General features: G+C 47.9%; 5 protein-coding genes across 12 annotated transcripts in view; 2 read left to right on the forward strand and 3 right to left on the reverse strand.

Annotated features, from left to right (window-relative positions):
* Positions 1–13,505: 13,505 nt before the first annotated feature.
* LOC120502916 (cryptochrome-1-like) lies at positions 13,506–27,868 on the reverse strand. Of its 4 annotated transcripts, none has more exons than XM_039710903.1 (12): positions 27,571–27,864; positions 26,123–26,186; positions 24,186–24,646; positions 23,161–23,277; positions 20,315–20,462; positions 19,924–20,064; positions 18,741–18,911; positions 17,804–17,944; positions 17,228–17,379; positions 15,145–15,242; positions 14,568–14,678; positions 13,506–14,377 (listed from the first exon to the last, which is right to left on the reverse strand). In XM_039710903.1, the coding sequence occupies exons 2-12, from the start codon at positions 26,126–26,128 to the stop codon at positions 14,286–14,288; spliced, it is 1,638 nt and encodes a 545-aa protein (XP_039566837.1). In that variant the 5' UTR covers positions 26,129–26,186; positions 27,571–27,864; the 3' UTR covers positions 13,506–14,285. The 4 variants fall into 4 exon arrangements, with proteins under 4 accessions (XP_039566837.1, XP_039566838.1, XP_039566839.1 ...); XM_039710904.1 differs by having other exon boundaries at positions 26,123–26,195; XM_039710905.1 differs by lacking the exon at positions 26,123–26,186 and having other exon boundaries at positions 13,507–14,377.
* Positions 27,869–27,972: 104 nt separating this feature from the next.
* On the forward strand, positions 27,973–32,880 carry UBE2T (ubiquitin conjugating enzyme E2 T). Of its 5 annotated transcripts, none has more exons than XM_039710921.1 (7): positions 27,973–28,097; positions 29,015–29,160; positions 29,683–29,752; positions 30,414–30,519; positions 31,136–31,234; positions 31,608–31,688; positions 32,587–32,880. In XM_039710921.1, the coding sequence occupies exons 2-7, from the start codon at positions 29,055–29,057 to the stop codon at positions 32,710–32,712; spliced, it is 588 nt and encodes a 195-aa protein (XP_039566855.1). In that variant the 5' UTR covers positions 27,973–28,097; positions 29,015–29,054; the 3' UTR covers positions 32,713–32,880. The 5 variants fall into 5 exon arrangements, with proteins under 5 accessions (XP_039566855.1, XP_039566856.1, XP_039566854.1 ...); XM_039710922.1 differs by having other exon boundaries at positions 27,980–28,164; XM_039710920.1 differs by having other exon boundaries at positions 27,980–28,156.
* A 22,641-nt stretch (positions 32,881–55,521) lies between these two features.
* LOC120502918 (tetraspanin-18-like) lies at positions 55,522–57,947 on the reverse strand. The gene is made up of 7 exons (XM_039710917.1): positions 57,891–57,947; positions 57,458–57,652; positions 56,845–56,919; positions 56,510–56,608; positions 56,249–56,428; positions 55,907–55,990; positions 55,522–55,569 (listed from the first exon to the last, which is right to left on the reverse strand). Exons 1-7 carry the CDS (start codon positions 57,945–57,947, stop codon positions 55,522–55,524), a joined length of 738 nt encoding a protein of 245 aa, XP_039566851.1.
* Positions 57,948–59,319: 1,372 nt separating this feature from the next.
* Positions 59,320–65,942, forward strand: ADIPOR1 (adiponectin receptor 1). The gene is made up of 8 exons (XM_039710881.1): positions 59,320–59,426; positions 59,535–59,752; positions 60,394–60,510; positions 61,169–61,340; positions 62,259–62,445; positions 63,433–63,620; positions 64,803–64,996; positions 65,282–65,942. The coding sequence occupies exons 2-8, from the start codon at positions 59,603–59,605 to the stop codon at positions 65,408–65,410; spliced, it is 1,137 nt and encodes a 378-aa protein (XP_039566815.1). The 5' UTR covers positions 59,320–59,426; positions 59,535–59,602; the 3' UTR covers positions 65,411–65,942.
* Positions 65,943–66,881: 939 nt separating this feature from the next.
* Positions 66,882–68,937, reverse strand: part of TIMM17A (translocase of inner mitochondrial membrane 17A) — a 10,639-nt gene continuing 8,583 nt past the window's right edge. Inside the window, exon 6 of the mRNA XM_039710882.1 lies at positions 66,882–67,234. Coding sequence (XP_039566816.1) covers positions 67,164–67,234 — 71 coding nt within the window. The 3' untranslated portion in view covers positions 66,882–67,163. The remainder of the gene's footprint in view (positions 67,235–68,937) is intronic.

Here is a 68,937-nt window from a genome sequence, read left to right on the forward strand (position 1 = left end):
AATCTTCTAAGATTATATATAATCTTAGTATTCCAAGAGAACATGCTTGGTTCACTATTATAGATTTGAAGGATGCTTTCTGGGCGTGTCCTCTGGCAGCGGAATGTAGAGATTGGTTTGCCTTTGAATGGGAAGACCCAAATACAAAAAGAAAACAACAGCTAAGATGGACCTGATTACCACAAGGGTTCACTGAATCACCCAACCTCTTTGGACAAGCCCTAGAGGGTTTGTTAGAACAGTTTGTTCCTGAAAAAGAAGTACAAATCCTGCAGTATGTTGGTGACCTGATGGTGTCAGGGCAGGGAAAAGATCAAGTCAGAACAACTAGCATTAAGCTTTTGAATTTTCTGGGGGAGAAAGGATTAAAGGTTTCCCAAGAGAAGCTACAGTTCATACAATCAGAAGTAACATACCTTGGGCACATAACAGGAGAGGGATATAAGAAATTGAGCCCTGACAGAATTTCAGGTATTCTGTCTCTCCCAGCTCCAAAAACAAAAAGAGATGTGAGAAAGCTTCTGGGCCTCTTTGGTTATTGTAAGTTATGGTTGGATCAATACACGCAAAGTGTAAAATTTTTATATGATAAGCTGGTAGCTCCAGATCCCATAATTTGGACAGCAGAAGACGATCAACAACTAGAGAGCCTGAAAGACAAGTTGTCTTCTGCTCCAGTCCTAAGCTTACCAGACCTCAGGAAGGGCTTTGATCTTTTTGTAAGTGGTGAAGGGGGTATAGCCTACGGTGTACTAACTCAAGAGTGGGGAGGCTGCAGGAAACCCGTGGCTTACATCTCCAAATTGTTAGACCCAGTGGCTAGAGGCTGGCCAGTTTGTATACAAGCAGTAGCAGCAACTGCTATTCTGATAGAAGAGACCCAAAAATTGACCTTACAAGGAGAGATTAAAGTACATACCCCTCACAATTTGAAAACAGTGCTGAGCCAGAGAGCTCAAAGTGGCTAACCAATGCAAGGATAATAAAATATGAAATAACACAGATGATTTGGAATTCATCACATCAAATGCCCTCAATCCAGCACAATTCCTTATGAGAGAGCCTATAGAGAATTTAGAACATGATTGCCTTGAATTGATTAGTCTCCAAACCAAAGTAAGAGAGGATTTAGAAGATCAACCTCTAGCAACTGGAAGAATTTTGTTTATAGATGGCTCTTTGAGGGTAGTAGATGGACAAAGAGCTTCAGGTTATGCCATCATAGATGGAAAAACTTTACAAATTGATGAAAAAGGGAAACTACCCCAAAACTGGTCAGCCTAAAGTTGTGAAATATATGCCCTGAAAAGAGGATTAGACTTAATGGAGGGAGACCGGGGAACCATTTATACAGATTCCTAATATTCATTTGAGATAGTACACACATTTGGGAAAATATGGGAGGAGCGTGGATATCTAAGCTCAAAAGGAAAAAGCTTAGCCCATGAGAATCTAGTCAAGCCTGTATTGGAATCTCTACAGAAACCAACAGAAATAGCAGTGGTCCATATAAAAGGGCACCAAAAAAGACACAGCCTTGAAGTTACAGGAAACCGATTGGCTGATCAGATAGCAAAGAAAGCAGCTTTAGAACCAGGGGATCCAGTGAAAGTTTTTAAAGCAGAAACCACACCTGAGGAGGGGGAAAGAGAAAAACCCATATTTAGTGAAAAATAATTAAAGACTATAAAATATTTAAAGTTACACCAAAAGCAACGAGAGGAGTGGTTAACATCAGACAGACGGGTGTTTTTAAACAAAACACTTGCTGGGACAGTGCTAACAGAACCACATAAATTAACCCACTGCGGAGTCCAAGGACTATGTGATCATTTCCTAAGAAATTAGGTGTATATGACCTAGCAAAAGCAATCACAAAAGGGTGTTTAATTTGCCAAAAAGTAAACCAGAAGGTCATGAGAAAAGTAGCACCTGGAGGGAGGGAATTAATTCTAAGACCTTTACAAAGCATACAAATAGATTTCACTGAGATGCCCCCAGTGCAGGGACACAAACATCTACTAGTTATAGCAGATCATCTCACTCACTGGGTAGAAGCCTTCCCAACTAAAAGGGAAACAGCCCAAGTCGTGGCAAGAGTAATCTTAGAAAACATTATCCCCAGATACGGAATGGTGAATACCATAGACTCAGACCAAGGTCCACATTTTGTGGCCCAAACATTGCAAAATATAATTGAAGCTTTAGGAATAAAATGGAGATTGCATACTCCGTGGCACCCCCAGAGTTCTGGGAGGGTGGAACGAATGAACAAAACTCTCAAAAATGTATTGACTAAATTGATCGAAGAAACAAAAATGAATTGGCTAAAGTGTTTGCCCCTAGCATCAGAACAAGACCCCGGTCTGATATAGGGATTTCACCCTATGAAATTATGTTTGGACTGCCATTCTTGTTAACACCCTATAGCACAGGAGACTATCTGGAAGGAGAAGAACCTACCAGAAAATATTTAGAAGTCATTGGGAGAACCCTGGAAGGACTTAGAAGAGGATACCTTCCCCAAACCTCCCCTCTTGACACAAAAGCACATGACATCAACCCAGGAGATTGGGTTTTGATAAAATCCTGGAATAGTAGACCATTAATGCCTAAATTTGAAGGCCCCTTTCAGGTACTCCTCATTGCTAATTCTGCTGTGCGAACCAGAGAAAAAGGTTGGACCCACATCACGAGAATTAAAGGACCAGTCCCACCCCCAAGCATTGGACAGGATTTGTCAGTGTCTCCCTCTGGTATTGGACCAGATTCCACACCACTCTCACCCCTGGGCATTGGACAAGATTGGTCAGTGTTTCCCTCTGGTATTGGACCAGATTCCACCCCACTCTCACCCCTGGGCATTGGATAAGATTGGTCAGTGTTTCCCTCTGGTATTGGACCAGATTCCACCCCACTCTCACCCCTGGGCATTGGATAAGATTGGTCAGTGTTTCCCTCTGGTATTGGACCAGATTCCACCCCACTCTCACCCCTGGGCATTGGATAAGATTGGTCAGTGTTTCCCTCTGGTATTGGACCAGATTCCACACCACTCTCACCCCCTAACTCAGGACAGGATTCAACCACATCAGGAGTTAACATAGTTGAGGATACTATTATAAAAAGACCAAAAGACTTAATGTTGACACTCAAAAGGAAGAGCCAAAAAGACTGATAAACTGCATAAGAAAAGAGTTTAGAATCATAACATATCTTTAAGTGTTTTAAGAAATTTGCAAAAGTTAAAAATTGTTAATAAGTAATTTTGGTTAAGTCCTCCCAACTTAGTACCAAAGGTTCCAGGTTAATCTTCTGCAGAGTGCTCCCCTAAGAGAGACCAAATTAGTAAGGACAGATCAAGAGAGGTTTAACCAAGGAAGTAAATAGAAGAGACTCTAAAGAGCTTGGAAACTTCTTCTTAGTAAAATCCCCAAGAGGCAAGGCCGGGTGGGCAGGTTGTACAAGATGACCCATACCGGACTCTTGGGAAGGGTAGTAGTGATGGCTCTGATTGCTGGTGGTGCTCTGGAGAGCCCAGGAGAGCCGTGCAGTGAGTACTACCAACCTCTCTATGAGGAAGAAGAAAGTTCCTTGTTGAGAGTCCACACCAATTTAAACTGTAATTGTGTTAACCTCTCCCAATTGATCTTTTATCAAGAGAATGAGAAAATATATTGGATAGCCCGGAACACAGCCACCTTTAGGCAGCCACTCCTGGCAGAGCACCCTGTAGGAGAGGCCTGGTGGTACTTTGAACACGATGCTACTGAAGCAAGCCTGGTAAATCTGGTCAGAGGAAAAGAAATAGTAAAAGCAATAAGAGAACAAGACCATTTAGCAATACCCAGAAGTAAAAATCTAATAAGAGAAGAATGTATGTTAAAGAAAGGGAAGGGGTACAGTACGCCAGTAGAAAGAATGGCTTGTGAAAGGTATTTAGCAGTAAAAGACTCTGCTACCCAGTGGATCCCAAGAGATCCAAAGAGAATTTGGTCTGTTAAGAAAAAAGAAAACAAGCGCATTTACAATAAAATATATAGACTTTATGAGTGTGATAAAAAAGAGATAAACCTCTTTTGGAGAATGAAAGAAATTTCTAAATATTGGCAGGGCACAACAAAAACTTATATATTTCAGGAGACCCCTAAACACCTATTTTGGATCTATGGTACTACAGCACCCACTAAATTGCCAATAGACTGGTCTGGCAGTTGCCTCATTAGAATTATAAAACAAACTTTCTTTATGTAACCCAAAGAATCTGAATCAAGTTTAAGAGTTCCTATATACAATTTAAGAAAAACCAAATGCAAGAAGCCATATATATTAAACGAAAATATGAAGCTACAAGCAGTATTAGAGATAATATCTAATCAGACCACATTAGCTCTTAATCATATTAATGACCAACTCACCCAAACCAAAACAGCAATTTATCAAATCAAATTAGTTGTAGCAGTCATTAGAAACATCTTAAATGAAATAAGAAAACTAGCATATGTAAGAAATCAAGAAAGGACTCCTGTACTTGATTCCAGTTGGTGGGATAACCTATGGACTTTCAAAAGAGGTTGGAAAACTATAGCCTTCTTCACTGTGTGTAGACTTGTCAGTTTGTTCTTCTTATTTACCTGCTTAATTAAAATAGAGACATTTGCTGTACAGAATAACCTAAGGATCTCTAAAGAAATTAACCTGAAAAAAACCAAAAAAAGTAATGAAGTTGAGTAACTATGATCACCAAAGTGCTCAGGAAATTTATAATCAATACAAAAGAGAAAAGAAATTCTGTGTTAATGAGCCAAAAATTGCAAATTGATGCAAGCTTAAGCTTAGGCTTGATCAAAGAAAAAGAGGGAAAAAAAAAACTAAAAACAACAAGCCAACATGGAATTAAGAGACCTAAGTGATGTCTAAAGGTGAGGAACTTAGCCCACTATCTGCTAAGATCCTTTTTACTTCTCACCCTAACCTGAAAAGGTCTTAACTAGAAAGAGGAGCTGGAATGTTAGATGGAAAAAGCGGAATCTCCTGGTCTCCCGTGAGGATGGAAGCCCCGCTCTGCCTGCAGATCAGCGGACACAGCTGCATCATCCTCCTCCTCCGTGCCACTCCTGGGAGCAGCTGATTCTTTTTAATAAGTGCATTAAAAAGGAGAAGATCTCCTGCCCAATTTATTTCATGTATGGAAGTTTGATGTGGAGTTGGGAGATGGAGTAGTGGTACTGTGGCTTGTGAGCCAGCTCCTCTGAGCAGTTTGTTGTGGGAGTTGACAACTCATTGAAGAGAATGGCACAAAATTAAGGGCTTGTAGCCACCACTCCTGTGGAAGTGCATTGTAAATATACAAGAGCTTGTTGGTCAACACTTTTGGAGTCTATATTCTAGACTCAGCTGGCTGGTTGCTGGAGTTGATGCAGCAGTACAATAAAAGCACAAGTGCTCCCTGACCTTTGTGCAGCCTGATGAGGATTTACAATGAACCAGCCAAGGGTCATGACATCCTGCAGCTCCCTCAGCTGCTCCTGGTGCTCCAGATCTTTCCCCAGCTCCGTTCTCTCCCCTGGACATGCTCCAGCCCCTTGATGTTTCTCTTTCCAGGAGGGGCCCAGAACTGGACACAGCTTTACAGCTGCCTCACCAGAGCACCTTGTTCTACCCAGTCAAAAGCTTTTTCTCCTATTTCCTTATTTTCCCACGCGGATCCTAATCCTAAAAAATGAATGAGGTTAGGTGTCTGACTGAACTGGAAATACAACATCCGGCATGGTCTGGACATCACCTGTCCTGTTATAGGTAAAGGCTTTGAGAATAAATTTTTGCTATTTCCCAGGATCACTGTCTGCCAGCAGTATTTACTGCCGGTCCTTTTAGCAAGAGGATGCCAGCTAGTCTCTTGGAAAATTCAAATTCATTCAGATTTGGGTAATTTTTGCTAAGTCTTTCAACTCCCTTTGAATTGGCAAAGTCCTTCAGCCTCTGGAGGTCAATCTTTGCCTTCCTCATTTATGAGATGCCAGGCTAACAACTCCTCTCAGGTTTTTTTCATGGTCAGAAGTTTTCCTCATGTTGAATCCAAACATGTTGAGCAAGGTCTAACTCAGGTTCCTCTCAACCGCAGAGCCACAGGCTTCAAACAAACATTTTGGGGAAAAAATATTTCAGCTGACTGTCTCCTCTCCTGCCTGTTCATTTGGCATCATTTGGGTTTGACTTTGAGGTCTGGTGTCAGCAGAGACTTGTGTGCAGAGCTGTTTAGCTATTTATTTGTCAGATGTTGGTCCAGTCTGCTCTCAAGAGGGTTTGGCTCCTTGGTCTTCCAAGGAAGAAATTCCTTCCAGCAATTTCAGCTGGAAAAGCAGCCAGACACATGCATCCACTGCCTGTCAATAGGGATGCTGTGAATACTTGCTCTTGTCAAACGTGAAGCACTGAGATATCACAAGATGGAAAATTGAGCTGTAACAGAACTAGTGCCAAAATTCATCTGGAGCCTTGAAAGCACCAAATGATCCTGAGTTAGAGGTTACCATGTGCTCCCTATCCAATATGTGCTATGTCAATTATAAACTGGTTTACGGTTCTCAGTGCAATATTTAGGACTGAGTCAACAAAGATATACCTGTCCTACAAGGGCAGGGCTCCACCTCTTTGAGAACACATCTGAATTCATATTTTCCACCACATAAAGCAAATTTGTGTATATATAAAGTTGTAAGACTGGCTAAATTCACTGTCAGTTTTTTCAGCTTGGAAAGGTAGAGTTGGCATTAGACACACAAAAACCTCATTTAGGGTTTTTAAACCATAAAAACTGGCAGAGAGCAGGGTTACATGAGATATTGGGAAGAAATTGTTCCCTGTGAGGGTGGGGAGGCCCTGGCACAGGTTGCCCAGAGAAGCTGTAGCTGCCCCTGGATCCCTGGAAGTGTGGAAGCCCTGGATGGGCTTTAATGTCCTTTCCCACCCTAAGCAGGCTGAGATTAGTTGATCCCATTATTTTAACTAAAATCAGACTTTATGAGGGCTCACAATAATTTTACCTTCCATTTCTGCTTTCTACACATTAAGCAAATGAATACTTGAAATTCTATTCAAGGCCCACCAAATCCTGGGTCATAGTGCTTATTTTGTTCAAGATATTTCTTTGTCCAATTCCACTCAACCACAAAGAATTAAAACTCAAAACTCATCCCAAGTCTGAAATGCCAGTGGGCTGTTTGAGGATCCATCACCACCATGCTTGAAGTTTCAGGATTAAGGAAAACCAGTTGAGTAAAAAAGGAAAGTTGCAATTTTGACAGGACAATTTGGACCATGAAAAATTTAATTGTGGGCAAAGTCCCTTGCCTTGGCTCCACTGGCTCCCACCGGTGTTTACTGCACAGAGGAGGGTAATTATTTTTCCTCTTAATGAACCGAATAAAATAAGGAGTAAATTACTTAGAATTCAAAATCTCATTGTTAAAGTGATATCTCACTTAACCATGTAATGCAATGAAAAACATTAGGATATAGATTTCTGTGGTCTTGGAGTTTAGATATAGGAAAGGATTTAGATTTAGCTCAGACAGCACATTTTTTAGACACAAAAACTCAGAAGATTTTATAAAAAAACTATAATAAACTTATATGAAAGATGAATACCAGACTAATACTAAAACCCTCAGGAATAAGATTACATAATTCTCCCATGAGCAGAAACCTGAAAAAACATAGTTTAGTTATCCAGAAAAACCCAATCAGTCTAAAACTCAGCTATTTCTTCCATAAACATCCATCCTAAACAAGACAGTGTTGACTGGAGGACAGGCAGGTTGTCCTTCCCTCTCTCAGCTGGTGAAGGTTCAAGGGCAGCACCAGAGGCACCAGCCCTGCTCAGCTGGAGCTGTGGCTCAGTGCATTGGGTTTGCAGTCAACAGGTTTATTCTGAAAAGGATTGTCCATTGGAGGCCTGGAGAGGTGGTTCTGGTTCGAGGGTCAGCTATGGCCGAGTGCCAAACATCTCCCTGGTGGCTCTTTGCTGCCTCGCTCCCAGCCAGGGAGGGTGTTTGACATCCTGCTCTGCAGATGGGAAGGTGTTGGGACACAAATGCTCCAGCACTGGAAGTACAGCACCACCAGGGTTGGTCAGAGCACAGCAGACCCTGTGACCTGGGGGGAACCATATCAAGGTGAGGCATGGGATTTCCCTCTGCTGTCACTCCTGGCAAAGTTCCAGCTGTCACCATGCAGGAGCGAGCCCTCAGTGATAAGGTTACATAATTGTTCCTATTTTCAGACTGTGATTTCAGTCCTTCAACACAGCCAGTAGAATTGGTTGAACTGGTGAATGTTTTTAATCATAGAATCAAAACATTTTGAGTTAGGAGAGACCTGTCAATTCCAATTCCTATTTCTGCACAGGACAACCCTAAGAATCCCACCATGTTCCTGAGAGCAAAGGGATTTCCAGCAAGGGAAGAACCAGTCAGGTGGAGATGCAGCTGGGGCGGAGGGAGCAGGGCCATCATGGCATAGCCCATCCTCAGGAACAGCAAAGTGGGATACAGAGGTGCTGTGGAGCCAGTGCCACTCCAAAAGCTCTGCTGTCACCATCATGTGTGACATGGCAGAATGCAGAAAGAGCCTGGCTGCAGCTGTCCAGGGAGCAGCTGCTCTGGTCACCTTCCTGTGCCAAAGGAATTGGAGAAATAGAATCACAGAATATCCTGAGCTGGAAGGGACCCACAGGAACCATCCAGTCCAACCCCTGCCCTGCACAGACACCCCAACAATCCCACCCTGGGCATCCCTGGCAGTGCTGTCCAAACACTCCTGGAGCTCTGGCAGCCTCGGGGCTGTGCCCATTCCCTGGGGAGCCTGGGCAGTGCCAGCACCCTCTGGGGAAGAACCTTTCCCTCATCTCCAGCCTGACCCACCCCTGGCCCAGCTCCAGCCCTTCCCTGGGGTCCTGTCCCTGCTCACAGAGAGCAGAAATCAGAACTGCCCTTCACAAGGAGCTGCAGCCCCCCAGGAGCTCTGCCCTGTTATGGGAAGTGAAAATTTCCTCAACAGCCAGGAAGGCAGATAGCTCATCAACTCCACTATTGGCAAAACACTAAATCAGCTCTGAAAATGCCAAGCTGGACAGGGCTTGGAGCAACCTGTCTAGTGGGAGGTGTCCTTGACCATGGCAAGGGGTGGAGTGGGGTGAGCTTTAAGGTTCCTTCCAACACAAACCAGTCTGGGATGCCATTAAAGGCTCCCTGGAGCAAAAGTGACCCAAAAAATGTGACTTAATTCATGTCTCACTCTCATTTCTACCAACGGTGACTCAAACCAAAGGAAATAAGATCAGGAAAGACACTTAAAGCCTTAATTCACAACCCCCAAATGAAAACTTCACAAGATAGGTCTCACAAGGAAGCAAAAATGAGAAAGAATATCACCCAGGCATAGAGGCAAGCTTTGGGCATGTGGGTGAAGGGGTGAAGAAGCCAAAGGGGGCGGGGCAGGAGTGGTCAAAAAAAAATAAAAAAATCAACCCCATCAGACACATTTCCCTCCTATAATAAAAACACCTAAGGTGACCCAAATACAGTTGGAGTGTCTTTGAATCATGCCAGGAATGCCCAGCAAAGATGCCATTACTTGTCTCCACACCCCAGAATTCAGAGACTGCATCAGGTGCATTTTTGTGGGTCAATATCTGAACAATTTCACATCAAATCCTGCTACCTCCAAAGTCAGATTGCCTCAGCAGAGAAAAATGTGCAGAGACAGATACACTCTGCTGTTGCAGTCAAGTAGAAAAATTATAAAAGAAGGGCCTCATAAAATCAGACCTGCTCAGTTGAATCGATGGCTAGCCTGTAATTTCTTCTAAGTGCAGCTAGCACTTTGCAAGTTCCCATGTGAAAACAATCCTAGTGTGAACAGTTTGTTAACCTAACAATCTATTCCTGGGTGAAAAAAAACTAGCACCTCCATAAACATTAAATCAATCCCATGAGAACCAGTGAAGAAAATATGTAAGCAATTTAAGAATAGAGAGATTTAATGGACAAATAAAGTACCTTTTGCTAACCAATAGAGTAATTGGCAAGAAAGCTATTAACCAATTAAAGTTGCACACGAGGTCGGTAAAAACTATATGAGTTGTGTGAATAAAGAATTGGCTTTTTCCTGCATGAAGAAATGGAGTCTTGCCTGATTCATTCTGATACTCTGCCAGTAATTAATTTTTACAGAGCAAGTCTCTTGGCCATGAGGTCACAAACCAGCTCAGTCCTTCCAAGTGGCTGCTGAGGAAAAGGACCTGGGTGTGTTTGTCTGGCCATGGTGTGTCCAGCAGGACCATTCAGTGACTGTCTCCCTACACTGGTGAGGGAGATCTGTCTCCCTGCACTGGTGATCCACCTCGAATCTTGGGGTCAGTTTTAAGCCCCTAACCCAAAGAAAGATCTTGAGGGACTGGAGAATGTCCCAGGGAAAGGAAATGGAGCTGTGACAGGGTCTGGAGCACCAGGAGCAGCCGAGGGAGCTGGGGGATGGAGGGTGGAGCTGGAAAAAAGGAGGCTCAGGGGGGACCCTCTGGCTCTCCACAACTCTCTGACAGGAGGGAGCAGCCAACAGGGGTCAGGTTCTGCTCACAGGGAACAGGGACAAGACAAGAAGGTTCAGCACTGAAAATACAAGACTCTACAAGTTGCCCCAGGGGAGATTTAGGTTGGATATTATGAAAAATTTCTTTCTGGAAAGGGTGGTCAGGCCATGGCAAGGGGCCCCCTTGCCTGGGGCGGTGGTGGAGTCACCACTCATTAAAGTGTTCAAAAACTGTGTGGATGTGGAACCTGGGAACATGGGTTAGGGGTGTAGATGGCAGTGCTGGGGGAACATTTGGACGTGGTGATCCTAGAGGGCTTTTCCAACCTCAAGAATTCTGTGATTCCATGATTTTGCTTCTTTCAGAAACTTCTCCAATGCTACTTTGTCAGCCAGAAGCAGAGGTCAGACTCCAACTGCACTTGCCTTTTCTTGTTCAAACACAGCTCCTACTCTCACAGCAGCTCCTTTGCAGGCCAAGTCCTGCTCCTCCCAACCACAGACCAGACCATGAAACTGCTTTGCAACAACAGAAGTCCCAAAGAGGCCTTGAAAGATTGGTGAGGTCCTGGCCCATGTTTCCCAGAGAAGCTGTGGCTGCCCCATGCCTGGAAGTGTCCAAGGCCAGGCTGGATGGGGCTTGGAGTAACCTGGTCTAATGGAAGGTGTCCCTGCCATGGCAGAAGGTGGGACAGGATGAGCTTTAATGTCTCTTCCCACCCAAACCAGTCTGGGATTTCACAATTCTGCTGTGCTACACAGTCCCAGCACTCACTGAAGCTCACTGAAGGTAGAGACTGCTACTTCAAGGTAGAAACAGTCCAGAAAAAAGACCAGCCCCTTTAGGGCTTGAAGGCAAAGACTGTGCCTTGAAACACGAGGCAGGAGCCAGATCTGCATTCCTGGAGCCCCTGCACTGGGGCCAGGCTGCAGACACAAAATCACAGAATAAACCAGGTTGCAAAAGACCTTTGGGATCATTGAGTCCAAACTGTGACCTAACATTACCTTACCAACTAAACCATGGCACTGAGTGCCTCATCAAGTCTTTTTTCAAACACCTCCAGGGACAATGAATTCACCAGTTTCCTGAGCAGCCCATTCCAACGCTGAACCACTCTTCCTGTGACTAATTTTTTTTCCTAAAATCTAGCCTAAACTTCCCTGGTGCAGCTTCAGGCTGTGACCTCTCATCCTGTCACTGGTCACCTGAGAGAAGAGACCAACCCCCATCTGGCTACAACCACCTTTCATGGTGGTCATTAGAGAGATAAGGTCACCCCTGAGTCTCCTTTTCTCCAGGCTAGACAACCCAAACTCCCTCAGTCGTTTCTCATAAGGCTTGTGTTCCCAGCCCCTCACCAGCCTCGTTGCCCTCCTTTAGACATGCTCAAGCATCTCAATGTCCTTCCCAAACTGAGGGGCCAGAACTGGATACAGCTCTCAAGGTGTGGCCTCACCAGTGCCAAGTACAGGGGCAGAATGACCTCCCTGCTCCTGCTGGCCACACAATTCCTAACACAGGCCAGGAGCCATTTGCTTTCTTGGCCACCAGGGCACACTGCTGGCTCATCTTCAGCCGGCTGTGACCAGTGCCCCCAGGTCCCTTTCTGCCTGTCCAGCCACACTGTCCCCAGCCTATAACACTGCAGGGGGTTATTGTGGCCAAAATGCAGGACTTGGCACTTGGACTTACTGAACTTCATCTTACTGGACTGTGCCCATTCATCCAACTGTTTCAGGTCTCTCTGCAGAGCTCTCCTACCCTCAAGCAGATCAACACATGCTCCCAGCTTGCTCTTATCTGCAAATTTACTGGTGGTGGACTCAATCCCCTCATTCAGATCATGAATGATGATCTGTGAAGAGATTAAAGTGAAGAGATTAAAGAGATTAAAGAGATTAAAGAGTGAAGAGATTAAAGAGATTAAATAGGACTGGGCCCCAGCACAGAGCCCTGAGGGACATCACTGGTGACTGGACACCAGCTGGATGCAGCACCATCCCCACCACTCTCTGGGCTGGCCATCCAGCCAGTTCTGAACCCAGCACAGAGTGCTCCTGTCCAAGCTGTGGGCTGCCAGCCTTTCCAGGAGTGTGCTGTGGGAGACAGTGCCAAAGGCCTTGCTGAAGTCCAGATACACAACATCAACAGCCTTTCCTGCATCCACCAGGCAGGTGACCTGGTCGCAGAAGGAGATCAGGTTGGTCAGGCAGGACCTGGCCCCCCATAAACCCATGGTGGCTGGGTCTGATCCCCCAGACATCCTGTAGGTGCCAGGTGATAGCACCCAAGATGATCTGTTCCATAATCCTACTGGGCACTGGTGTCAGGCTGACAGGCCTGGAGTTTCCCAGATGCTCCTTCCAGCCCTTCAGGGATGCTGTAAATCCCTTCAGGCAGAGGAAGGAGCCCAGTGACAGAGGGAAGAAATGCCAGGAGGCTTTGGAGCAGCAGATCCCCCAAAGAAACAAGCACCACCTTGGAATTCTACCTTCCATAAAGGGGGAGGCAGAAGGCCTTTCCTTTCCTGCAAGTCATTAGGTTTGCTGGAGGGCTGAGGTGTCAGGGAATATAGGCATCTCCAGGAGCTTGATGCAGGCTTGGAGCAGCAGGAAGGTCCTGGCAGCTTTGTATTTACACCTCACTGTCCTGCTGCCAGCATGGTCTGCCCTGACAGGTCCTGCATGTCTCCAGCAGTCTTCAAAGATCCTGCAGTTTATGGCCTCCTCCTGGTGCTCATGGCTCCTGTGCTGCTCCTGCACTAGATCCTGGGATGCTTCCAAGGAGTTTGGATTGCTGCTGCAGCTGCTGTGCCACCAGGTTTCCCAAGAGGACCAATGGATATCAATTGTGATAACAGATTGCTTCAGAGCCTTTGAATTGTTCATGCCAGAAATAAGTTTTATTTCTTTCCAAACCCAGAATACTACCTGCAGCCATGAAAACCCCACTGCATTTCCCCACCCCCAAATCCCCAATCATAATTGACTAATCCAGCCTTGTCAAACTTCACAATACATTTCAGTGGAAGGAGAAATCTTTCTATGTGGTACATGATAGAATTAATCTCTGCCCTGCAGTTGTGGTTAGTCAAGGAAGACAATTATGGTGACAAAGTTATATATTAGCCCTAATTTAGTGAGATATTTTCAACCTTGCCCTTAAAATGCGTAATAATTCCTACTTATGACTTAAAAACTACACACAAGGTACGAGGGGCTGCACTCTGCTCTGTCTTCCCAAACTGGGGACTACAATCATAAACTGGGAACTTAGAATAAAGAAACTGAACATCCCTAAGTCTGTCTCTACAAGGCATAATACAAATGTGCAACTGCATTAATGTGCACATGGTCTTCTGACATTAAGATATTTTTCACAAAATCTATTTATTCATGTGCATGGAAAACATGGATTTGAAGGATGCTACAGCAGGACTTGCCACAAGCACGCACCTCTTGCATTCATCCAACAGCTTCAACAAATGGTCCAGAAGCCACTCAAAGATAAACAATTCCATCCAAAATAACTGCACTAAAACTACTCAAGATCCAACACGTCTCCTGAGGTCAATTCACAAGCAAGAGGCACCATCAGCAAGGCAAAGTATGGAGGACAGTGGTTGGGCCAGCTCAGCTGGCCCCTGGCTCTCCTCTCTTGCCTCTTCTAGCACGCCTGAGGGAATTTTGGTTTATTCTGTCATTCGGGCCACTTTTCCTTTTGTAATGTTTTCTTCTGAATGGTCACGTTTTACCTTTATTTCCATGGGGTCATCTGCATCATCTACAGCAAGAAATAAAGAAGGATTAAAGTTTGCAAAGTCTTCTCTGACTTCATTCCATTCATGATGTTAGTATCCAACGTGGAAAAGCATCCTGGAAAAGCACCCAAAGCCAAGCCCCAGAGCCCTAGGTTCCTGGGGACAGCCTGTGTGTCACAGCACGGGGAATGTGGGTGCTGCAGCATCTCTCACCTCTTGTGAGCTGAACTGTTCTGTGCTGCTCCTCTCTGACCTGTTTCATCAACTGCAGGTTGTGGTCACTGGCTTCCTTGTGGTTCACCATGGGGAAGGGGTAATCCTGACCTGAGTAATGTGGAGACAGAGTCTTTACCACACTCAGCAAGGACATTTTCCCTGGATTTGGAATACTTCCAGCTTTCCTTAAATGGAAGTGCCTAATCCTTTCCATCCAAGAGCTCTCACTTTGACCTAAGAGCCTTCAAAGATCTGTTAGAGCACAAGTAAAAGCACAAGATGTTCTGATACTATTTAAAGCAGCCAAGCATCCAAGATGGATAAATTCAAAGGCAAAAGTGTGGAGTAATCCAAGAGTTTTAGGACATAAAGTTGAAGCAAAAATATGTACTGTGAAATGAGACTCCAATAAAAAAAATGTTAACAGAGAATGAACAAAAGGAAGGTTGTTGGATTTATCCATTTTCAGAAGATAAATGGCTTACGTTGGAAGTGTGATGCTTCCATCTCATACACATTTATTTTGGATAGTTAGCAGCAGAAAAATCCTTAGCAAGGAATGTGAATTAATTACCTATGATACATCCTGCTTGCTTCTGCTCCTCTTCAGATGCCATCCAGGGCTCATAGATGTACTTGGAGGGAAAGTTCTTTAGTATGGGCAAGTATTTCCTACAAAGCAGTGGTAACAGAGGGGTTTATAATCCTGCAGGCAAATATTCATACATTCAGTGAAGTGTAAACCAACCTGTGCTGTGTTAATATTGATATTACAATCTGTGGGAAAGTTCCAATTCACTTTCCACAAAAAAATTGGGTTTATGTTCTCAAACCTTCATAGGTGATATCTTCCAAAAGTTAACTTCACAGCCTAGAACAAATGGGGTGATTGAAACAGTAGTTCAATTTTGATTTCCTCCAAATATGTTTTTAACATTTTCACTGACGTTTCACCTTAAACATTAATAAATTTAAAAACAAACTAATTTTAAAAAATCATTGCAGAATGGCAAAGTCATTTTCTGTCCCACTCTGTGAGGTACCTCAGCACAGGCTTCTCCTTGGCAATACCCACACCTAGACAGGGTGGGAGAAAGAGATGTGGGGAAATGGAGCTGTGTTGGGGGTTGGCTTTTCTTTCCTCTACTTGCGGAATTTTTTCCCCCTAAGTTGCTAAGAAGCACTGATGGCTGTGTGTTTGAGACTGCAGGGAGGGGGAACTCCTCTGTTTTTTGGGAGCTTCTCTGGGAAGGACAGAGATACCACGAGATTAGAAGCAGGTAAAGGATGGGGGCTGGGGCAGTTGCAGATCTCTCGCTCAGTCTGGGCTTCGGAGGACGGTCGGACCCGCAGCCTCAGAAAAGGATCTCATTGCCATCGCCACAACCCAGCTGGGAGCTGCTTTTCTCCTGCTGCTGGGCCCCGCACCCCCGTGCCCTATCGGGACGTCCTGTGGTTCCAGCTACCGCGGCAGACCTTCTGATACATCTTGCCCACTACGTGGGGATTTTTTGCTCATTCCTGCTGTTCCAGCTTAGTGCTTCTCAGAGTCCTGTGGGGCACTGGGACTGAATGCCCCAGGGTCTGTGGAGCAAAGCCTCTCGGCCATTCCTGCCAGTCTGGGCCCAGCCGCCATCGCCACAGCGCCCCCTGCAGCTGTGGAGGGTCACTGCACTGCCCCGCCCGCCGCGAGCCACCGGCGCCCCTGCTGGCTGCGAGCGGAACTGCACCCACGGGGAAAGCGCCGCGGCCCAAGGGCTGGCACTGGGCTCGGGCTCCGTGAGCTGTTAATGCCATAGTCGTTGTTGTTTGTTTGCCTTGTTATACATACTAGTAAAGAATGGTTATTCCTAGTCTCATACATTTTTGCCTGAGAGCCCCTTAATTTCAAAATTATAATAATTTGGAGGGAGTTCACATTCTCCATTCCAAGGGAGGCTCCTACCTTCCTTAGCAGACGTCTTTCAAACCAAGACAAGTGTTTGCTCAACATTAACACAGTGAGTCCAGTGCTTTGAGAAAGCCCATCAGCACATTATGGCAAGACAAGAAAATGATACTGTGAAGGAAAGAGAACTCAGAGTGGAAAATAAAACCTATGTGTGTACAACTAAAGAATGGCAGGGTTAGAGGGGATACTGGGATATTCCTCCCTGTGAGGGTGGTAAGGCCCAGGTTGCCCAGAGAAGCTATGGCTGTCCCATCCTTGGAAGTGTCCAAGGCCAGGCTTGGAGAAACCTTAGGATAGTGGAAAGTGTCCCTGCCCATGGCAGGGAGTGGAACTGGATGAGGTTTAAGCTCCCTTCCAAGCACATCCCAGAACTCTGTGAAAAGCAAGAAACGAAGTGCAGACTGCAGCAGAGAAGCTGTGGGAAGTTCTAAATCCTTTAGAAACAGGACCCAGCCTAGTGATCAAACATGGTGCTGGATTCAACAAGTGCTCACAAATGAACACAAGCCTTGCTCAGCCATTGCTTGGAATGACAGATACCTCTCTGCTTCTCCATGCCTGAGTTTCCCCAAGCGTTCAATAAAACCATTGTTATGAGCCGTGTTTAACAGGTGTGTGTGTTTGAAACTGATCCAGTTCATCAGTTCCTGCTGTCAGAGGAGCTTGAGAAGCTCTCAGGGAGGTGGTGGGGTGGGTGGCCCCTGACCTGATGTAGTTGCCCTGGGGGTCTGTGCGCTTCCCGAAGCGGACGGGGCAGAAGATCCGTGTGTACTGGTGGAAGAAGGCACTGGCTGACAGCCACATCCAGTTCCCAGCGTTGATGCTGTAGTCAGCATCTAAAAGCAGCTCTTCAAAAACCTGCACATCAGGGATGGGAAGAGAGAGAGAAACACCCCTGAAATAGCTATATTGCAAAATCTAGACAAAACCAGGCTGGGAGGCTGCTTCTGGAAGCACAGCACTGTGGGGCCAGGGCTGCCTCCTCACAGGCACACCAGGAATGCTCTCCACAGACAGAAGGAAGACAGAGCAACCCAAAAACTCTGGGTTTGGAACCTGTATGTCTCCACCAGTGTCCTCGTTATCTGAAAATCATGAGGATTTGGGGAAGGGAACTCACCACTGTACTGAGTGACAAACAAAGAGATTCCATAAACCCTGAGATCCGCAGGAAGGGACAGAACTAAACCCTGCTCTGTAGAACTGTCCACTGCTAGACTCAGGCTGAGCAGGGTTTCTCAGGGCCAGGCAGAACAGAGGAAAATAAAAGCCAGCAGTGAACCTTCATTCCCTCTTCCCAGCTGATCCAAAGGTCCCCCCGTGTCAGGAAGCAGGCGACAGCATGCCGGGCTAGGTGATGGATCCAGCCTTCCTGGCGCAGCTGGGTCATAATGGCATCGATCCATGGGAACCCTGTCTGTGCCTGCAGCAGAACAGGAACATCAGTTCTCCCCTCATACACTGCTTCCACAGAATTACAGGATGGTTTGTGTGGGAAGGGACCTTGAAGCCCATTCCCCCCCCCACCATGGGCTGGGACACCTTCCACTTCCAGGTTGCTCCAAGCCCCGTCCAACCTGGCCTTGGAACCCTTCCAGGGATCCAGGGGCAGCCACGGCTTCTCTAGGCAAGCCAGCCCAGGGCCTCACCATCCTCACAGGGAAGAATTTTGTCCCAGTATCCCATCTAACCCTGCCCTCTGTCAGCTGGAAGCCATTCCCCTTGTCCTGTGACTCCATCCCTTGTCTCAAGTCCCTCTCCAGCTCTCCTGGAGCTCCTTTAGGCACTGGAAGGGTCTCTAAGGTCTCCCTGGAGCCTTCTTTTCTCCAGGCTGAACATTCCTAGTTCTCACAGCCTGCCACACCACTGCAAGACGGCTTCTCTAGGCAAGCCAGCCCAGGGCCTCACCATCCTCACAGGGAAGAATTTTGTCCCAGTATCCCATCTAACCCTGCCCTCTGTCAGCTGGAAGCCATTCCCCTTGTCCTGTGACTCCATCCCTTGTCTCAAGTCCCTCTCCAGCTCTCCTGGAGCTCCTTTAGGCACTGGAAGGGTCTCTAAGGTCTCCCTGGAGCCTTCTTTTCTCCAGGCTGAACATTCCTAGTTCTCACAGCCTGCCACACCACTGCAAGATGCATTAAACCGCCAGCAGGGACCTATCAAGGGAAGAGGAAAGCTCCAAGCTCCAATGCAGCTGCTGTGGCCATGCATCTCATTACCGTTTTCCATTTGTGGAGCCTCTCTGCATCCTTGTACCAGCAGATCTGGAGGCAGATGGGGTTCCCAGCCATCTGGGTGAAGTTGGGGGTTGCTGATGCTACTGTATAGAAGAATTCCCTCCACAACAGCTGCCCTTGGAGCGACACTGGGGGCAGAGAGTGGTGCTTTGCCTGGAAAAGACGCAAGGTGACAGCTTCAGTCCATACATACCATTGCAACCTCACTCATTTTGTGACTGTGAGGCCTATAAAATAAAGATTGATCTGACTACAGTACTGGTTTCAAGGCACTTTAGTGTTCAAGTCAAGGAAATCAAGTATCTGAGGCAATGCTGTCTGGCCCAAAGCAAAGCCGAACTGCCAGACTTCAGTGTTACCTCAGACATACTCCATCTACCTTCCAAAACAGTGTCACACTGGGATTTCTTATACCAAGCATGTGTTCTTTAATGTGTTAACTGAATTCAGATGGCTCAGCCATGTCTCAAATGATAATCTTAAGACAGAGGTAAAGGAGGTTGGTTTTCTTGGGCTGGTTTCAAGCTATAAACCAATCAAAAACCTCCCTTAAGCACCAGACAGACAAACTAAATCCTTGAAATTTAGGAAGGTTTTCCTGGACTTCCCTGCTGATCCCAGGTCTGCTTGTTCCCTATTCACAGAACCATGACTTGGGTTGGAAGGGACATTAAAGCCCATTTCACTCCACCCTCTGCCATGGCAGGGACACCTTCCATTAGCCCAGGTTGCTCCAAGCTCCAGGCAATCTGGCCATTGGACACTTCCAGGGATGAAGCAGTCACAGCTTCTCTGGGCAACCTGTGCCAGGGCCTGCCCACCCTCACAGGGAAGAATTTCTTCCCAACAACTAATCTAGACCTGCTCTCAGTTTGAAACCATTCCCTCTTGCCCTGTCACTACAGTTCCTGATGAAAATATGAATTTAGAATATGAATATCCTGTTTCTAAAACCTAACTGGGAAGAGCTGCAGACATTGACAGGTGATTCACACAACATGAAGCCACTCCAGATTTCATGGGACATTCTGATAAAACATTAACAAAGCATCATTTTTTGATACACCAAGTCCCTACCAAGACGATCCGAGTGTTAAATTCTGCCTCCCATGCCAGACATGTCACAGTTTTCGATTTGCTTACTTAGGACCAATTATTTGCTTACCTGAGCATAAATGTTTGACAACCTATAAAAAAATGTCCGAACTGACAGACAGCCCATACTGAAATATGGGCTCAGGCCTGTGGTGCTTGGAAGCAGCGAGTTTGGGACTGTCCTTGGTTTAGTAAAACTTGTCACCCAGCCCTGAAATGAAAACAGAAATCAGGGATCAGGCAGCACAAGATAATACATGGCCAGTAATAAACAGAGGAAAGCTCTTGGAACCGGCTTCACTATCACAGTTTGATGTCATGCCTGGAAAACACTCCCACTTCCCAGAAATCAAGGAGAACAAAACCCGAGCCCAAGCTGCCACCCTCCTCCAAGCTAAGCTGGGCACTGATCTCAGCCCATCTTGAGCCACCCCCATCCCCTGTGTTCCATCAGGGCTGACCTGGTCAGTCAAATGTCGTTCCAGGCGCTGCAGCCCTTCAGTCTCCCCTCCTCTCCAAGGGGAAAGGCTTTCTGGGGAAATCTTCAAATCCACAGGGAGAGGTACCCTGTAACACTCAGCCAGGCCCGGGTCAGGGGCCCTACATCTCCTGAGGTGAGAGAGAAAACTCTTTGAAAGGAGCAACAGGAGAAAGAGGCAGTCCCTGTCCATGCACATACTAAGTAAGTATCATCTATCACAGTCCAACCAGAGCACAGAAAATGAAAGCACAGTGAGAAATCCCAGGCTGTACTCTTCTGGGGAAGAAGAGTTCATCCTGCAATTGCTCCAGGGAATTCTAGCCTGAACTGGGGAAGAGGAACAGTCCCACCAAGTTAGAGTGCTCAGAGCAGTCAGCTGCACCCCTAGCTCAGAGCCCTTCTAGTTCCCATGCCCTACACAAGGCTCAGAGGCAGCTCCTCTCCTGTTCCTCCCAGGTGTCACATCCATCCCTAGGAGGAACCAAGAGCCTCCTCAGACTCTAAACACAATTATGGTGCTGCCTCCAAATGCCTCTGTGCTGCCTCCTGTGCCTCTGAGGAGAGTCACAGAATCCCAGACTGGTTTGGGTTGGAAGGGACATTAAAGCCCATCCAGTTCCACCTCCTGCCGTGGGCAGGGACATCTTCCACTATCCCAGGTTGCTCCAAGCCCCAGCCAACCCAGCCTTGGACACTTCCAGGCACGGGGCAGCCACAGCTGCTCTGGGCAACCTGGGCCTCACCACTGGAGAATTTCTTCCCAACATCTAATCTAAACCTTCTCTCTTTCAGTTTCATAGGGAAGGAGGCAGGTCAGCTTCCTGGGCCACCCCAACTACTCGTTCCTAACCAAGTTAAGGCCCCCAAGGTCACACCCCTCAGCAGTTCCCCCACATCTCCTCAGCCTCAGTTGCTGAGGCTTCCCAAGGCCTCTGCCTTCCATATGGCTGGAAGAGCATCAGTTTGGATTTTCTTTCCCCCCATAAAACACAGATGAAGAGGCCCAAGGAAGTGCTGGTGACACAGAGACTTTTCACAACCCGTGAATTAACTCAGACGTCAACAAATCTTTGTACTTACCTGGACAAACCTGAGCTCAGCCCTGCTGCAGAACCTACAGAGGTGGGGCCAGTGCAGCTCTCAGAGCACTGACTTAGCTCAGGCCTGCTGGGAAGCATGTGAACCACTATCTCTCATCAGCATTAATGTTAAAAAGCCAAACAAATCATCAGGAAAGGGAAAAAACAGTGCTAGAAAAAAATACAGGAACTTATATATTTCAGTACTTACATAAGTCTTGTCATCAGACTGTCTGAGGACAACATTCAGGAAGTAAGAGGACTCCCCCAAGATGGGAAGATCCAAGCCTTGGTTGGTGGCACTGAGCTGAGGCCATGCAGGAGGCACCTGGTATTGAATGCCAAGTACCTACAGTCCCATTCCAGCTCTCTCCTGCTCCAGTCTTACCTCCCTTTGAATCACTGACCTCTCCTCATGGAGAGCTGAGCTAAACACAAGACATCCTTGACTCTGAGCTTCTTCTCAAGTCCTGGCAGATAAGGGCTCAGTCTCTCTTTCCCATATAGCAGAGGAGAGCAGAGATTTAAAGCCAGGAGGGAACAGTAGCATCATTCCATCAAACCCTGTATAAAACAAACTATTGTGGTTCATCCAATTCCTGTCCAAAATCTTGAAAGGAATGCAGGGCATGCCTCTGAGTAAATTCCCCAGGCTTTCCTCTGCTGGAGTTTGACATCTCTTAAAAGCTTTTCTCAAGGTCTGTCTTAGGTTACAAGATGTGGCTGGGGCTGTGTATTCTACTGCCATCTGTTAGAGGTGGGGCAGTTATCTTCTGTTAATTGGAGCACCTGTTAAAACCAGGTGGGGCAGTTTTCTTTATATCTTCACACCCTCCCTCTGGGGAGATATCTTCTGTTAATGGACCATTGAGTGTCCCTGCATGGCTGATCAAATTCCATCATCCCACTGGGAGATGCTCTGCCCAGGGCAGGAGCCAAGCATTCCTACCTGGATAGAATCTGACCCCGGAACACCACAGCAGCCTTTACCCTCTGCATTCCCAGAGGAGCAGCTTTCTTCTCCACTGCATTCCCAGAGGAAGACCAGGCCCAACTCCAGCAGCCCTGGAGCTTCAGAGGAAAACTCCCTCCTTGTGCAGGATCCCTGCTCCAGCAGAACCACAGCTGGCACTGCAGGAGGGCTGAGCCACCATGGGATGGGACTGTGCCACCACCTTGACAGAATAGGCTGTCAGCTCCTATTCTGACTCTTGTCAGTGTGTTGGGTATTTTTTTGTACTGTTGCATTTGTATTTTTAATTTTCCTAGTAAAGAAGTGTTATTCTTATTCCCATATCTTTGCCTAAGAGCCCCTTAATTTCAAAATTGTAATAATTTGGAGGCTGTTTACATTTTCCATTTCAAGGGAGGCTCCTGCCTTCTTTAGCAGACCCCTGTCTTTTCAAACTAAGACAAAGTGCCTTGCAAAAGCTAAAGACTTTTATGGAATCACAGAATTATTAAGGTTGGAAAAAAACCTTTAAGTCATTGAATCCAACCATTATTTTGTGAGGTGTCCCACATGGTGAGAAATTTGCACAAATATCAAAAGAGATGAGTATCAGACCATTCTGCCATCTGCTTTCCCCTCCCAATGACAGTTACATCCCCTCTATATTGAATCAATAACCCTCCATGCACAGAAACAAAAAAAAACATCTAAAATGCCTCATTAGCATTTGGGTCTGGCTCTTCTTTTGGGCAGAGAAAGAGGACCAGCAATTCCCATTCACAGGCTGGTACTTACTGGAAGTCTTCAGCTGTGACATTTCGGACAGGCACCTCAGGGTCACCAAGCAGAGACAGAATGTGAAGGAACCTCTTGTAAGTTAATGGGGGACTCCCACCATTTAGGTCTAAAATCCTTAAAAACAAAACAAAACAAGATCTCTTCTCACATAACAGAAACCAAGGAAGAAGCTGGAAATGCCAGTGGACAGAAGGTGACATCACAGGCTATAACAACTCCATTAGTGCAACTGAATGTAGAAATTACAGATTTTACAAGTCAAACTCCCATGGGTGAATGTACATTTATCCCAAGAACAGTTTCTCAGGACCTAAGACAACAAAACTGGGATCAGGATTCCAGCCATGGCTTCACCTACACAGCCACCAGCAGCCAGGAGACACAGGGCAGGGAGTGGGACACCTCTGGTGTCACAAAAAACAGGTTCAGGGCAGTAAATAACTGTCCTTTCTGAGCAATCGCCTGTGCAAAACAGCTTGAATTTAAGACAGCAAGTTACACACATCCATTCATTTACATAATTTAGGGGTTTTGCAAAACTGGAGCATTAGAGCTGGTTTAATTATTACTGTTTTCCTTTTTACTAATTCCACTATCTTCAGTCATTCAACACTGAGCAACAGCTTGGAGCCAAGTGTATTCAGACACCAGTGAAAGTTGACTTGAAAGATTTCAAAAAAATCTGACACCAAAAACTCTTTACCATATTTAACAGAACTTTTACAAGTCCTACTAAAGTCTTAGAGAATTTCTTCCACTCTGTTTAAAAGAGTAAGTTTTTAGGTGAATTAAACTGTCCAAAAGGAAAAAATTAAGCAGCTGTTTGGGGTGAAATCCTAAAACCTGTGCACAATATCTTCTGTTTCTATCAAGAGAGCAACACACAAAGTTCTCCCAGCAAACAGCACCACATTCACCTCAGACAGTTCAATTTCCTCCAAAGGAAAAACCAAGACACTTGGCCTTTTCTCTTCTAAAATGACCTCCCTGGAGACACTTGTGGGTTTGGGGCAGTCACGTACCGCTGGGTATTGTACAGGCTGTGGCTCACCAGGGAGAACACCTCAAAGCCTAGCTCTACCCCCAGGCGCTGGATGTTGGCCTCCATCTCCTTGTAAAACGGCTCCATCTCTGCATCCAGCGTCACTTGTGTGATATTCCACTTCTGGATGTGATCCCTAAGAACAATCTCATACTCCCCTTGAATAACCAGCAAGCAGGAGCCCAGCTGGCCCAAGTTTTTGTGGAGATCCTCAAGGGACTGGAGCAGGAAATTCCAGCGCAGGGCCCCGATGTGCATGGAGGAAGTCAGGAATGCTCTGTCCAGGATGTACACGGGGTACAGGGCCTCTGAGGACTCCAGGGCAGCCAGCAGCACTGGGTTGTCGTGGAGCCGGAGCTCCTTCCGGAAAAGGTGAATGGTGCGATGCAGCATCCTGGCTACAGGAAGAAGAGAACCCTTGGCTTTCAGGATACCAAATTCCTATAAAGAACAAGGTCAATTAACAATTAGAAATAGAGCTCAAAAAAATAGTCTGCAGTTTTTACCACAAACTTCTTGCTTTGATAAGTTTCCATGAGAGAGTAACGCAGGAACAAGACCAAACCTCTCCTCTGGCCCCACCATTCAGCAGCAGGATCATCACCCAGCTCCACAGAGTGGAGCTCTGCCCCAGTGAGTCAATCAAATGGCCTCTACCCCAAATGAGTCAATCAAATCCTTAAATTAAATCCCTTGATGAAATTACATCCCAATAACACTCACCAGAAGGAAGGAATCAAAACAGATGGAGCTGCCAGAGCCCATTTAGTGCACAAACACTTTTTAACTCTACAGATGCAGCTGTCAGCAAACCCTCTGGAAGTCATCAGCTGATTTCAAGGAGGTCCACAGGAGCAATCAGCTCATCAGAGACCTGGTACAATACTCCCTCTCTCAGGTGATTTTAGTAGGAGACACCTGAACTTACAGATTTCACAGAATCCCAGACTGGTTTGGGTTGGAAGGGACATTAAAGCCCACCTTGTTCCACTTCCTGCCATGGGCAGGGACACCTTCCACTATCCCAGGTTGTTCCAAGCCCCAGGCAATCTGGCCTTGGACACTTCCAGGGATGGGGCAGCCACAGCTTCTCTGGGCAACCTGGGCCAGAGCCTCATCACCCTCACAGGGAAGAATTTCTTCCAATATCCCATCTCACCCTGCCCGCTGGCAATGGGAAGCCATTCCCCCTTGTCTTGTTCCTCCAGACCCTTATCCAAAGTCCCTCTCTAGTTCTCTTGAAGCCTCTTTAGGCACTGGAAGGGGCTCTGAGGTCTCCCCTTTTCTTTTCCAGGCTGGACATCCCCAGCTCTCCCAGCCTGCCTCCAGACCAGAGCTGGGTGTTATAATGACACAAAATTACTCTTGATTCATTCATTTATTCCCCTTTGAACCACTTCAGCTGAGTTCAGAGGGTTAGCAGGAGTGCTGACCTTGCATCTTAGGCAAAAGCATCTCAGGATACAGTTTGGGAAGCAGCTCCCAACACTGGCTGCCCTGTTCAGGACAATGGACCCAGCAGATGCCAGGAAGCAAAGGAAGAACCCAGCTGCCACCTCGTGCCTGCACCAAGCCCAGGAGCACCTCCTAAACTCACTTTCCCATGTAAAATTGGGAAAGTTCAATGCCCACCTCCTAGGTGGGTCCCCACCTGCTGCTAATTTCAAGCCTTACCCCCAGAGGAGAAGAGATTAGAGATTAGCAAAGAACCAAACAACAACCCCTAATCCAGCTCAGCTCTTTTAGCCAAACAGCTCCACTCAGCCCCTCACAATGGCTGCACCAGGCAACTCAGTCTTTCTCCCTGCTCAACCCACATCTAGCAGCTTTTCCATAAATCTGATTTGCTCCGTTCCCAAACACATGCATCAGACAGGCCCACTTTGTTACAACCCCCCAGCAAGGTCCCAAACTCACGAGCATGAGGTGCAGCCCAATGCAGGGCTGGGCTGTGTGTTGTGCTGCGCCCTGCACTCACTTCCTGGGAGAACTGGAAAAACAAGGTGACTCTTGCTGCTCAGGGGAGCACCCAGAGGGCATTTTTGGGTACTAAACAATGCAAAGTGTGCTGGAAGAGTGCCCTGTGTCCTATGCACCAGCTAGGCCCACTGAGGGACTGGCCCAGCCAGGGGCTCCAAGGCCCCCCACAGCCTTACAGCCTTTGGGGCTGTCCCAAGCCCTGTGGCCCCACATAGTCTGCAGGGTCACCCCAAATCCAGGGTGGTTGCTATAGGACATGAAACAACACGGCATGGACATGCTGCTGCTCTCAAGGCAGAAAAAGGGGAAGTTTATTTTCTAACTCCAACATTTATAGATTTCCAAAGTGGATTGGAGGGTGAAAGTGCCACCTCTCCAATGCTGTTGAGCATTTCTCCCCACAGGCAGGAATGTGCTGGAGAGATGCAAAGGCTGTCAGTGGCACTATCCAAAACCCATTGTGCTGATCCTGTTCCTACAGGCATCCAGCACTGTGTTGCCCAGTTTTAAACACCACTAAGTACCATAAATATCTGCACTGATGTGGACTCTGCATCAAAGACAGTCTAAGCCACTCAAGTTTTGTGTAATTCCCAAGAACTAAGGAGGAGGATTGCAGGCTGCTCCTCTCTGGTCCCACTGGCCCTCGGAGCTGGCAGAGCCAGATGGGGCAGGGACAGACCAAGGCCTAAGGAACTGGGAAGAGAAACTTTTAACAGTTTAATTTCCTCTGTGGGACACTCTCCATTGTCAAATGCTCCTTCACTGTATCTTGGCTGCTTCAGAAGCAATAGTGAAACAGATAAACACAGGTGTCAGATACCTGGAGAGAGCAGCCTCACACCTGCTCTCCCAAACCACAGTCTGGGCTTGGGAAGTGGAAAAATTATCACCATTAAGTGGTTTAATGTTATTCTGATTTGATAGGCTTGAGAACCATTCTAAGAATAAAGTTTTTGCATAAATCTGGTTTCATAATCCCACTCTCCACACTAATCCAGCCCTGAGGCTACTGTTGATTCCAACCTCTAGGTTCTTTCCCCTGTTTGAATACTTTAGGTGCTGGATACAGCTTTGATACAGCAAGAAAATGGCATGTTGAGTTAGACGAGGAAATAAGTCTCGAACACATTGAAGTGTAGGGGCTTGGCTGGGGCTTCTCCTACAGCGGGCCGAGAACCAGACCGAGAGTGTGTACCCATGGGGATGGGGCGGAGGGAGGACGGGCTGAGGCTCCGGGATACCCTAACCGGGCCCTCAGACGGACGGGAAGCGGCGAGGAGGCAACGGGAGCTGCCCCTGCGCCAGCCCCGCAGCAGCTGGGGGCGAACGGGCCAGCCTGGACTCCCAGCTCCTCCCTGGGGGCTCCCTGAGCCCGCCTTTACCTCCTTCCCCACGGCCTGTGGCGGCGGCGGACGCGGCACCGGTTCCTCGCCCCACGGGGCTGGTTACACAACGCCGGCTGGGACGGGGGGGGTTATGTAAGGACCGCGCCCAGCGGGGCCCTGCCCGCTGTCCGCGGGGGTTTAAGGGGTTCAGGTGGGAGAGGGCAGGGCTGGAGCACCCTAGAGCCGGGGATGCCGCAGGGTCCCGAGCCACGGCGGCCCCACTGCCGGCCCCACTGCCGGCCCCGCGCCGCAGCCTCAGGCCGCGCCCCGCGCGCGCGCTGCAGCGAGGGGCGGGGCCTGGGCTCCCGCCCGTAGCGCTCACTCAATGGCAGCGCCCCAATTCCAGGGAGGGGCGGGGCTGCCCGCCAGGACGGCTCAATCAGCGCCCGAGCGGCGGCCCTGGGGGCGGGGCTGCCGGGCGATGGCGGAAGTGCGGCCCCGCGGCGCGCCGCCTCACGGGACCGTGCGGCGCGAGCCCGGGCTCCGTCATTGCGGGGCGAGCGTTAATTAGTCAGAGTGAGGCGGTAATTAGCAAGCAGAGAGGAGGTCGTTCCGAAGGGATTGTGTGGGGGATCTTGGAGGGGTGAGGCTGTGGGTGGCCGTTCCCATCCTTGGGGAATGGGAAGGGTGCGCAGCTCTTGTCGGTGTGCGGGGGTAATTGGGCTGAGGGGGTATTTAATTAGGCTTGGGGGGCTATTTAATTAGGCTTAGGGGGTAATTAATTAGGCTTGGGGGGTATTTAATTAGGCTGATGGAGGAGGGTAAGACGCTTCTGCAGTGGGGATAGTCAGACCAGAGGTGTAGTGAGACTGAGGGGTGCTGGGGTGAGGGGGTCTGTGGGGTGCTGATGGTGCCTGAGGGAAAGGATTATCCCTGGAGGGGCAGCTCGGCCTCGGGGAGTGTCCCCCACCCTCAGGGTGCGTGGTTGGCGCTGTGGTGGGTTATCGAGCCACGTTCCTCTCAGGTGTGTCCCTGTGTCCCTGTCTGTGGGGACTGAGGGGCAGAGTCCTCCTTTGGGAATGTCCGGGGCAGTGCTGTGGCAGGGGGTGGCCCATCCCTGAAGCAGCTTTCAGGTCTGCCCCTGCACAGGACGGGAGGGATGGAGCCTTTGGGTAGGAAGGGGCACTGATGGATGGCCCCAGCAGGTTAGTGGGTGCCTCAACCATTAAAGGGCACAGGTGGTCCCAGGGCAGATGTTACAGTCCCATAAGGGGTTTGGAGTCTGGTTATGGCCTCCTAGTTTATTAGGGTCAGCTGGGGACTGAGGGGATGGGATGGATTATAAAGGGTCTCATGCCCCTCCTCCAGCCAGATGCAAGAGCAGCTCCAGGAACTGGCTCAGCCTCTCTGTGACTCTGATATCACATCAGGATAACAGCTCAAAACCCAGGTCCTTAGCTGAAAAAAATCTCAATTTAAAGGGCTATTTTTAAAAATACAGGTTTGTCAGGAATAGAATTTGGTCTTGGAGCTCCAGCACCATGCAGAGAGCTTCACGGCTCGCAAGGGAGCTCTCGCTCCTGGCTACAGAGCCACCTCCAGGCATCACCTGCTGGCAGAACGGGCAGCTGGATGACCTACGGGCACGTACGTACCCTGGGGGTTCCCAAAGGCAGGGCTGGGTTGCAGTTTGCTGCTAGGTCTGTACATGCTTTGGGCTTTACAGACTATGTGGAAATGTGGGATTGTAGTTTCCTTTAAAATAGCTTATCCTGTGCCTTGGCTGGTCTGCCCTTAGTTTTGATTGCTGGGGGGTGGAAGTGGTCTTACATAAGATGACATTTTTTATTTCTGGATTCTCCCTTGTGAGGGAGATGAGGTGCTGGCACACGTTGCCCAGAGAAGCTGTGGCTGTCCCATCCCTGGGAGTGTCCAGGTTAGATGAGGCTTGGAGCAACCTGGGATAATGAAGGGGTTCCTGGAACTGGGTGGTCTTTAAGGTCCCTCCCTTAACATGCTGTGATTCTGTCACCTGAGCAGCTCTGTAACTGTGGGAGGTATGTGGGGACTGCTGGACAATGAGATGATCTTGAAGGTCCCTTCCAACCCAAACCACTCTGTTTTTCTGATTTTGAATGTAATTCTCGTATTTTGATCTTGCTCCTAAAGAAATTTTAGGAGGTGTGGACACACCATATGAGAAAGGAATATTCAACCTGGAAATCATAGTTCCTGAAAGGTAAGTGGGCAATAGACTCTAGCTAGATTAATTAAGAAGGCGTTCTCCCCTGTGAGGGTGGAGAGGCCCTGGCACAGGTTGGACAGGGCCTGGAGCATCTTGGGATAGTGTAGGGTGTCCCTGCCATGGCAGGGGGTGGAGCAAAATGTGCTTTAAGGTCCCTTCTAATGTAAACCAGGCTGATTCTCTGATTAAGTAATTGGTGTAGTCCTGCTTTAAATAGGAGTAGACTGATGTAAGGTATTTGCTGTAAATACTAGCGTGTGAGTCTTTATCTTCTCAACAAGGAATCAAGACTCTCTTTTTAAGGAATGAAGTTTTTCTAGTAGCTGATACTTTGCATTGAACATCAAAGATGTGTGATTAAAAACCTAAAAGTGCAATGATAAGACTTTTGCCTCAATCATACTGTCTCAAAGCTTTCTGGAAAGAGCTTGTTCATTAGTACAAAGTTTCTTATGTTCTTCCCCTTGTGGAAGGCTGTCCAGGGAAGTGTTAGACACAGCTGGAAGCAGCAAAGACAGAGCACTGCCTCTGAAGATTTGTGGGGAAGGGTGTCATGTAGGCTGGGAAGAGGAAATTATGGCATGGTTTGGGTGACAAAACAACTGGTCCTATAGATATAACAATAACTTTTGTTTCTTAATGCTTATCCCTTCAGGTACCCGTTTGAGCCACCAAAGATTCGCTTCCTGACCCCCATCTACCATCCCAACATCGACTCTGCTGGAAGGATTTGCCTGGATGTTCTTAAGTTACCACCGAAGGTAAGACAGTGCTTGGGTGTGGGTAAGTGAGCTGGGCAGGATAATGAACTCCTTATCTGCTTCTTGTAAAAGACTGATTGAATGTCTGTTTGCTCCTGACTTATTTACAGGGAGCAGGGAATGAAGTTTTGAGTGGCATCTTCTTTGTTTAGAGCCAGAACATGATGGTTTCTGTTCCATATAAGTTTACAAGGCTTTAAAAATTGGAGTCAAAAGGCATTATGTCTGAAAATGAGTTGCCCCAGCACAGCAGAGATATGCAGGGTACAGCCCATAGAATTATGGCATCTCCTGAATTGGAAGGATCATCAGGGCCATGAGCTGGGTTTGCACAGGACAAGCCCAAAGTCCCACTTTGTGCCTGGAGCTTTATCCAAATGCTCCTTAAGCTCTGGCAGCCTGGAACCATGACCAGTGCCCTGGTTGTCAAGTTGGGCTTTCTTGGAGCCTTGTATTGAGAGTGGGTCTGGTGTGTTCCAAGGGGCATTAGGTGCTGGAAGTCCCAAGGCAATTGTGGGCAGGTTGTGTTGAAGTGCTGTAGGTTCTGAGGTGTCTCTGGGCTGTCGTGTGCTGGTTTCTTTCTCTGAGCTGCTGCTCTCATCCTGTTTCCTTACAGGGTGCATGGAGGCCTTCCCTGAACATCTCCACCCTGCTGACCTCCATCCAGCTGCTGATGGCAGAGCCCAATCCTGATGATCCTCTCATGGCCAATATCGTACGTGAGCTCCCTCTCTCCTGGCCATGGACATAAGTGGGGAGGGTGTGGGGGGGCTGGACTTTGGCTCAGCTTCTGTTTCACTCACTCTGGATTGACACACTCGGAGCATGGCCTGACCTGGATCAGCTGGGGCATCCCTGGGCTTCCCTGAGGCAGCTGAGGCCAGAAGAGATGGTCAAGATCTTGTCTTCAGGCCATTATCTTCAGAGCAAATGGCAGCACAAGTTCTTCAAGCAAGCTAAATGATTTTTACACTTTATGCTTGTTGCAGTTATAGTCTGGTTTAGGAGTCCTAAAGCCAGACTTGGTCCCAGCTTCTCAGTGACATATATTCAATCAAATCTGTCTTTGTTTTGCTCTTCCCATTTAGTCCTCGGAGTACAAGTACAACAAGCAGCTGTTCCTGCTCAATGCCAGGGAGTGGACCGAGAAGTATGCAGGGCAGCTGGGGGTAAGGACCACGCTCTGCTCACTTGGTATAGCTCCCTCTTGGTCTACAGTCCTTTTGTCTCAGTTTCCCTTTCACAGTTGCTTTGTTCTTTCCTTCCTCACCTTCTGCTCTGTGTTTTGGATCTGTATTAATTTCATTATCTTTTTTTAAGCTCATTACATTCTCTCCTTCCAATTAAATGTGCTCATTCACTAATAACTGCCATGCTGCTCAAGGAGGAGGAGGGACAGATGGATAAACCCTTCCCAGGGATTCTGGAGCCCTATTCTCCCTCAGCTCTCTTGCCTGTCCTCCTGTGCCTGATGCCCACCTGTGCTTGTTCTCTACCTGCTCATCCATTCATTGACTGGTCTCCCTGTTCCCTGATGGAGTTCATCCTTCCTCTCTTCCTGTCTCCTTTCCTCTCTGTCACCTCACCAATGAGGTGCTCAAAAATAAAATCACACTTAAGCAAATCAAAGCCTCTGCCCAAAAATCAGTTACCTTTGGGCCTTCTCTCTTCCCTAGGTGCCTTCCCTCCCTTGCACCTGATTTGGGTAACACCCTTTCTGGGATTGGGATATCTTCCCTGCAGGAGCCATGCTCACTGCTCCAGCTCCGAATGCATTTCCAAGTTAACTGTGATTGTCAGGAGGGCACAGAGTAAAGCCATCCCTGCAACAACACACAGAGCCCTGGAACGACCTGGCTCATCTATGTGTGTTCTACTGCTCTGCTCAGCCATTATTTTGCTCTCCTGTCATCCCCTTTCCTAAAAATCCCAACAGTGGGAGCAGAATAACAAAGGCTCATTGCATAAGAGCCAGAGTACTGTTGGCTCTGACCTTGGAGCACAGGGCATTCCAATGGTTGTAAAATTAAATTATTCACAACTCTTTTATTTCTTGGGTTATCACAGGCTTCCAAGCCTTTGGAAGAGAAAATCGTCCAAAGTGAAACAAGCCCCAGCAGTGACTCAACCATGCAGAAAAGAAAAGGGGTTGACATCAGTAGGAAGGAGAAGAAATCCCGCTCAGATTCCTGAGGGGTTTTTGTTCTCTTTGGGCTGTCACTATCTCCTTCTCCTCACACATGTACAAGGAAAGAGTCTGCTTTCTAGGGACTGTACCAGCTTTGGGTTTCTGTTTCCTTGGGATGTTATTTTTTTGTGAAAAGTTCCATTATATTAATAAAATAGAAAGCTTTTATTTTATATCTGCTTTTCCCTTTTGTTGCATGGAGGTTTTGGAATATTCAAAAGAAAAGGTGAGTTGATGTGGCACAGCATGTTTTTTGGTAGCAGGAGAGGGCCACAGGAGTAGCTTCTGTGAGAAGCTGCTAGAAGCTTCCACCATTTCTGACAGAGCCAACCTCTGATGGCTCTGAAGATGGACATGCTGCTGGCCCAGTCAGAGAGGTTGGTAATGTCTCTGTGATGGCGTTTAAGAAGAAAGTCAAAGGAGCACACAGGGGCAGTTTTTCTCCAGTGGTGGGGAGGCACTGCCTTGCTGGTGTGGCTTGTGGTGAGCCTTGCCTGCCTGGCTACCCCTAGCTAAACACTGTGGACAGAAGTGCAGGGGCAGTGTCTTCCCCTTCCCGATGCCCTGCATGAGGAGAGGTGTTAAATGGTTCCAGTGCCGTGGTGGCCACTGCCCACGCAATGACAGCCGGGCCAACTGGCCAGCAGGGGAAACAGGGCAATGTTCCTGATGTGGAACCTAGATGAGATTAATCCTCTGTGCTGCACGATCTTGCAAGAATTAGAGGACTTCTTGGCAAGAGTACCTACAAGCAGCAGTTTTTCTTCTAGTCAGAGAAGAAGAAGTGAGAACATGAGAGAGAAAACAACATGGCAGCACCAAGGTCAGTGAGGGGGGAGGTGCTCCGAATGTCAGAGCCAAGATTTCTCTGCAAGCCATGGTGAGGACCATGGTGAAATGAACTGTCCCCCTGTAATGTGTGAAGTCCACAGGAGATGCAGAAATTCACTTACAGTCCATGAGAAAAGGGCTCACGCTGGAGCAGGTGGATGCCAGAGAAAGCTGTAATCCAGGGGGAGACCCGAATAGAGAGAGAGGGCTCTTGCTTCCACACTAGAGCAGCCTATCGTTAAAAGACTACACGTCCATGGATAAGTGACTCACACCACAGCAGTTTTGGGAAGACTGCCTGTGGGAGGGGTCTCACAGCATAGCAGAGAAAAATCTCTGCTCCCTGAGCAAACAGAAGAGATCTCAAGTGACAAACTGACCAAAACCCCACACCCTGTCTCCCTACACTGTTGGTGGGAAAAGGGGGGGGCTGGGGGAGAAAAAAATGTGGTTTAAGGCTTATTTTACTTCTCATTCTCCTCTTCTGACTCTGTTAATAATAAATATATTTTATACCTTTGAATTTGAACCTGTTTTGCCCTTAGTGGGTTTTTTTTCTTCCAGTCCTTATCTCAATCCATGAGCCCTTCATTTTCCCCCCTCTCCTCTGCCCAACAGTAGCAGGAGAGGGTGAGCAAACAACTTTTGTGCCTGGTGTTTGGCCAGTGTCAAACCATGACAAAAGGAAAACTGGAACTGCTGCTTCAGCTTCCAGTTTCCAACTTTCAGAGACATGGGAACAGTGCCAAATAGTTCAGTTTCTCTTTTCACAAACAACTGAGAGCAGGAACTGAGCAGCAGAAAAGTCAGAAGCAGCTGGTGGGAATCCTTTCCCAGGAAAGATTTACTTTTCCATGTAATCTCAAGGCTAAGTCATTAAACTCAAGTCTTACAACTCTGGCTCTCCAGAGCAGAGTGTTAAATTCAAGTTGGACCATTTAGGATAACCTGGATGGTGTCTTGGCTCTGTTGTAACTCCAAGAGGTAGCCAGTGACATGAACCAGCTCACGGCAGGTGAGGAAGAGCCCAAAGGATTCCCAGGGGTCTGGGAGGATGGGTGTGGAAGAGCAGGATGTCAGCGATGTGATGTGCAGGGTGAAGAGAGCAAGAGGGTTGCGTTAAGGAGGACAATTCTTGGTGCTTCCACAGACCTGGAGAGTAGGGCTGCCAGCAGATTGCAGCAGGAGAAGTCAGGTGTTCGACCTCTTGCTCTGCAGGTTCTCCGCTGGGAATTTAACCCACATCCTGTCCCTGCTACCAGAAAAGCAAGTCAGGCCCATCTCTGGAGCAGACACAGGGCTCAGCGAGGTTCCCAATGCCTGGGGAGCAATGAAGCTCAGTGATGTTATGAATTAAGGTGTAGTAATTGGTTCATGCAAATGAGGAGGAATTATTAAGTATGGTGGGAAGAAGTTCTGTTAAGGTTTACAGTTCTTTTGACATGTACTTTTGTTGTTCCCATTTGGTTTTGAACCGTTTTCTGTTCACATCATCACACCAGAAGCTGTTTTAATTCTAGTTACGTCTTTTATAAATTTCTTATCTAATCAGCTACTTCCACAAAGCTCACTAGCATCTTCATAAAACAATCATTAATTGCCATGTTTTATACTATTTTGCCGCAATGTGTCTCTTTTTTATCCAATCACATAACTCTAGAGAAACTTATTGCTCTATCTTCTACTTTTTACTAATTCTATAACAAGTCTTATTACTGGACTTTAAAATTTTGTACTATCTTGCTTAACATATTTATTCACTTACATGAGGCCTATTTCTACTTGCATAAAACATTTTTCTGCTTAAACTACAAATCTTTATTCTTACTCTGTGTCTGCTTCACTTTTTTGTTCTAAACCTTAAAGTCTTCCCCAAGGTCTTAGGTCAAACACTGTATCCATCTATCTCCGAGCTTGTACATTCAAGGCTTTGGGAGCTCTCTGTGCTTGCATTTCCCACATCTCCCCCTTTCTGTCAAACCACAAATACTCCCTTAATAGCTTTATTAAACATCTGCTGCATACATTGAAGCAAGCAAGGTGCCATTATTAGCACAATTACTATGTGTGTGTATATATATATGCCTATTTTTAGAAGTTGTTTCAGCCAAGGTGCAAATCTCTTAAACAGATAATCTAACCAAGTTTTATCATCAACCCTAATTTTGGATACACCTTCTTTCAATTGATGTATGCTTTTATGGATGGATTCTGAATGATCAGACAGATTCATACAACACATTCCATCAAAATCTTTGCATCCATGACCATGTGCCAATAAGAGAAAATCAATTGCCCTGTTTTGCAGAGTTGCATGCCTTACACCTTTGACAACTGCTAACAAACCACTTAATGCAAGAGAAGTAGCATTGGTTTGTGATAGGTTTCTCCTTGAGCCAGGTCTTATGAGCTCTCAGGGAACCTATCACACCCAAAATAGCTCAGCTACGTCAAATGGCATAAAATTAGCAGGATAACTTCTGAGGTAGTGTTGGAAACAGAAAAAGTTTTAATAAAAGGCAAAATAATAAAGCTCTTTCAGAGAAAAACTGAGCCGGGGCAAGAGGTTCTTGCTTCTGCTAAAACACTCCACAAAAGCAATTATTTCCTTTGTTATCTTCTTTTTCTAGTGATTTACCTAGGCAGGACCTTTTGGGCTCTGTCCAATTGGGCAGCCCCAGGTCTGAGGTGAAGTCCCAAAAGTCCTATGAGGTGTTTTTTTACCAAACTGAGGAGAGAAACTTCTGGGTTTTTGCCTTTTTATAGCAGACAAAAGAATAATTTGGTCACTCCGTCAACAGGGGGCACATTCCTACAGGTTTGTTTAGTTAGCCAACAGCCTATTAGATCTATTTGCTTTAACACTACTGCAGAGGCAAGTTGAGGTAAAAGTACAGATGCAGAAAACCTTTTTCCAAAACTCTAAAAGTTCAAAATCATCTTTACAATCTGATTCATATTGATGAACAAACCTCTTACCTCTGCATCTATTGTCAGTGATCATTTTCATACACAGTGTTAGCGAAGTAAGTCTCCCTAAGCTACATGGGTCACCTATGGTGTGTGATGGAATGGCAGGCCAGGCTCTATCTCCACAGATAAGAACCTTGTGGCAGCTGTAACGGTGTGTCGGTAGACCTTTGTACTGGAGAAGTATAAATTCACTAAGAAGTCTGGTTCTTATATACTTGGTGACAGGGAGAAACATCTTTAATCAACCATGACTCTTTCCTGTATAGCTGAACTTAATACAAAAAATGCATTTTTACTGAGCTAAGGAGATCAATCTACTGAGCCTCTAAGGATGTTGTCATGGTTTGACCCTCGCACAATGCCAGGGCCCCCATGAAAGATGTATTTCCAAAATGGTTACTGTGAGATGTGACCCGGAAACAGAACAAAACAGGCTCCAACTTGGGAATGGAGGGAAAAACACAACACTTTATTAATTACAATATCTAAAAAGGAACAAACACAAAACTAAGAATGAAAACCCTGGAAATACCTTCCTCCTCCTCCCCTCCATTTTCTCCACAGAATGAAATAACACCATAGATTTTCACCCCGTCACCATCTCTCAGATAATCAACTTTCAGTCCATCATCACCCCTCAAATAATCAACCCTCAAATCCATCAGGGAGAGAGGAGTGCCCCCTTGCACCATAGGCCTCCCCCGGAAACACAACTGAAACCTCTTGTGTTTCCGTGTCACTCGTGGCCCTGCCCAGAGAACATCGGCCCTCGTGACTTCTTCTCCCCACATCCAGTGCTCTCACCACTGCACATCACCAGATCCAAAAAGGAAGTTCTCTGAGAATCTTCTGCTTTTAACCCCTGTGTGTTCTCAGAGGTGTATCCAGATCCTCAGTGGCCACAACAGGTGCCAATTTCAAATCTGGCCACTGATTGGTTTGACCACAACTTTTCCAGAAACTCACTTCCAGGCCAAACCATGACAGATGTTCAAGAAAGTTCTCCTGCCCAATAATGCCATATGGCTGCATTTCTCTTCACAGTGAAAAGCAAGGCACAACTTCCCAATAATATTTCTGGGATTCACATTCTCTGAACCTCAGAGAAAGAAAAACCAATTCTTATCTCATTTACTGCTCCTGACTGTTTACCTGAAGGGAATTGGTAATTGGATTCTGGTGAGTGTTTTGATTCATTGACCAATTGAATCCGTGTGTGTGTGTGTCAGGACTGTCAGTTGACAGTCACGAGATTCTGGGCAGCTGAACTGAGTTGGGAGCTTGTGCAGATTCAGTTTAGATGTAATGTAAGAGTGTAATATAATACTCTCCATCCTCAGGGTTGCCTTAACTCACCGATAATTCCAAGCATCTACAGGGTTGTGATCCCAATCCCACATGCTGCCAGCACTTTTACCTCTTAAAACACAAATAGTTTTCTCCTTTATTTGCCATGTGTCCACAGGCAGCCTCACTAAGCAAGTGGAAAATGGATTTTCTGGGGTTGTATTGACTAAGCATATGGTGTCTAAGCCTGATGCATTAGCTAAAGTCACCCAAACATTTGTTTTGGGTTAATTAAAGTTTGCTCTACTAAAAGAAAACAACATAAAAGGACATAAGAGTAACATTTGATTTAGCTCCACATTCCCTCAGTTAAAACAGTCACTTTCTGACTTCCTTTTGGCCTTCCTTAGGGTTTTCTTACTAGCTGTGTTTTTGTATCACCCTGTGAGATAATAGCTATGTTCCCACTACCTTCCTGTAGCTGTTTCTTTGGTCTCCCCCTCTTTTTCTTCTGGCCTTTGGTCAGTGTAGATGAGACAGGATTCCCTGGCTCCTCGTTGCTCATGCACTCTTCATTGCTAGACAAAGTCTCTGCTCCGCACATGTCTGCATGCTTATTTCTCTGCTTGTGGGGTTGTCAGCATATTTTTGCACCTGATACAGCTTTACATTCTTTGCTGGAATCCACTTAGGTCCTCTACCTGCCAAAACAGAAGCATACCCTTTGCCTCAGGTTATTAAAGGAAATGGACCCTCAATTTGTCCTGTTTTTAATTAAAAAGAAAGGATTTTCTTTTGTGTGCTATTAGAAAAATGCCACAAAATTAGTGGGTCTGGTTCTGCAAAAGAGCTGTTTAAAAAATTAAAGACATAAAAGTTTATTCAATCCCATCTGTGGAGTTGCCTGTGTTATTCCCCCTTCTTGTTTATCCAAGTTACATTTCAAAGTGTGATGTGTTCTTTCACTTGAGTGGTGGGAGAGTAGGGAAATACCAAAAGTGTGGCGAAAGCCTCAATCCATTAAGAATGTGGAGAGTTTTTTAGCAGTATATGCAGGACCATTTTCTGGTTTTATTTCTTGAGGTATACCTAAGGAAGCAAATGCTTGCAAAAAATGTTGACAAGCATGATTGGCAGTTTCTCCTGTGTGTAAGGAGGCAAAAACTGCACCTGAAAGTGTCCACTGACACATGAATGTTTTTAAATTTCCCAAAAGATGGATATTTGGTGATATCTGTCTGTCATAATTGCAAGCTTTGCAACCTTCGTGGGTTGACAGTTCCTGTGGACATGAGAGGTTGCACAAGTTTACAATCAGGGCAAGCATTTATAATAGCTTTTTCTTGATCTTTAGAAATACAAAACATTCACATAAGTGCTTGTGCATTTTGATGAAAAAAGGCATGACTCAATTTTGCTTGTTCAAAAATATTGGGTAAAGTATTTGCAACAATCATTGTTAATTTATCTGCTCTTGCATTTCTTTCTGCTAAAAATCCTGGAAGTGAAGAATGTGCCCCATTATGGGAAAAAAAAATTGTTAGTTCTCTGTTGTAAAATTTAGTAAAGCCAGGTGAGATAATAACACAGGTTATAATTATTAACATCTTTTAAAACCTATCCTTCTATTCTTCTAACCACAGTAGCAACATAAACAGAATCCGTAATCAAATTAAACAAATACCTGAATAATCTAGCAATGCAATTTATACATCTTCTGAATGTTGTGAAGCCTAATCAAAATATTTCTTTTTCAAAGAAGGTAAATCACAAAAAAAATCTTGGCCTGCTGTAGTTAGCAATCTTGCTCTGGCTCTGATTATGATCTGAGCCATCATCTCTAATGTTATAAAAATTTTTTAGGGACCTGTAACGCAAAAAAAATCCACTCTATTATCAGCAAAGGATCTATTTCAGAAGCGTCCCATTGAAATATGAGACCATACAACTGCATTTTTTCTCCTAATACTGCAAGAAAAAAGGGTTGTGATATCACACAATGGTGTGCTTGTCTTTGTTGAAGAGCTTCAGTAACTTTTTCAAGGGCTTTTTGAGCTTCAGGTGTAAAAATTCTAGGAGATTTAATGTTACAGTCTCCTCTTAACAAATGAAAAAGCAGTGCAAATTCATCATTAGTTATCCCTAAGACAGGTCTAATCCAACTGATTTCTCTTAGAAGTTGCTATAAATCTTGCAAAGTATTAACACTGGTCTGAAGTTGTATTTTTTGTGGCCTAATTGATTGTTCTGTTATTTTCCATCCTAAATACTTCAATAGTGAGGATTCTTTTATCTTTGATGTAGAAATTTCTAGTCCAGCATTTTGACCTTCTGTGATTGCGCAGTCATGAGCTTCTTCCATCTCCTTTTGTGTTAGTGCTGCAATAAGCAAATCATCCATATAATGTGAAATCATTGCTTGAGGATGCTTCTGTAAAGCTGGAGACAAGGCTCGTACTACAAACCATTGGCAAATAGTAGGTGAGTTCTTCATTCCTTGAGGGAGAACTACCCAGCGATATCTTTGCAAAGGTTCTTGTCTATTGATGCTGGGAACTGAAAAAGCAAAAAGGGGGGCATCTTCTGGATTAAGTGGAATATTGAAAAAACAATCTTTTAGCTTGATGATAACAAGAGGCCAACCTCTCCAAATCATTTAAAGAGAAGGAAGTCCCAGTTGTAGAGGTCCCATGTCTTCTATAATTTCATTAATTCTTCTAAGATCTTTCCACTTTTTTTTTGGTTGTTGTTGTTTTGTTTTGTTTTGTTTCTGAAAGAACAGCAGCAGAGGGCCTTTTAGGGCCCTGTGGCAGGGCCTGGTCCTCATGGGCGAACCAAGGAACCCAGACCCAGCCCACAAAATGGTGGCCCAGTTTCGGGTGGGGGAATCAACACCCCCAAACCCAGCAGCAGGCAGAGTGGAGGCCCTGGCCCAGGGAAACGAGCCAAACGGCCCAGACATGGCCTGTAGGACAGGCTCTTTGTTCTCACAACTTGGCACCACCATGCCGCCAATGCCCTGGCAGCAGGAGTGACTGAAAGCTTCCTCCCCCCAGGACCACTGGTGCATACTGGCAGTTGGAGAAGAGAAGATTTCCCAGGGATCATCACCCCGGATCTGGGGGTCTTCATTCCCCAAAACAAGAAAGCGATGCTCGCTTTCCACTGTTGTGTCACCCCCGCAATGCAAATGTCAGTGGTTGCGCTCTCTGCCCCTCGGCACCACCCTGACCCCCTCTGGGCTCGGGACTGGAGGCAGAACCTCCAGGAACCACCCCCACCAATGCTACTGGGGCACATGGGGGGAGTCAGGCATTCCAAATCCCAGGGAGAAGCCCCTGACCAAACGCAAACTGGCCCGCGAAAAACACTGTGTCTCAGAAAAACACTGACTTTGAAAGCATGCAGCCGGGCTATGCCTGCAATCAGCTGTCGAGCCATGCCTCCCATGGGAGGCAGGCTGACGTCCCCTTCCCTGGCCCCAGCCCTCACTGCAGGGGCAGCCTCGGGACAGCCCGAACAACTCCAGGGGTAGGGCCCGGGCTGATCACAGGTGCTGCAGCAGCCACTGGGGGGGTGGTGGGACCGTGGGTGGCGACAGAGATGGTTCTGCAGGCTCGACACGGTTCTCAGCATTCTCTTGAATTGGAATCAGGTTGGTGGGAGGCATCAGGATCGCTGGCGGGGCTGGTGGGAGCACGATTCCTGCCGGGCTGGATGCAGAGAGCGCAGTCATGGCAGGCAGGGAGACGGCAGCTGCTTCTGCTCCTGGTTCCAGGAGCGGCAGCACGGGTGCAGTCAGCAGAACAGCCAGGGCGGCCAGTGGGCGAGGTGGGAGGCCCATGGGTGGGACTGTGGGGACCGGCACTGCCCACAGGGCTGGCCATGGTGCTGCCCACAGGGCTGGACAGTGCGGCACTGCCCACAGTGCTGGCTAAGGAGGTGCTGCTGGCCCGGGAGGCAGCGGGGCCGTAGGTAGGGCCAGCAAACATGGCAAAGCTGGCGGGGCTGGCTCACCATCCCCCTGGAGGGAAGGAGTAGGGGAAAAAAGCAGCTCCATTTGCGCATGCTCCAGAGAGGCAGAAAAATCTTTTCCTCAGCTGTGCGCGAAACGGCCCCACCCTGCGGTGCGAGGGAGCTGGAAACCAGCAGTTTCTGTCCTTGGACAGATTTCTCTCCTGCTGGGTGTGGTGGGGGGGAAAATCGCCCCCTGTACCAGATGATGAACCCCACCAAGGCAGTCCTCCTCTTGAAAACAGAGGAAAGGATTTGAAACACCACATAAATTCGGGGGAATTCCAAACCCCATTCGTACATCTCCTCATGAACTCCCAGATCTCAAAATCAAGGAAGCAGGTCAGGTCTGTAAAAAACCCATGTAACTTTGTCCATCTGACAAACTCATAGAAATGTCTCTTCATCATACGAACTCTGTCCTGGAGTCCCCAAGAAATCCAGAGGGTAATAAATTCCTCCTCTGAAGGAGAGAATGGAACCTCCATTTCAGAAAGTACGTTTTCCCAAGCTGCAGCCCACATTTTGCAAAGGGCAGTATATTCAGGAAGGGAAAAGTTAACAGAACCTTGTGACAGTGTCCTCTTGGCTTCAGCAGCTGCGCAGCATAATCCTGCTCTGCGAAGGTCTCCAGACACGATGTCTGGGAAACTTCAGGAGATTCTTGTGTGTTCAGCCTTGGCTGTGAACACTGCCCATCTGCAGGGTCTTGGTTCTTGAGCTCCAGGCTAGAACCCACTTCTGTGGTCACCATTTTTCCTGTGACTCCACGAAGGGGTAATCAATGCGACTGACTTGAGGTCACCAATTGTTGATGTGTTTGTGGGTCCCAGGAAGAGGGAAGAGATGAATGTGATTCCATATTTCTTAGAAGGCTGATTTATGATATTATGATATTATATTATATTAAAAATGCTATGCTAAAACTATACTAAGCTATAGAGAAAGGATACATGAGAAAGCTAGAAAGGAATGAATAACAAAAACTCGTGACAGACCAGAGTTCAACTCATTGGGACTGGGATTGGTCATTAAGTCAACACAATTCACATGGAGCCAATCAAAGATGCACCTGCCACATTCCAAAGCAGCAGATAATTATTGTTTACATTTCTTTTCCAAGGCTTCTCAGCTTCTCAGGAGAAAAATCCTGGCAAAGGGATTTTTCAGAAAATATCACAGTGACAGCCTTGTAACATTAATCATATGCTCACTCTGTAATCGTGTTTTGGCTCCCCCAATCCCTGTGAGAGAGTTCAAAGGTGTTATTAACTTCCAATCTCTTGGCCAAAACACATGAAATGTAACTGTGACATCTGTGTGGGTGTCTTGCAAGACTGTAATTGTAATTGTCTGGTTATTATGTGTCAGTAGCAGGTCATCTGCGGTTGATCACAGCCGATGCGCTTTATCCAAAAGACATTAGTCTCCGTGTCAGAGCTTTTCGAGTGGCATTTTGTTAACCAAACTTACTCAGCCAGGTTAGCTGGTAAAGCAGTAGCTGTTGCTTTTGGGGTCTTTTCTGGAATTACTGATGGTGGTTGATTTGCTTGAGTTAAGACGGTAAGTTCTTCATTACAGTTAGCTGAAACAATGGTTGGATAAACAACAAGTCCTAGAAAGCAATTTCTATCTTTCCCCATAATTAAAAAAATCTTGTCTTTTCTGTGGTGTTCCAGTAACTCCTGTGGGAACCACAACATGAATCTCACTTGTAAAAAGTATTAATTTTGAAGTTGCCAGTTTGCATTGTGCCCCTGGGGGCAACAACTTGGGGTTGCTTGCAAAATTACTGATAATTTCACAAATGGTATCTGGCCGAAGTCTCCAGTTTGATTCACCCCTACAAAATTTTTGGGTTATTGGGCTGCCACTACTTGTGTTGTCACACAGTGGTGCTGTACCTTCACTTTTGAGTTTCCTGACAAAGGCTTCCCAGAAACATCAAACTCTGAGTGGCATTGAGTTGCATAGTGTCTTCCTTTCCTGCACTTAGGGCAAAGAGGAAGTGGTTTTGTTTTCTGCAGGCTCTGGGCAGCTTTTTATTATATGTCCAGGCTTTCCACATAAGAAACATACTTTTTAACAGTCTCTGCTTGCATTACTGCCTTAAAAGTATTCTGTTGAGGTGTTAAGAGCAGTGAGGGTTTTTATAAATTTCTGGTCTGTCACTCCTGCCTGTGCTGCAAAGCCTTTTTCAAGTCTCTTTCCTAAAGTGTCTGCTTGTATTGTAGCTATATGCTGTGGACTACATATTTTACTACAAGCTTCAATCATCTGAGGAAGGTCTGGCTGTACATCAGGCAAGGCATGAATAATCTTTTTACATTCTTCATTAGCATTTGCAAAGGCAAGATTACAAAGATTACAAAGATTACAAAGATTACAAAGATTGCAAAGTGGAAGGACTAAATCATCATCACATTGCCTTTCAATGGCCTGTGTTAATTGATCTATGAAGGTAGTGAATGGCTCAGACATTCCTTGCCTTCTTTGTGTGTAGATCCCTTCAAGGCTCCCTGCCAGCTGAACTTGCAGGACAGCCTTGTGAGCAGCATCTTTAATGTCAGCAAGCACAACCCTAGGTAACTCAATTGCTTGATCCTCTGCTCTGTTGTGAGGCTGATCTCCAGCCACATGGGCAATTGTAGGAGCAGCATTTGCACCTCCTGCACAGTTTTCTATCAGCCTATTAAGAACCCTTAGTAAGAAGTCTTCTCCACTTTAAATCCCAGGAGACATACTGTGAGTCTTGAGAATGATGGATGAGACATAGCGACAATCATAAGGTGTTAAACCAAAATTACCATAAATGCCTTTCAAGAGCTGTTTAAAATACAGTGAGCCTAAGCCACTGTCTTTAATAGCTTTTTGCAAGTCTTTAAATCTCGTCATGTTCCATAGGCTTCCACTTTGAATTTATGTTTTGCCTGCTGTACCTCACTGGCATAGCTGAGACCCAGTCATGCGCTAAGTCAAAGTTTCTTTCTTTTATTGCTTTGCACCATATTTCAGCCAAATCAGTCAATTTTAAATTGTTTTTTGAAAAATCCTTTGATTTGGAAAGGATGGGATGACATCACGGGAGACACGATCGCCCCACCTGTGCGCCAGCAGGCAGGATTGCGGCTCGGCCATTGGCTGGGGTCCTGAACTGCCAGGAGCGGCTGATAAACGTGGACCCAAGGTGGAAGAATGAGGGCGAAGGAAAAAGGAAGGACTCTTTGCTTACTTCTTCGAGCTGCTTTATTTCTTTCCTGCACAGGAGTGGCATCAGGGCGGCGCCGCGTGGAATCGGTGGCGCGGCACAGGAGTTGTTCTTTCCCGTGGCAGGAACGAGGCAGGTGACGTGGGCAGCAGCAGCAGGGGCAGCACAGGCGACGGCTGCAGCAGCGGGGGCAGGAGCGGCTGCAATGACGATCTTTCCCACAGCCGGAGCCGCGGCAGCGCGGCGGCAGAGGGGCTTTCCTGCCGTTGGAGCGGGACAGCTGGTGGCGCACCACGCGGGTCTGCTTCTCTCTCACGGCGGAGGGGAGTGCCAAAGCTGCAAACCGCTGTGCTGCGCCAGCCAGGCGCCAGCAACTCAAAGAGGTGGCAGTAGCAAAGGGCGGGAAACAGAGAAAAGGGTGGGAAACAGAGAAAAACAGCCGCTTTTATTGGCGGGGGGGGGGGGGGGGAAACCGGGGGGATGTAATCCCAGGAGGAGACCATCTGGCTAGTTAGGAGGGGTCTGGGGTAACAAGCGTAAACATAACCTCGAGCGGGAAAGTCACAAACATACCAATGGCAGAAAGGAAAAATCATAACTGACAGCAAGTTCTCTGGATAAAGGGGTGTAACAAATCATGACAGACAATCTACAGGGGCAGGATTTTTGAGGATAGACAGGGAAAAATCTGGAATTCTCGTAAGTGCCACAGCAAGACAGGAGGTAAACAACTTTTGACAGAGACTAAACATACTCTTCAAACCCCCACTGCTCCAGTCAGGGAGAGACCAAATATCTTCAAATTCCCACTGCCACAATCGGGGACTCTCCAGGGTCAGGAGGGAACAAGTCAAGTTTTAAATCTGGGACCGGAGTCTAGCAGATCAATTTCTTCTTCAGAAGTATAATCATTTTCTGGCTCCTGCACCCCCATAATCTGTTTAAAAGTTCCAAGCTCCTTCTCGTCTTTCCCTTCCTTTGTGGTGTTAGAAGCAGCTAAGGGCAGCAAAACTGGAGCTGGAGCTGCAGCTGCAGGCAGAGGTGCAGCCACTGCCAGGGCAGCAGGAGCCGAGGCAGGAGGGGAACCCATCCGAGGCGGGGGTGCGGCCAAGCAAGCACAGCCACAGCGAGCAGCGGTGGGCTCTGTGGAGCTGAGGGGGTTACCAAAGGTGCAGCTGGACTAGACTACTTGTTAAATATCTCAGTAAGTATGTGACACACTGGGAATGTGAAAAATGTGTATTTTATGATTGGCTTTTTGCAAGTATCAAAATCAATATTGTACGTGTTATGTTAGAAAGTTATGCTGTATTGATTTTCTTAAGTAGTGTGTTAAGTATATTTTAACATAATGTTAAAATAGAAACTATGCTATGTAAGATATTTTTTTAAAGAAAGGACTCGCACCAGATAGCAGCCATAGGACACCTAAATCTTTCAGAGAAAGAGAATTTATTGCTTCCTTATCAGCAGAAAACTAACTTCTTCCCACCTCGTTCAGTCAAAAAGACGCCGTTAGGATTAAGAGGAGAAGTTGAAGATTACCAGACAAAGTCCTGTGTTTGAATGGAATTTATGCATCATGTATGAGGTCTATGAATATGCAACAGGTGATTGTTTTTAAGGGTTAATCCTCTGTTAGCAGGTGTCCTTTTTCAGGCTTGTGCTGCCCAGAAAAAGGTACCTGGACATCCATATCTCTTTATTGTCTCATATTGCCCTAATCTCAATTGTTCAAAGTTTATTACTATAATTATATTACTATTTTTATAACCATTTTATTACTATTAAACTTCTAAAATTTTCAAAACAAGTGATTGGTGTTTTTCACAGGGAGCAACTTAGCAGCCGTAATATCTCAGTGGGAGATCGCATCATAGAGTTTAACTCCAACAACCTCCCAAAGAGACATAGTAAAAGTAGACTCAAGATCTGCATTCACAAAATTTTTTTGTGCCCAGCTTAAAAGGTCTTTAAGCTCTTGCTTAGGTACAGCACAGGAATTAGATCTTATCAGGGTTTTTAACGGCTAAAAACATCTCTCTGTTCTTTGGACACCTCTTGTCCCGTTCCCCAGAGTTCACCTGTGCTCTCTTCATGGGTGATCCAAGTCAAGCTCAGGCTGGGCTTGATCCAGCAAGCACAGTTATTCTGCTGCCTCTCAGCAGCCGATTAGAGCTCGACTCACCCTCATCTCAGGTGTACATATTCCAGAGAATCTGCTTCCTTTCAGCAGCCTTTTAATCGTTCTCTGGGGCGATCCCAAACTGAGACAAAAAGTCTTCTTCCTCACACAGTGGGCAAAAATTGTTCAGGATACAGAGTACACGGGGTCAACTGATGAGGCTATTAAAATATGGTTTATTGTAAAATTACTCTCATGGAAGGGTGAGACCGTAAGGTTGTTACATTCAACACCATCACACCAGAAGCTGTTTTAATTCTAGTTACAATGTCTTTTATTTCTTATCTAATTTTTATCTAATCAGCTACTTCCACAAAGCTCACTAGCATCTTCATAAAACAATCATTAATTACTATGTTTTATACTATTTTGCTGCAATGCGTCTCTTTTTATCTAATCATATAACTCTAGAGAAACTTATTGCTCAATCTTCTACTTTTTACTAACTCTATAACAAGTTCCATTACTAGAATTGTAGTAATTCTTGCTTAACATATTTATTCACTTACATGAGGCATATTTCTACTTGCATTTTTCTGCTTAAACTACAAATCTTTATTCTTAGTCTGTATGTTTCACTTTTTATTCTAAACCTTAAAGCCTTCCCCAAGGTCTTAGGTCAAACACTGTATCCATCTATCTCCGACTTGTACGTTTGAGGCTTTGGGAGCTCTCTGTGCTTGCATTTCCCTCAGCAGGGTAACAGCTCACCAGCAATCAAGATGTAAGAGAGGCTCCACCAACAAAGAGGCACAGAGGGCTAACTGACAGCCCTTGGGAAGAGCCAAATCTACTTGTAAGAATGAGGTCATGGACCCTAGGAGGAGCCAAGTATATCTATATGGGCAAAGCCACGGAAGTGCTGGGAGGACACAGAAGGACCATGTATGAATATTAATGTGGCTGATGCAACCTTGAGTGTATAAAAGGTGAAGTTGCTTTTGTGAGCTGAGCCTCTGGTGAGCAGAGAGAGTGTTGCTATGCTCTAGTGCTGTCCCCTCTTTGCTTTGTAACTTTAATGGATTCTAATTAAATTTATTTACTCATTCCCACCCGGAGTCTGGGTAGTTTATAACAATTCTGGGGACTTGTCCAGGATATTTCCACCCCTCGCCTCTTGTAAGCCCTTGGACTCTAGCTGGATAACTGGGAATGAGGAGAACCCATTAAGCAAAGGTAAAATTCCCCCTTTTTGCTGTGGTCATTTTTTTTTTACATGCATGGAGACCCGACACGAGCGGACAGGAGAGGTTTGGCCAGTGCCTCTAATCTGGGTGTAGCAGCCACAGCTCCAGTGGCCTCACATGGGACCTGTACCAGAGTCCATCGGAGCAAGGGGACGTTGGACGGTTGGGTGGATAGCTGGAGTGGCAGGAGTCTCTGGCGCTAGGTAAAAGGGAGGTGGAGAAGCCCCGCGTGGTGGGACATTAGGGACAAAGGCAGGAAGTCCCCAGGAAGCCAGGGGCAGAAGAGAGGGAGCAGGGAAACCCCAATGGCAGGGCAGCACAGGAGGCAAGGTGGTGGCTATGACAGCGGGAACACGCGGGATGCACGGTGGGCACAGAAGCCGTGGAAGTGCGCAGGATGTGCAGAGCAAGCACGATAGTGATCAAGTACACGTCGCGAGGCAGAGGAGATACGACAAGCCACAAAGGCAGGAGTGCAGCCCTAGGGAGCCCTGAAGCGGGGGCTTGTTTACCAGGCAAAGGGGCAATGGTGGCGGAGGAGCATCCCAAGGGGGAAATCTAATTGCTAGACAACAGGACAGAGGCAGGAGAGGAAGCAGAAGGTAGTCCCAAACTAATAATATGGGACAGGGAGAGAACAGAAAATAGCCTAAGGAAGAAAGTAGGAGGGTGCCTAGGAATATACCATCAGATAGCCCCCTGGGACTAAAACTATCCCAATGGGACCACCAGCCTGATACGAGGGGGAAGGATAAGGTAAAAATGATACGGTACTGCATGATAGAGTGGACAAAAGAGGAAATATGACTCGATCATATATTTTAGCCTCAGTGTGAGTCACTTGAGGGGTGCATTTGCCAAGCCCTGCAAATATATGTGAAAGCCAAAGAAACCTACAATCAGGAGGAAGGTGAATATGTGGCCTGCTGGAAAGAGGAGATTTTTCCCTTAGAGGTCAAAGCCTTTAAAGTGTCACAGAAAAAGGAATGGGATCCTCTAGATAACTTTGCTATTTCCCATGGCCCCAAATGCACTGGTACTTCCAGCAGTACCAGCCTACCCTATTACCCAAGGTGCACCAATATCCCCAGAAGCACCAGCGTCCCCAGAGAAGGTGGTAACCCTAGGTGGGCCTAGGGAGAATACCAGAAGTAAAGCAAAATCAAGGTGTGAGAATGAGAACAAGAATCACCAAATCAGGGTATATCCCCTTAGAGAAGTACTGATGGGTGGGGTATAACGGGGTGGCGGGGGTTGGTGTGAGTGCTCCTCTCAACTCTTTTGAGGTGCAGGCTTTTAAGAAAGAATTAAGGGATTGTTAGATGACCTTATTGGTTTGTCAGAACAGGTGGATCAGTTTTTAGGACCAAACACCTATACTTGGGACAAAATGCAGTGCATCCTAGGCATACTGTTTACCCCAAAGGAAAGGCAAATGATCAGGATAGCAGGTGCAGGAATCTGGGATAGAGAGCACCAGAATGGACCACAGAATGGGGAAGAAAAGATGCCCATCCCATATCCCCCCTGGAACCACAACAACGAGGAGGGGAGATGAAATATGGAAGATTATAGAACATTGATAATTAGAGGAATAAAGGAAGCTGCTCCATGAAATCAAAACGTGAGTAAAGCTTTTGACGGAACGACAGTGGAAGGACAAAACCGCCATGGAGGAAGGACTCAGGAGGAATATGAGACAGTACTGTGGCATCAACCGGGAATCAACAGCTGGCAAGACACTATTAAAGGTCACTTTTGTCATGCATGCCTGGCCAGATATCCGAAGAAATTACAAAAGCTTGAGAATCGGCAGGAACGAGGATTGAATGAAGTGTTGAGAGAGTCTCAGAAGGCTTATGTTGGAAGAGAAGAGGAGAAGGCAAAGACAAAAGCCAAGGTTATGGTGGCAGCAATAAGAGAAGGCAGTCGATCTGTTAGGAGTGGGACCCCTCAACAGGATAGAGGGGAATGTCAAGCAAGGATATTCAGGGACAGTGATAGGCAGTGTGGAGCAGGAACAACAGAACAAGATCAATGTTCATGTGTTTTTATTGAAAGGGAAAAGGACATCTAAAGAGGGATTGTCAAGAGAAGGGATTTAGAAGTGTATAGGAAAGCACAAAATGAGATAGAGGACTAGAGGTGTCAGGGGCTCTATCTTCTGGGGACAAAATACCTTTGTAAGCCCTTGAAAACCCTATACTTAGGTCCCCCTGGAGAAAAAGTTTTTTGAGTTTTTAGTTGACACAGGAGCTGAGAGAACATGTGTACAGAAGATTCCAAAAGGATGTGAGAAGGGAAAATAATCTTTTCAGGTAACAGGAGCAAAAGGAGGGGGCTTTCAGGCACCTGTTATCAAACAGGTAACCTTTGAGGGGAGTCATAAAACAGGAATGGGAGACATATTGGTACTGGGGGCAGGATGTCATCTCCTTGGGAGGGCTTTGCACCCAATTTTAGGAATTGGGGTGTTACCAAAAGAAGGGGAAATAGTAGTGAAACTGTTCAAATTAAAAGAAGATTATGAAAATAAAATAAACCCAATTGTATGGGCAGGACCCGAGAGTCAGGGAAAACTAGACATGATGCCCATTATGATTACAATAACTGATGAAAGTCGCCCAATCTGAGTTCATCAATATCCTATCTCCTTGGAAGGGCAAGGAGAATTACAGTCCATTATTGACTCTCTGATCAGGATGGAACCCTGGAATCGTGTATGTCTACTCACATTATCCTGATTTTACTCATAAGGAAATCAGATGGTATCTACAGACTGGCACAGGGTCTGAGAGAAGTGAATAAAAGGACTATTGACTGATATCCCATGGTTCCTAACCTATACACTCTCTAAAGTAAGATACCACCTTCACATCAATGGTTCAGTGTAATAGATCTTGAAGATGCTTTTTGGGTTGGTCCTTTGGCTGAGGAGAGTAGGGACATTTTTGCTTTTGAGTGGGAGAATCCTAACATAGGAAGAAAATAACTGAGGTGGACGAGATTACCCCAAGGGTTTATGGAATGCCCAAATTTGTTTGGGCAGGCCGTAGAGGAGACCCTGCGATTCTCTACCCTGAAATTAAACTCATACAATATGTAGATGACTTGTTACTTTCCAGGACTGAGGAAGGAGAAGTTAAGGAAGCCACAATAGGCCTTCTAAATTTTCTAGGAACCCAGGGATTGAGGGTGTCAAAGAAAAAAATCCAGTTTGTGGAGCAGGAGGTCCAGTATTTGGGTCATATAATTAGTAAAGGCAGCTGACAGTTACATCCAGGAAAGATTACAGGGATTGTCTCAATGACTAGACCAAAACCAAAGAAAAAATAAGGCAGATTTTAGGATTACTAGGATATTGCTGATTATAGATTGAGGGATACACCCAGGCTATTAAGTTTCTGTATGAAAAGTTAGTTGAAGAGGAGATAATCTGGACAGAGGAGGATGAAAACATGTTTGAAGAATTAAAACAAAAATTGATAACTGCCCCCACCCTCAGCCTTCCTGCTCTAAAAAAGCCCTTTCACCCATTTGTGAATGTGGACAATGGGGTGGCCCATGGGGTCCTAACCCACAGGGTCCTCCCCCAGGATTGGGGAGGATCTAGAAAACCTGTGGCATACTTGTTTAAGTTGTTGAATCCTATTAGCAGTAACAAATATCTTAAACCAAAAGGCTGAAAAGTGGCTTACAGACTCGTGGATGCTCAAATATGAGTCCATATTAATAGACAGGGATGATTTGGAATATGTTAGAGACAAGTATTTAAACCCAGCTCAATTCCTATATGGGAAACCAGTCAGAGAAGTAGAACATGACTGTCTGGACATAATTGAATACCAAACCAAGGTGAGGGAGGACCTGACTGATCAGTCTCTCCAAAGAGGAAAGATCCTGTATATAGATGGCTCCTCAAGGTATATACAAGGGTGACGGAAATCTGGGTTTGCCATCATAAATGAACAAAAGATTATGGTAATTGAAAAGGGAAATTGCCCTCAGACTAGTCCACTAGCCCAAGCTTCTGAGTGGTATTCTTCAGTCCAGGCTTTAAAACTACTAGACCATAAAAAAAGGACAATCTATACTGACTCAAAACATGCCTTTGGAGTAGTGCACTCAAAATATGCCTTCAGAAAAATAAGGGAAGAAAGAGGGCTTTTTAACTCATGAGGGAAGGGACTGATACATGAAAGATTGACTGGAAGTCTTAGAAACCCTGAGGTTACCAGAGGAGATTGCTATAGTCCATATTAAGGGGTTACCAGAAGGGAGTGGCCATAGAGATCAGGGAAAACAATCTGGCCAATAGAGAAGCAAAGGATGCTGCAGAAAATAGGGAGGAGAGAATGATGATAGTCCTAACATCAAAGACAAAGAATCAGGGATTCCAAGGTTTAGTAAACCAGAAGAGGACAGACTGAGGAAGATAGGGGCAGAGAAGAATGATGCAGGTATCCCAGACAGAAGGCAAATGTTAAATAGACCCCTTACCAAAGAAGTATTAGACAGAATACACCAAAAGACCCATTTGAGTACCCAAGCCCTCTGTGATGGGTTTTAAAGAATTATGGGTGTGTAGGAGTCATTGGAATAGCAAAGCAAATAGTTGGTAAATGTGGAGTTTGTCAAACGGTGATCAAACAGGCAATGATAAAAGTAACCCCAGGAGGGCGAGAACTAGCCCTAAGACCCTTCAAAAGTATACAAGTGGACTTCACTGAACTTCCCAGATCCAGTGACGGAAATTCTTACTGGTCTTAGTGATCATTTGACTCACTGGATCGAGGCTATACCTGCTGTGAGGGCCATGGCTAATATTGTCTCCAAGATGCTGTTAGAACAAATTACTCCCTGGTATGGGATGGTGAAGAGGATTGATTCAGCTGGGGGGACACACTTCACTTCCAATGTTTTACAACAGATAGGTCAAGCAGTGGAAATAAAATGGGATTTATATACACTATGGCACTCACAAAATTTTGGATGGATTGACAGGATGAATCAGGCCCTTAAAAGAACCTTCACTAAGTTAATGATTGAGACTCGAATGTCTTGGATAAGATGTTTACCCCGAGCATTACTATGGGTTAGAATACAACCTTGGTCCAACCTTGGTATATCCCCTTTTGAGATGATGTTTGGGTTACCCTTTTTAGCTTCAACCCATGAAGCTGTGACCTATGAAGAGGGGGAAGTAAATGTCATGAAATATGTTAAGACCATAGCCCAAAATCAAGAGGACTTACAAAAATGAGGAATGATTCTCCAAATTTCCCTTCTAGACTTCAAGATACATCACATAAAACCTGGGGATTGGGTGTTAATTAAATCCTGGAATAAACAACCATTGATACCATAATGGGAAGGTTCCTTTCAAGTGCAAATAACAGTTGAGCTGTCAGAACCGCTGCACGAGGGTGGACCCACACTAGCCAAGTCAAAGGACCTGTGGAAGAACCTGAGGACTGGACTATAACATCTGAACCAGGTGATACAAAACTGACTCTTAAATGGGAATTAAGAGGTAACAAACTGAGGTAATCCAAATAACCTAGAGAATGTTCCAAGTAGCACAGAAAATGGGGAAGGACAGCCAAGTTTTTATGGGCTCTGAGAGACCTTGATTTCACACCAGGGAAAGACACTTCAGCTCCCAGCAGAAAGACCAGGATTGTATTCGTCAAAAGGGAGAGGGTGTAACATATTGACATTAGTATGTGACATATTACTGTGTTTAGCTCTCTCTGTGGATGGAAACTACTAGAGTCTGTTAAATGGGAAGGGCTTGGAGGACCAGGAAAAGATCATAATGGAAAAAGTACTAAAGGTAACTAAAATTGGAAGGTGACAAAATTGGGAGAAGTAACAAATGGATGGAGGGCAAGACTGGTTTGGCCTCTGTACTTACACCAGGAAAAGCATACATCCCCACTATAGGTAGCGACCCTATGAGGCATGGTGGGATGAAGTAAAAGCCATGCTGGACCTCTGTTACTCCCATTCTTGTCTGTCACTTGCCTTTTATTACAGAGGACTACCCATGTCATGAGAGCCATCAATCATTTTCTCAGGGAGACCCAAGGTTTTTGCTACCCTGAACCACGTCAACAGATACTGTTAGGACTCATTCAAATATAGTTCAAGTTGATATAATCAAATATAAGGAGAACGAGTTAAGAGAAGTTGATTTTACTAGACTCTATATGAATTGTTTTTTTATTATTGGATATTGTAATGTGGTTGATGTTAGGGTGGAAAATTTTAAGTAAATATGGTTAATGTTGGGTTGGTCAATTTCAAGTGTTGTAATGAAATTGGAAATGAGACTAATTTTCATGAGCCACATAAATGAGGCATCAAGAGAAAAAGGGGGTATTGTTGTGAATAAGGTGTAGTGATTGGCTCATGCAAATGAGGAGGAGTTATTACGTATGGTGAGAAGAAGTTCTGTTAAGGTTCACAGTTCTTTTGACATGTACTTCTGTTGTTCCAGTTTGGTTTTGAACCGTTTTCTGCTCTCCCTCCAATCCTCCCCTTCCCCTGTGTCATTGCTGCTTGGCAGCTTTGGCCAACAGAGCTGTCAAAAATATGGGGGAGGGTGTATATTTGTCCCTTGCAAGAGGCAGCAGGGAGTGGGGGACACTTGTTGCTGGAAGGCTTGGCAGGGTAACAGCTCACCAGCAATCAAGATGTAAGAGAGGCTCCACCAACAAAGAGGCACAGAGGGCTAACTGACAGCCCTTGGGAAGAGCCAAATCTACTTGTAAGAATGAGGTCATGGACCCTAGGAGGAGCCAAGTATATCTATATGGGCAAAGCCACGGAAGTGCTGGGAGGACACAGAAGGACCATGTATGAATATTAATGTGGCTGATGCAACCTTGAGTGTATAAAAGGTGAAGTTGCTTTTGTGAGCTGAGCCTCTGGTGAGCAGAGAGAGTTGCTATGCTCTAGTGCTGTCCCCTCTTTGCTTTGTAACTTTAATGGATTCTAATTAAATTTATTTACTCATTCCCACCCGGGGTCTGAGTTGTTTATACAGTGATGAGCTGATCTCTGCTGGGTGAGGAAAGGCTGTGTCCTCAGTTGCTCCCAAACCCCTGGCGTGTCCCTGTTCCACTCAGTCAAAGTTGTAGTAAAGGCAGAAGGCGAAGAACATGGCAAAGATCTGGAATGATGGAGGTGGGAAAGGGTCAGCCCCATAGCAGGGCCAGGCCAGGCCAGGGGCAGAGAGGGGCTGGAGGATCCCTGGCCTGGGGCCATTGCTGTGGCCCTTGAGGGGTCTGGGCCAGGTCTCCTGGTGCTGCACAGGGACACCAGGGCAAGGAGACCCAGGGAGAGTAAAACAAACCCTTCCTTGTTCCTCCACCTGCCCTATCTGCAGCAGAGAGCAGGCTCTGTACCCTGAGACCTGAGCCCATTTCTGCTCTCCTTGCCCACTGGGCACCCCCCCTGCCACAAGGAGTGGATGTTCTGCCTGCCCTGCCCCGGCCCCCCCTCATTACCTCAATGCCTAGCACAGCTAAGCTGCAGGTCCCAGGGAGGGAGATGTACCTCTGCAGGGTCTTGCCGAAGGTAGAGAAGCAGCCCTGAGGCAGAGAGAGGAGGGAGGGGCTCTCTCATGTTGCCCATGGCCACAGGGAGCCCAGAGGGGGACTGGGTTGCAGGGGGATGTGGGGGGGGGGGGTCTTCTGGGTGGCAGGACAAGGTGAAGACTTTGGGAGCCACTGGACTGTTGAAGCAGAACCAGGCAGTGTCCCTGGTTTCTGTCCCTAATGCTCACTCTGTGAGCCTGGGAAGGGCTGAGGCTGGGACAGGTACACGGACACAGCAGAGTTCTGCCGTACCTGCTCATGGATGTAGCCAGGGCTTCTGTCCTGGCACTGCTCCCAGCCCAGGAGTTCTCCCACCTGCAGAAGCCCATCCCGCGCACAGCATGCCCGTGGCCATGGCATCCCTGGGTGCAGCTCCTGGAAGCGGGAGCCATTCCCAAAGTCTTCAGGTCCTAAAACACCACAGCACGAGAACTGGAACAGAAGGGAAACATCATCACCATGGTCACCCTTGGTGGATCCTGTGCATTCCCCAGGAGTCTCCCAGCTGCTCACCGTGACCATCAGAGTATTCCAGGCTGTGGAGAACACCTCAGCACCCTCGTCCCCAGCATAGTTCCTCTGCAGCTCAGACAGGAAGTGCTCAGGCTGGACCTGTGAAATTGGTGCCAGGGCTGGGACTGTTCCTCTCCCACTCTGCTCAGGATTAGCTCCTTTTGAGGGGAATTGGGCACCCAGTGGATCCCTCCCACCTGCTTTGCAGTTTGTATCGTGGTGCTGATTATGGAGGTGAGGAGAAGGGTGTCGCTACACCAGCCCCAGTCACCTGGTGGCCTCAGAGCCACGGCGTGACAGAGGGAGGCTGGTGACAGTGGGGACGGTGCCGGTACCTGTTTCCAGTGCACCAGGAAGAGAACGGCCCCAATGAGCTGCATGAGGAAGACGAGGCTGACGAGGATGAAGAACTGGAAGGCAGCAGGTGAAGGAATCAGAGACCAGCCTGATCCCACCAGCAGCTTGCTCACATTATCCCTGCCCTCCTCTGCACCAGTCCTGCCTGTGCTCTATGTCCCTGAGACCAGGGACACGTGTACAGCTCCTGGGGATGGATGCCACATCTCTGACCACTGTGGCTGCAAGGCAGGGGTTAAAAACAAGCAGTGTCTGCAAGGGACCGAGCATGCTGAAGAAATGGGAGTCTTGGTGCTCAAACAGGCGTTTTTCTGCCCCTTACCAGCAGTGGGGTCATCTTGGAAATGCCACAATGAGACAAGCCAGTGGCTTCAGAGAGAATTTACCCTACTTGACGGCTTTATAAATCCTCTGGACTCTGAATTGAGACTCATGAGGTGGGGAGTGGACGGCAGGACATGTTGAGGATGAGGAGCACCTCGTTCCTCCATGAACACCTGCACCCCCCCCACCATCCAGCCCATGACTCCCGCCCCCAGTGCTCCCTGGCCATATCCTGCAGCCCCTTCCCACCCATCTTCCCTCCCTCACCAGCAGCAGGAGCGGGCGGCTCCGGCGCAGGGCCCCACAGCAGCCCAGGAAGCCCAGCAGGGACAGGGCGATGCCCACGGCCAGCAGCAGCCACGCGCCTGCGCTCAGCACGGCCCTGGTGGCCACGATGTCTTGGAAACCAGCCGGGTCCACGGCCACCCAGACTCCCATGCCTGCCAGGCATGTTCCCCCCGCCTGCAAGGGAACGTCAGAAGATGATCACGGGCTCAGGGAATGTCCAAGGCTTGGTCCCTTCCCTGGGAATGGGTGTCACCCACCCCTGAGCCAGACAGAAATGTCACCCATGTGGATGGGGGATGCTCCAGCCTTTGGTTCCCTCCCTGGGACTGGTGCTGCCCACCCCTGAGCCAGCTGGATTTATCAGTCCCCAGGCACGGGTTCCCTCCACCCCTGCATCCCACGGGGGACTCACAAACACCAGCACGTTGAAGATGAACATCAGGTACTTCATGCAGCTCAGCACACCCATGGGGACAGCGGGAGGGGGGACACGGCAGCATTTGTCCCTGTGGAGAGGAGAGCAGAGCCCTGCCCACAACCAACCCTTGTCCTGGACCCCATGCTCCAGCAGAATGTGGAGGTATACAGCATCCCAGAATTCCCAGATCATTTTCTATCCCCACCCTCTCCCATGACACTCCAAAAAGCCCTAAACCTGTGTCCTCTCCAAATCCATGTCCCCTCCCAACCATGTGTCCCCTTCAAACCCCGCCTCCCGTCCTTTGTCCTGTCTAAACCCTGTGTCCCCTCCAAATCTTGTGTCCCCTACAAACCCATGTCCCCTAAAACCTTGTATCCCCACCAAACGCGTGTCCCCTACAAATTCCATGTCCCCTCCAAACCCATGTCCTCTCTAAATCCTGTGCTCCTTTCAGCCCCCACACCACTCACCCTGCGGGGATAGTGGGCGACCCAGGTACCTCCAACCTTCCTGGTGCTCCCAGCACCTATATAACATCACCAAGGTCGGAAAATCTCTCCCCCCTCGCTACTCCAGCAGTCCCCAAGAAATCTCTTCCAGCAGCAAGGCCATGAATGATTGATGGGGAACAGGATCCACCATTGTGCAGCCGGCGGCTGGGAGTCTCCTGCTCTTGTCAGCCAAGGAAATTAAACCTCTGGGCAGGGAAAGACGAGCCGCCCCACCAGGCCGGGGTGACCTCGGCCACTGCTAATTGCTGTGGCCATTCGGGAAAGCCCTCAATGGCCTGGCGTGGGCAGGCAGGCGGTGCTGCAAGGGCCATCGGCTGTTGGGACATCCCAGATGGGTGACAGGGTCTGTTCCTCTTGTTGTCTACTTTAGGAGCTCTCTAAACACAAACTCACGTTAGAAAGTAAATATTATTTATTCTGCACCAGGTACGAAGAGGAGGTTTCCACAAATCAAGCACAGCGAGGAGTAAAAGGTTAAATACAGTAAAATTTACATGAACCCGCATATCTAAAGCACATCCTTTGCCTGCCTAACGTGTATTTGTTTTGGTGATGACTTTACTCAATACTTGAAACGCAAACTTCTTCATTAAAGCACCTAAATTGAATTACGACGGTTAAGTTTTAAAAGGTGAGGGAATTCGCCCTGGGGCCCCGGTTCGGCTGGCACGCGGGGTCCGCGTCACCGCAGCGCGGCCCGGGCCCTCACGGCCGCGTCCCCCGCGCGGCCACCAGGGGGCAGCCGCGCGCGCAGCCGCAAAGCCGAGCCGCGCGGCCAGAGCGGCTTCCGCCGGCACCCCAGCCCGGCGGCTCGGCCAATCGCAGCGGGCGGCGGCCGTTGAGGCGGGGAAAAGAGAGACAGACAGTGATCTTGACCAATCATAGAGCACTCTTCTTCGGGGCGGGGCTCTGGTGGGGGCGCGGCCCCGAGGCCGGAAGCAGCGCTGTGCGATCCCGTTCCCTCAGCGTTGCTTCCGGTGCCGGTGCCGCCGCCGCCCGCGGGATGTAGCGGCCGGTGAGGGACGGGCGGGGCAGCGGGGCGTCCGCTGTGTCCAACCCGCCGGCGAGAGCCCTGTCGCCGGTTCCCTCGGTCCCGGTAACTCTGTGCTGCTTCCCCCCCCAGCGCGGCGGCAGAAGGACGCGGAGGGACCTTCACCGGCTGCCTCGGAGCCGCACGCACCCGCCGCCCCGATGGCGTCCCGCAAGGCCCCCGCCGGGGCGGGCAGCGGGATGGTGGCCGCCGGCCGAGACCGGGAGCGGGAGCGGGCGCACCTGGAGCTCGCCGAGCTGGGGCCGCTCCTGGAAGAGAAGGGGGACCAAGGAGCCACCGGCGCGGCCAGCGTGAGCCCCTCCGGGAGCCCCGGCGGGAGGGAATCCAGAGCCTGGCTCAGTCTCCGCGCTCCGTCTTCGCGGATTATCCCGGGAATCTGCCCGTTATCCCATTAAGAGCTACAGGAGTACGGCTCCGCGTTGTTCCTCGGGCCGGTCCGTGTTACGAGCCGGCCTAAACTGCTCCTGCCAGCAGGCATGGAGTCGGGATAGTCCTTCACAGGGATGTCACCGGCATCACTGTGTCTGTACCGAGTGTTTCCGGTGCCCCAGCATTTCCACAGGGCCGGGAATCACCCTCCCGAGCCCCTTCCTGGCTGAGGAGAGCAGGAGCTGTGCCGGGACCCAGAGCATTCCCAGCTCGGGGCTGCCTCTGCTCGGGTGGGCCCACTTGGGTCTCCCGGATGGGCCAAGCGGCCATTCCAGCCTTGGTTGTAAGGATGAAAATCCCTGGTACTAATCCCACTTTTCGACAGGATAAGTCTGGGATTAGCATGCCCGGGATGGGTCAGGCAGCAGCGTGTTGCATAAACGAGGGTGACCAGCGAGTCCTGCCCATCCCATCAGAGGGATGAAACCCCAGATGCTCTCAGAAGGGCAGGGATGATTCCTGGGGGCTGGAACCAATTCCCTTCTGGCTCTTCTCACTGCAGGCTGAGGACCCACCATGCCCAGTGGTCCGTGAGGAGGAGGAGGAGGTGGTGCGGGTGCTGACCTTGCCTCTGCAGGCTCACCATGCTATGGAGAAGATGGAAGAGTTTGTGTACAAGGTACTGGAACCTGTGGCGATCCCCCAGTCTTGATTTTGGAGCAGATTCCCCAGTCCCCAGGTTTAGGGTGACAGGATGTGTCCACATAAAGCTCCACTGGCTGCAGCTGGCTCCAGCTCTGCTGGGCTGCTTCCAGCAGCATCCCCGGGAACGGTGTGGGGAGGGGATGGCCTGGATGAGATTGGCCCAGCCATGGTGGGTGAGAACATGGGAGCAGTTCAGATGTTCCTGCGGGCCTGGGTGGTTCCTGGGGTGTCACCCAGTGCCCACAGTCACTGTGGCTCCTGGGATTCTTCCCTGATCAAATGGGAATTCCCACCACAGGGAACAGTCTGTGGGTGTGGAAGGGTTAAAGCTGAGGGTGTTAATCACCCCTGACTTCCTTGGGGGTCCTGGAATCACTCCCTTCAGGGGCTGGGAATCAGTCCTTGTAGGAACTGAGGTGGGGGTAAAATGACTGCCTGGGGTGACTGGGAATCACTCCCTGGGAAGTTATGGAGAGCAAAGGGCAGGATGTAGGTGAGTGGCTTGCAGGGTCCCACAGGGTGCCTGATGTCAGAGAAGCCCAACTTCCTGTCCCTGAGGAGCATCCCGGGGCTGGGCTGTTCCCCGTGGATCTGGGGCTCTGGGCTGTCCTGATCCCCCTGGTTTGTTGCAGGTGTGGGAAGGGCGCTGGCGTGTGATCCCATACGATGTCCTGCCTGACTGGCTCAAGGACAACGATTACCTCCTGCATGGACACCGGCCCCCCATGCCCTCCTTCCGCGCCTGCTTCCGGAGCATTTTCCGGATACACACCGAGACAGGCAACATCTGGACACACCTGCTGGGTGACTGTGGGGAAGGGGGAGCCCTGGGGCTGGAGGTACTCAGACCCTGCATTAGGGTCAGAACAGGCTTGGGGCCGGGTCCTCTCCATGCCCAGGGCTCCCTGTGTGGATCCTGTGCATGCATGAGGATCAGACATGGAGTGCCTGGAGCTCCCTGGGAGAGAGGGACAAGGGCTGGGCTCAGCCATTGCAGGAGTGGGACAGGGAAATGTGTCCTGGGCAAAACAGGGGAGCCTCAGAGGATGTTCCTCTGAAATGAGTCAGAGGAGGCCACAGAGATGTTCTGAGGGCTGGAGCTCTTATGCTCTGGAGCTGGCTGGCAGTGCTTAGCCTGGAGAAGAGAAGGCTCCAGGGAGACCTCAGAGCCCCTTCCAGTACCTAAAGGAGCTCCAGGAGAGCTGGAGAGGGACTTTTGACAAGGTCCTGGAGGGACGGGACAAGGGGGAATGGCTTCCCACTGCCAGAGCACAGGGATAGATGGGAGAGTGGAAGAAATTCTTCCCTGTGAGGGTGGTGAGGCCCTGGCCCAGGTTTTCCAGAGCAGCTGCGGCTGGCCCATCCCTGGAAGTGTCTACAGCTACGTTAGACAGGGCTTGGAACAACCTGGGCTAGTGGAAGCTGTCCCTGCCCATGGCAGGGGGTGGAATGTGGTGAGCTTTAAGATCCCTTCCCACCTAAACCAGTCTGTGATTCCATGACCCTGTGAAATAGCAGCTCAGCAGCTCTTTGCCCTGTGCCTGCCCCTTCCCCTTCTTATTTGCACAAACAAAGGCCTCAGCCAAAGGACCCACTGTGGGTTACTGAGCACTTCTGGGATACATCCAGGACCTCCAGGAGCATGGCCAGGACTGTTCTTATCCTGGCTTTGCTGAAATTCCCCACTGTCCCCCTGACTTCCCTCTCCATGTGTTTCTGCAGGGTTTGTTCTGTTCCTCTGCCTGGGGATCCTGACCATGCTGCGGCCCAACATGTACTTTATGGCTCCTCTCCAAGAGAAGGTGGTGTTCGGGATGTTCTTCCTGGGAGCAGTGCTGTGCCTCAGCTTCTCCTGGCTTTTCCACACTGTGTACTGTCACTCGGAGAAGGTCTCACGGACTTTTTCGAAGTGAGTCAGCATGAGTGTGGTTGTGTGGTCTCCTGGGAGGTTTTGGATTTTTGCAGCACTTTCTCTTGGAAAGCACAGCATTCCCAAATGTTATATCCCTGGGAGAAGGGAGCATCAACCAATCCTGCATGGAACTGAGGGGAACCATAGCAGGGTTCTGCCTGAGCACGTTAAACATGCCAGGTCAGGGGCCTCAGGTGCATGATAAAGATCCTGGGACCCTGCAGCTCCCAAGGGAACAGGATCCTGGCTCCCAAGGGAATGGCTTCTGTGCTCCCAAGGGAACAGGCTCTATGCCCCTTATAGTAGTGAAATGAGGAGGGGTCTTGCTCTCACTGGGCAGCTGGGGCCATGGCCAGCTTGGCAGGTTCCAGTTTACTGGATGCTTTTGAAAACTTCTGGTTTGGATCCAGTTTGGACTGAAGCCAAATGGAAAGAAGCAATGCAAACAGGATTCCCAGGAGGGTGGGAAGGCTGGTCAGTGGTTTGTGCCTGTTCCCGGGCTGCTCCAAGGGTGAAGCTCCCATCAGCCTTTGCAGTGAGGCTCTCAAGTGACATTCTGCTCCCATATGGCTGTTAAAGGCATTTATTTGGGTGCTGCTTGCTGGGAATCCTGCCCATCCACTTTGCACAACTGCCAGAGATCCCATGGGATCCTGTCTCCAGAACAAATCCAGCAGGAATGCCCTTGTGGTCCTGGGAAGGCAATGGCGGGCAGTTCAGGGGCTATGTTTCTGTGGTGAGATGAGTAGAGGATCACAGATCCATGCACACAGGGATTTGTTCCTGGTGGTTTGAGCTCCATGCTCCTCTTGCCCCTCCCCAGCATTCCCACTGTGCCCAGGCCCTTTCTCCTGTCACACCTGCCCAGCACACCCCTCCTTGCCCAGTGACTCCACTCAGGTGCAGGCTGGAGAGTTCCCACACATGGAGGGGGTGGATTTTGGGGCTCACCTGTGGCTCTCTGTCATTGCACCCTGCCTGCAGGTTGGATTATTCAGGAATTGCACTGCTGATCATGGGGAGCTTTGTCCCGTGGCTCTACTACTCGTTCTACTGCTCCCCACAGCCAAGACTCATCTACCTCTCCATCGTCTGTGTCTTGGGTATCTCTGCCATCATTGTGGCACAGTGGGACCGATTTGCAACCCCCAAGCACAGGCAGACCAGAGCAGGTAGGAGCTCCCTCCTCCCCTGATCCTGGGAGGCACTTTGGGCAGATTCCATTTGGGAGAAGCTCTGGGCACCTGCAGGATTCATTCCCCTTGAGCAGCACAGCACTGCAGGGAGTGGCCTCCTGCCATCTCTTGCTGTGCTGGGGATTAATCTGAGCAGAGCCTGAGGTCTGGAGTTTTAAAATAGCCCTGGGCAGGCTGGGGCTCTGCCTTTTCTGCCTTCTCTGGGAAGCAGTTTAGCAGCAGGAACCTGCAGCTGGGGCGGAGGAGGAAGACATTCCTGAGTTCTTCCCTGCCAGGGACACGGTGGCTGGTCCCTTTCTTCCTGGGGGTGGAGTGGGGGGTCTGCCTCCAGCCCCACACCCCAATTTACCCCAATTTTAATGGCAGATCCTATCAGCCTTGCTGAGCACCAGGAGACACCTCCCTCCCCAACTCTCAGAGGTCCTGAAGCAAATGTCTCTCAGAACAGTCCTGGCTACATGAGTGAGGAAAGACCATGCTGAGGCAGAGGCCACCTGAGAGCCCTTAGATGTGGGCAGGGGACAGGCAGGACTCACGTCCCCATGGCTCCTCCCCACTGCATCTTGTGCCCCCAGCATGAGCAGGATCCAGCCGCGTGCCACCCAGAGCCTCTCCAGGCCAGTGTCACTATGGTGCCACTTGTCTGCCAACTCATCAGAGGCCAAAGTTGAACATTACAGCTTCTTCCTCAGGAGCTGCAAGAAATTACTTTCCTGGAAGGCATGGCTGTGTTCCTGGTGCAATCCAAAAGGCCGGCACCTTCCAAAATGTCCATTCCCGTAGCCAGGTGCGGGAGCTGCTGCAGCCCTGCATAAGAAACACTGGGTGGGTTCTGCCCAGTGAGCACAGGGGCAGCTCCCCTGTGGAACTGTGGGTCCTTCATTTTGTGAAGGATAAGTGCCATGAGGATTGGAGAAGTTTTAAGTGTTTGGACAACGCTTTCAGGCACAGGGTGAGATTGTTTGGGGGTCTCCAATGCAGGCCAAGAGTTGGACACAATGATCCTTATGAGTCCTTTCCAGCTTGAGATATTCTATAAATTCAGTGAAGAAAAGCAGCTTCCCTAGCACAGGATGAGGGATCAAGGGGAGTTTGTGGGAGGAGTGGCTCCCCTTCCACACTTGAGCTCTTTTCCCTGACCTCCTCTCTGGGCCGCAGGCGTGTTCCTGGGGCTGGGACTGAGCGGGGTTGTGCCCACCATGCACTTCACCATTGCCGAGGGCTTTGTGAAGGCCACCACAGTGGGGCAGATGGGCTGGTTCTTCCTCATGGCTGTGATGTACATCACGGGCGCCGGGCTCTACGCTGCCCGCATCCCTGAGCGCTTCTTCCCGGGCAAGTTTGACATCTGGGTGAGTGTGGGGGTGAACAGGTTGTCTGGGGGCAGCTCTCGGGTCAGGGGAGGGGGCATTGAGGGGCTGGAGGCTGGGGGTATCCCTGCACATGCTGGCAGGCAGACCTTGAACAGGTTCTGTGCATGGGCAGGGCAAAGTACAGGGTGGAAATCGCTGCTGGGTGCAGCGGAGTGGGGAGCAGAGCACAGAGGACAGTCCTGGACCATCGAAGCAGAAGAGGAGGTGTTGACAATGTTGCTGTCCCCTTTGGCGTGGTCTAAAGGCTTTTTTGCTTCCCTGCAGTTCCAGTCTCATCAGATCTTCCACGTGCTGGTGGTGGCTGCAGCCTTTGTCCACTTCTATGGGGTGTCCAATCTGCAGGAATTCCGCTACGGCCTGGAAGGGGGGTGCACAGATGACTCTCTCCTCTGAGAGCTCCTGGTTTTAGTACAAGCTTCCTAAGTGCTTTTTAAACTCTTGTCTTTGCTAAAATCAAAGGAAGACTCAAAACCATTTGGGGTTGTTGGTTTGTTTTTTTAAAGAAACAAAGAAATAAGAAATGGATAAATCCTTTAGCAAAGTTGTTGACCAAATCCTCGCCCCCTTCCCCACGCACTGCGCTGGGGCTGCAGGGGCGCTCCAGACTCCTCCAGACAGTGTTTTAGCTGCACCGGGATCACCTGCTGCTCCGACAGCACAGGGAACAGCTCCCTGCTCCCGCACAGCCGAGCACATCCCGCTCCTCATGCACCAGGAGTTTTGCATATCCCCCACACCAGTGCCTGACTGGGGCAGCCCCAGGCATGGGCACACACTCATGTAATTTAAAGTTTTAATTGTCCTTTTTGTTTTGTTCTGTTTTCCTTGACAAAGTAATGTAAACATAAATGAAAGAATATTTAATATTTAATACTAAGCTTTAAGACAACGCGCTGCCACTGCAGTCCTCGGCTCCCTTGCTGTCGGGAGGAAGGACAGTGTTGTAGGGAATGTAGAGCTGCTGTAGCTGATTGAAATAAAAAGGTCAATAGTTCAGTGTCACTGCTGTGTCCATGTCCATTTTTGAGGTGGGGAAGAGAGGGCTCTGGGCACTCGAAGGAGCAGGGCAGGAGCAGGGATCCCTGGGGCAGTGGGATCGCTCCAGCTGCAGTGGTCTCTGGACTGAACTGGAATAAAACAGGAAATTGGGGCATTGTGATGACAGGGCAGGAAACACAGCCCTGGCTGGTGACAGCTCCATGACTGTGACTTCCCTTGGGGCTCAGTAGGGCAGGAGAGGTGTCACAGACTGTCTAGGGTGGGGGCAGTGCAGGACTATGCCCCAGTCAGAGGCTTCTCCTGGTGCACAAGGGACAGTGATTAGCAGGGGGTTTGGAGGGGCAGAGGTCAGCACAGGAAAGCCCAACTCACGCACCAGAAGGCCATAGCCTGACCTATGGGTGAATGAGTGTAGGCAGAGCCACTACAGCCCCTGTGCCACTTGTCCCTGCCATCCCCCAGAGGTGAGGGTGTCCTTTTGTTGAGCTGTTTGGATGGAAAATCACTGGCTCCATACTGTATAAGGAGCTGCCAGCAAGCAATGGTGTCAATTAATTAACGAGTTACAACAAAAAACCTCACTGGATGTCATTTTGTAACTGCTGGCAAAAGGGAAGGGGCTTCCACAGCTGGAGTTTAAGGACAAAACCACAGAGGAGATGTGGTAACTCTGCTCAGGGCAAGATCTGAGATGAAAAGCAGGAGGCTGTGCTGGCAGTAGGTGCAATGCTTCCCTTCCAGCCCCATAACCTAAATCTAACAGGGAAGAGGCTACATTCCAGCTGCATTCACTGCAGGCACAATATCCCAGAGGAGACTCCAAGACTTTCACTCCAGTCTGTGTCCAAAGGATGACAAGACTCCATTTGGTCCTTGTCTCAAACTTCCTTGTATTCTACCAGACATGTGTAACATTACAGCAATGGAATATATCAGGAATAAATAGATTTTCTTTTCTAAAAGTTCTCCTGAGCAGTTTGACATTGAGAAATGCTGCAGGTCCTCCCGGCACGGTGTGTAAGGAACAACCACTGGTGTAAGTACAAACCCGCTCCACATCCTCCAGGTGGGACCACTCAGGAACAGGGAAGGAAGAGAAAGAGGAGGAGGAGGAAGAAGAGGAGCAGGAGGAGGTGGTCGGGGACCATCATTGATACTGTCGGTAGTCACTGAATGGAGGTGGCTGGAGCTGGGATGGATCCTCTGACAACTGTGGGCCTGGAGGAGGGACAGGGGAAAAGGCAAATAAATACCAAAATGCAGGAGATTCTTCCTATTAACAGAATTCACAGCTGCTTTGTTTATATAAATCCCTCTTAAAATGAATCATAAACCCTGGAACTGTTTGGGTTTCATAAAAAAAAAATCCAAAAAAACCCAAAAAAACCCCCCCTTTTCATAAAAAGTTTCTAAAGTTGCATAGAATCAAAAACTGGTTGGGCTTGGGAAAGACCTTAAAGCTTATCCAATTCTACCATCTGCCATGGCAAGGACATCTTCCACTATCCCAGGCTGCTCCAAGCCCCATCCAACTTGACCTTGGACATTTCAAGGGATGGGACAGGCACAGCTTCTCTGGGAAACCTGGACCAGGGCCTCACCACCCTCACAGGGAAGAATTTCTTCCCAATATCCCATCTCACTCTGCCTTCTAGCAGTGGCAAGCCATTTCCACTTGTCCTATCCCTCCAGGACCTTGTCCAAAACCCTTCTTGGGCTCTCTTTTAGGAAAAGTATGCTGTTCAAGCTGCTCCAAAGACAAACCACTTCTCTCCGAGTTTCATAGAATCTATGGAATTGTGGAATGATTTGGGTTGTCGCAGCTGGTGGGTGAGCCCACCAGGGGAGGGACTGTTTTAGATCTGTTATTTGCAAATAGATGGGTTGGTGGGAGATGTGGTGGTTGGAGGCCATTTGGGGCATAGTGATAATGAAATTATAAATTTCTCAATATTTGGTGAAGTCAAGAGGAAAATTAATAAGACTTTTACATTGGTCTTTTGGAGGGCAGACTTTGGCCTATTCAGGAGACTTATTCAGAGAGTTCCTCGGGAAGTAGTCCTTAAAAATAAAGGAATTCAGGAAGGGTGGGCATGCTTCACAATGGAGATCTTGAGGGCACAGGAACAGACTGTCCCTCTGTGTCAAAAGACAAGTCGATGAGGCAAACGTCCAGCCTGGATAGACAAGGAGATTTTGAAGGAACTCCAGAATTAAAAAAGGATGTATTATCTTTGGAAGGAGGATCCAGTTTCTCAGGTGGTATTTAAGAGGGCTGCTAGAGTATGTAAGAAAAAAAATAGGGACGCTAAAGCTCAGTTTGAACTTAAAATGGTGACTTTTGTAAAGGATAACAAAAAAATGTTTTCATAAATATATTAGTGGTAAAAGGAAGAGTAAGACTAACCTTTGTTCTTTATTAGATGCAGAAGGGAACTTAGTAACTGCAAATGAGGAGATGGCAGAGGTGCTTAACACCTTCTTTGTCTCAGTTTTTAGTGAGAAGACTTGCCTTCAGGATAACTGTCCTTTTGGGTTGCTCGATCGATCGTATCAGGGAGCAGAATGGTCCCCCAGGAGGAGGCAGGCAGAGAACTGCTGAGGTGCTTGGATATTCATAAATCCATGGGACCAGATGGGATCCATCCCAAGTTGATGAGGGAGATGGCAGATAAGCTTGCCAAGCTGCTCTCCATCATTTACCAACAGTCCTGGCTCACTGGTGAGGTTCCAGGTGTCTGGAAGCTGGCCAGTGTGATGCCCATTCATAACAAGGGTGAGAAGGAGGATCCTGGCAATTACAGGCCAGTCAGCCTGACCTCAGTACCCAGTTAGGTCATGGAACAGTTTATACTGAGTGTCATCATGCAGCACTTACAGCACAGCCAGGGTATCAGACCCAGCCAGCAGGGGTTTAGGAA

Source organism: Passer montanus, unplaced genomic scaffold, assembly GCF_014805655.1.
Source record: "Passer montanus isolate IOZ18808 unplaced genomic scaffold, ASM1480565v1 scaffold237, whole genome shotgun sequence".
NCBI classification, from domain to species: domain Eukaryota; kingdom Metazoa; phylum Chordata; class Aves; order Passeriformes; family Passeridae; genus Passer; species Passer montanus.

Bases quoted from the DNA above. Each gene is read 5' to 3' on its own strand.
- LOC120502916 (XM_039710903.1), bottom strand. The intron at 20,065-20,314 runs GTCAGCCCTGAT...TTTTCATTTCAG, and splicing joins AACGACATTTGACTGACCAG to GGCTGGGTGACAAGTTTTAC. The intron at 15,243-17,227 runs GTCAGGGGCCAC...ACTGCTTTGTAG, and splicing joins CCCCAGGGCAACTACATCAG to GAAATACTTGCCCATACTAA.
- UBE2T (XM_039710921.1), top strand. From the start codon at position 29,055: ATGCAGAGAGCTTCACGGCTCGCAAGGGAGCTCTCGCTCCTGGCTACA. The intron at 29,753-30,413 runs GTAAGTGGGCAA...TTATCCCTTCAG, and splicing joins GAAATCATAGTTCCTGAAAG to GTACCCGTTTGAGCCACCAA. The intron at 30,520-31,135 runs GTAAGACAGTGC...GTTTCCTTACAG, and splicing joins TTCTTAAGTTACCACCGAAG to GGTGCATGGAGGCCTTCCCT.
- LOC120502918 (XM_039710917.1), bottom strand. From the start codon at position 57,947: ATGGGTGTGCTGAGCTGCATGAAGTACCTGATGTTCATCTTCAACGTG. The intron at 56,920-57,457 runs GTGAGGGAGGGA...GCTGCCTTCCAG, and splicing joins GCCGCCCGCTCCTGCTGCTG to TTCTTCATCCTCGTCAGCCT. The intron at 55,570-55,906 runs GTAATGAGGGGG...CCATCATTCCAG, and splicing joins TAGCTGTGCTAGGCATTGAG to ATCTTTGCCATGTTCTTCGC.
- ADIPOR1 (XM_039710881.1), top strand. From the start codon at position 59,603: ATGGCGTCCCGCAAGGCCCCCGCCGGGGCGGGCAGCGGGATGGTGGCC. The intron at 60,511-61,168 runs GTACTGGAACCT...GGTTTGTTGCAG, and splicing joins TGGAAGAGTTTGTGTACAAG to GTGTGGGAAGGGCGCTGGCG. The intron at 63,621-64,802 runs GTAGGAGCTCCC...TCTGGGCCGCAG, and splicing joins GCACAGGCAGACCAGAGCAG to GCGTGTTCCTGGGGCTGGGA.